Source organism: Trachypithecus francoisi, unplaced genomic scaffold (assembly GCF_009764315.1).
Source record: "Trachypithecus francoisi isolate TF-2019V2 unplaced genomic scaffold, Tfra_2.0 Contig00223, whole genome shotgun sequence".
In the NCBI taxonomy this organism is placed as follows: domain Eukaryota; kingdom Metazoa; phylum Chordata; class Mammalia; order Primates; family Cercopithecidae; genus Trachypithecus; species Trachypithecus francoisi.
Genome location: NW_022680512.1, coordinates 123,242 through 191,958, shown reverse-complemented (window position 1 = coordinate 191,958; position 68,717 = coordinate 123,242). Strand labels below are relative to the sequence as shown.

General features: G+C 52.0%; 3 protein-coding genes and 1 pseudogene across 6 annotated transcripts; 3 read left to right on the top strand and 1 right to left on the bottom strand.

Annotated features, from left to right (window-relative positions):
* Positions 1-17,873: 17,873 nt before the first annotated feature.
* LOC117078968 (leucine-rich repeat-containing protein 75B) lies at positions 17,874-22,170 on the top strand (the record flags this gene model as incomplete). The annotated part of the gene is made up of 3 exons (XM_033202571.1): positions 17,874-17,969; positions 19,452-19,567; positions 21,393-22,170. Coding segments are annotated over 3 exons (738 nt in total), but the record flags the coding sequence as incomplete, so codon positions are not given.
* Positions 22,171-36,486: 14,316 nt separating this feature from the next.
* SNRPD3 (small nuclear ribonucleoprotein D3 polypeptide) lies at positions 36,487-53,690 on the bottom strand. Of its 3 annotated transcripts, none has more exons than XM_033203252.1 (4): positions 53,284-53,690; positions 50,940-51,083; positions 40,187-40,379; positions 36,487-36,710 (listed from the first exon to the last, which is right to left on the bottom strand). In XM_033203252.1, exons 2-4 carry the CDS (start codon positions 51,063-51,065, stop codon positions 36,649-36,651), a joined length of 381 nt encoding a protein of 126 aa, XP_033059143.1. In that variant the 5' UTR covers positions 51,066-51,083; positions 53,284-53,690; the 3' UTR covers positions 36,487-36,648. The 3 variants fall into 3 exon arrangements, with proteins under 3 accessions (XP_033059143.1, XP_033059313.1, XP_033059234.1); XM_033203422.1 differs by lacking the exon at positions 53,284-53,690 and adding an exon at positions 53,127-53,151; XM_033203343.1 differs by lacking the exon at positions 53,284-53,690 and adding an exon at positions 53,073-53,096.
* GUCD1 (guanylyl cyclase domain containing 1) lies at positions 53,442-66,978 on the top strand. The gene is given in 7 exon segments (XM_033203056.1): positions 53,442-53,542; positions 53,544-53,730; positions 59,364-59,448; positions 60,279-60,444; positions 61,347-61,438; positions 63,606-63,847; positions 64,591-66,978. Coding segments are annotated over 7 exon segments (894 nt in total). The 5' UTR covers positions 53,442-53,515; the 3' UTR covers positions 64,686-66,978.
* On the top strand, positions 64,849-66,978 carry LOC117079339 (annotated as a pseudogene). The gene has a single exon (XR_004435383.1). The product of XR_004435383.1 is annotated as an uncharacterized LOC117079339 (transcript).
* Positions 66,979-68,717: the final 1,739 nt, after the last annotated feature.

Sequence of the window (68,717 nt, the reverse complement as noted above, 5' to 3'; positions counted from 1 at the left end):
CACTGCACTCCAGCCTGGGCAACAACAGTGAAACTCCGTCCCAAAAAAAAAGCAAAAAACAAACAAAACAAACGGACATTTCTACCACATGTCATGGGGTAGGGGCCTGGCCTGGTCGGTGCCCCATCCTAGCATGACAACCCCCTGCACCAAGGAAGCTACCCAGTCCCGTCCACTGGGCCAGGTCATGCTGAGTGCCCTGGAAGGCATGGCCTCATCTCTCCCAGGCTCGGGGTTATGAGTTGAGCCCCCCCATCAGGGTCTCGGGGTGGCCCAACCATGACCCAGTCTCCCCTGTCTGTTAATCTGTCTACCCAAAGGCCCAAGTAGGCTCCTGGAGGAGCAGGGGACACCCAGCCGGGTTCAGACTGCCAGGAAGCATGGGGAGGGGCGTAGGCAGTGCTGGCCCTGTCACTTCCTCCCAGGGCAGGTTAGCAAGGGAGGTTGGGCCCAGCCTCCCACATGCAGATGTCCCCAGCTCGGAGGAAGACACCCTGCTGAGGCCCTGGGCTTCCATTTCCCATCCCTCCACCCTCAAGACTCACTGAAAGAATGTCCAGCCCAGAGGGCTGGCTGTCACCCAAACAGTGTGAGAGCTGCACACCCTAGGGGAAACTGAGGCTAGAAAGTAGGTCAGTTGCCATGGTTGGCCGCAAACCCAGATCCCCTTCCTTGTGACCCTGATGGGCTTACCTGAGGCTTGGGGACAGTGGGGACCCAGGAGAGCACCTCTTCCTCAGAAGACAGTTCTGGGCTGCACCGGCTGGGGAGGAAGAAACAGACTTGTCTGCCTGGGAAAGTCCCGGCCACAGAACTGGCTGGGCCCCCCCACTCTCTAGAGTGGCTCAGAGCCACGCCTGCGGCCCCCTGCAGTGCTCCTCAGGGAGCCTCTGAATTGGGACTGGGATCTGGGGGTGGCCACCTCCGAGGAGGAGCAGAGGCAGGGAAGGAGCAGGAGCAGCTGGAGGACCCATGAGCTTACCTAGTACAAGAGACCAGCCAGGGGGTGACCATCAGCCCCAGCAGACAGTGGGAGGCATCTGCACAGGGTGCAGGACAGGCAGGCCTCTCACAGAGGTCCAGCCTGGCTGGGAGGATGGGGAAGCTGACGTCACAGCAGCAAGGAGGCGCACAGTGACTTGGCACGGTGACTCGGCCTGTCACCATGTGACTAAAGTTCACGCAGCCCTGGGAGGGCCCTGGGTGCCAGGTGCTGTGACCCAGGGAAAGGGTTTCCTTCCAGACTCAGTTCCCTCCAAAGGGCGCTGTCTGCCCACGAGCCCCTCCAGCCAGCCCCAGGCTGGGTCCCCCTCTGGCTCTCCCTGTCCCTATTCAGAACATCTGAACTCACAGCCAGTGTCACAGAGATGGCTCTGGAGGCAGTGGAGTAGTGGTGCCCCTGGCACCAGACCAGAACTCAGCCTAAGAGGCCTCACCATACCCTGATGTCAATGCTAAAGGTGTGTTCCGGGAACATGGCCTGGGGCCCTGAGTGCAGACCGGTTCTGCTGCCCATCCAGAAACATTAGCACTCCAGGCCCAAGGAACCACCTGAACAGCCCAGAAAGGCAGGGCCGAGAGAGGGCCTGAGCTGGCCCAAGCTCACACAGCCCAGCAGCGCAGGCTTGGCCACTTGGTAACTGCCCCAAGTTATTGCATGTCCCTGACCAGCCCACCAAGAACTCTGAGCCAGGAACAGCTGTGGGCTCAGCCCAGGGGACATTGGACACTGCTGCCCATTCCCCTGTGGCCCTCATCTGCCAAGGATATGGGCCAGAGGCTCCACAAGTCATGGCTCCCTTCCCTGCTCCTGGGCCTGCTGTGCCTACAGTGCCGGAGAGCCCCTGCAGCCTCCACCTGAGGTCTATTCTGTGCTCATAACACCTACCCCACAATCATCCCTCCAGGCTGCCCCAGCTGACAGAAAGGGACACGAAGGCTGACCAATATTGCTGCCTGCCTGGGTCATATAGGCCTATCCTGTCACCCACTGTTCTCAAATGGGCTCTGGACAGAACCCACCAGACACACAACTGAGAGATCCTCAATAGCCCTAGGGTGGAGGTGCCATGACAAACCCTTTCCCTGGCTGTTCCTCCTCCTGAAGATCAGGGTGACTGGGAAGATGACAGGGCAGGAACCAAGGCCCCATGACCTGTCCCTGAAGGCTAGACAGCAGACAGGAACCTCAGGGGATTTGGCCCTGCTAAGTGGCTGCACTCCACGGCAGTCAGCTGGGAGGGCTCTAAAGTGGAGAGTCACAGGGCTCTGTCCCCTGCCCTGGCCGGCTCAGCAGTTTCCTCTCTGCCTGAGAGCACATGAGACATGCAGGATTCACAGCAGCAGGTGGGCAGGAAGAATGTCTGAGTGGGCAAACGATGGCTCAGACCCCCGCAGCTGACCCCAAAAGGAAAACCCTGGGCTGGGGAAAGTAGGGAGACAGAGAGCTGCCTGCGATGGGGCACAGCTGAAGCCTGGCAGCAGGTGAGGGTTCCAAAGTGGGGAGACAGGAGGGAGGCACTTTCTCAAAGGTCATGTCAACAGAGGTAGGGCCTACAGAATGAAGGAGGCTTCTCCTCACATGCTGAGTGTGTCCCATTCTGTCCCAGTCAGCCTTCTACCCCTTGAATGCTGATAGGGCACCTCCAGGAAAGTGGGTCTGGGGAAGCCATGTCACCCAAGGAAAGACTGCAGGGGCTGGCCTAGTAGTCTTCTCCAGACGCCACAGCTCTTGTTCTGGGCACATAAGGTAGTGAGTTGCCTGTCCCCAGAAATGTGCAAGCCTCACTCACCCAGAGACACTGACTCTGGTGTTAGTACCACACACTTCCAACACATGTGCAATCATGTGCACACACAGACACAACTGAGCCTAATCTAGGCTGAGCTGAGCAGCTTCCCAGGATGCAGCAGCGAGAGGAGTATGAGGAAGAGGTAGACACGGCAGCCAGCCTCCAACCCAGCTTGGTGGCTTTTTCACCACAACCCCGGAGCCACAAGGGTGAAACTGGAGCACAGCCCCAACCCCATTCACAGGCAGGAAACTGAAGCTTAGACAAAAGGGATTTACCGAGGTCAGCTGGCCCCAGGAGGTCTGCAGACCTGCAGGTAGCCCAGGACCCACCCATGCCTTACACTGACAGCCCTGAACATGGAATCACTATCCCTGGGTATGAGAACGCACAGATGTCTGAGGCTTCCCCAGGCCTGTCTACACCCCTGGACTGGATGCTTACCAACCAGACCTGGAGTTGCAATCCGTCTCTCACAGTTTCCACCCTTGCGGCACAGAGTTGACAATTAGAAAAAACACCCCTTCAGTAAGATTTAATAACCCCTACCTGCTGGAAACCTGTTGAAAGAACTATATATATCCCTATATAGAGAGCTGAGACGTGGCAGGCACCCCCTGGAGTAGGGCAATGACCCCTCACACAACCCGCCCTGTCCCACCCCAATCCACAGCCACAGACAGAGCCCAGGAGTGGGACAAGCATGGCCCAAGGACACAGGGTCCCCCAACCCCATCACAGCTCTGGCTCTACTCCAGAGCTGACCCCCCACCCCCACCCCCACCCAGGGCTGCCAAGTCCTCCCGGGCCTCAGTTTCTCCATGCTGCACTCTTCCCTCTTAAATCCAAGAAGCCACAGCTCTCTCAAGGGCTTCTTCACGTAAGTCAGGTGACTCCCCCCAGCCCTCCTCCACCCACCCGCACACCTCACTCAAACCCACTCAGTCAAGAAACGGAGGCCCCCCAGCCCAGACCCAGTCAGATAAGGAACCCAGGGCTCTGCCCACCTGTGGGATCCCTTCTGCAGGGTGCGCCCACACCAGTCTCACCCCCTTCACCCTGAAGTGCAACTCACTCCTACCGCACAGGCGCATAAACCGAGGCTCAGAGAGGAAGAGGAGCTCCTCTAGAGCACAGCAAGCATATGGCAGAGCTGAGAATGGAACTCAGACCTCCAGACACTCCCGGGAGTCCACTGGACTGAGCTTCCCCACCTATGATGGTCACCAGTTCAGAGAGGGTGAGTGGCGCCTCTGGGTCACACAGCACTGGGGCACAGCCAGCTGCCCTCACTTCCTGGCTCACCGGACTCCTGGTCCGGTCATCCAGCAAACCAACATAAGATTCCCTGCTGTGACCCAGCTCCTCCTTCCCTCCCCTAGTGGCGGGAGGGGAGGGGTGGGGGGAGGGAAGGCTTTAAAGGCACAGGAACTGCTCCAGGTGGGACACGGGCTGGCTCCTGGTCCCATCCCTGGGGCTGTGTGATCTGGGATGACTGCAGGTCTGAGTCCGGTGGGGTCTCAAACCCTGAATGAGAGACCTGAGCTCTGAAGGCCTTGGTGGAGCTGAATGAGGCCGGGTTTCAGAGGGAGACAGATTAGCCCAAAGGTTCCCCGGGAGATGAGGCCACAGAGCTGGGGTGCAGCCAGACGCCCATGCCAGGAGGGGCTGGAGAGGTAAGCATCTGAGGCCCCACAAGGTCTGAGGAGCCTAGATCACCTCTACAACCCCAGGGCAGGGATGCCTCTCCTAACAGGCCCTCTCCCCAACTTGCAGGGCTATAGGCGGGAGGTCTAGGGGATGTCACTCCAAGGACCCTGGTAACCTGGGCTAAAGGGAGTCACATGATCCAGGAAGGTCCTTCCTCAACCCCCAATTTCAGGGGTCTGAGCAGACAGGCTGACAGAGGACCCCAGACAGTGGAAGCAGGGGGATGAGGCCCATTTGTCCATCATGCCCTCACCTGCTCTGCACTATTCAATGAGATGAGATGGGGTGTGTGCCCCCACAGGGCTGGCAGGCCCAAGCCTCTCAGCCCTCAGATCGAGGTCCACACATGGTCTGCAGCCTGCCAGAATTGTCACTCTTAGCAAGGCACATGCTTAAATTCCTTCTTTCATTCCATCATTCATTCTCCCATCAAATCTTGGCCCCTCCAGATTCTTCTCTCCAGGTCTCATGCCCCGACCTGGCTGGGCATGAGACAGTACGGTCACCCCAGGGGGAAGAGCCCTAGGAGAGGAGCAGACACCAACCAGAATAGGGGCCTTGGGAATCCAGCCCAAGCTGGGATTGGATTTGGGGAGGACCTGCCAGGCAGAAGGAACCACCTGACCCTGAAGGCCAGGAAGTGGAGCCCTTTCCAGGAAGTAAGGGCTGCAGGGGATCTCTTGACCACCCTAGGCCCTTCCTGAGTCCCGAGGTGTCAAGGCTGGAAAAGGAGGTGACCGAGCTAAGACCTTCAAGGCCAGGGCAGTCTGGACTTTGAGATCCCTGGGAGGCTGGTGAATGTGTCACCGGGCCCAGTAACCCATTAACCCTGGCTCACTCATTAAGACCCTGGTGGGTGTCCATTAGCTCCTTGACCAGTTCCAGGAGCTGGGCAAAGGGCAGGGGTCATGGGAAGAAGGGAGTGCTGATTGGGGTGCTAGGTGGAGGCTGGCTGAGCTGGCTCTCTGTGTCCTTGTTCTTTGAAGAGTGTTCCAGGGCCAAGCTGGCCTCCAGCCAGGGACAGCTGCCAACACAGCCCGGGGTGGGCGCCGCCCCACCATCCTAGTGACTTTCATCTCCTTATCACCCCTGTGTGCTGGCACCAGCAGCCCACACTGCCTCGGGGGCCTCAGTCTGACAGGAGGCGCAAGGGGCCAGTCCAGTGCCTGCTCAGCATCCAGCCACACGGCCCTTCTGAGAAGTGAGCCCACCATGGCCTCCACAGCCCTGTTTCAATAGGCTGGGATCTGCCCCACCTCTGTATCTGGGAAAACAAGCTCCTGGCATAGGAACTTGCGGCCTGAGAGGAGAAAGGACCTGCCCAAAGCCACTTGGCAAGACAGTGACCCATGACACGAGGAAGGCTGTGCAAACCACCTCCTGCAACTGGAGTCTCATTGCAGCTCCACCCCACTGTCAGGTCCAGGAAGCTGACCACACTGAGTACCAGGAATCACCCAGAAAGCCTCGTGCCCTGAGTGGGCCATGGTAAGGGTCATGGCGGGGCAGGGTAGGAGGGCGCATGGGGGGGTGACATGCCGAACTGCAGTCATGAAGCTCACATTGAGCGAGCAATGCTGATGGGTCCAGATGCAAGCTATGCCTGGCCCATATTCCAGAACCACTGGAACAACATCTGAGGGACCCCTGGGAGCCAGAATCCAGTATTATCCAGGATATTTTGTGTTCCCTGGTGTCCTGCACCAAGGAGACACTTGGTAAACTGGCTAAATGAAACTGACTTCAAATCCAAGCATCATAGCATTTGAGTCAATATTAGGATCACAGATTCTCAAGTGTTTGATCTCTGATCTTCCAGCATCCCAGAAAGGTTGGCTTACATACCTTTCCCAATGGGGAGCTCACTACCTCCAAAGACAGCGGGACTATAGTTGGTTGGCAAGTTCTTCCAAACATTAAGCCCCAATTTGCCTCTTTGTAACACTGCTGCAGGTGGGCCTGACCTCAGATCCTGCCCACTGTCTAAGGCCACAGAGCAGAGAAGCAGGGGCCACCCCAGATCCTGCACCTGGCCACAGCCTCTCTGAGCCACAAACACCACACTGAAGGGATGGAAGGAAGACTTCAGCTCAATGAAAGGGCGGGTGCCACTCAGTTGTGATGGAGGGAGGTCAGCACAGGCCAACTGTGGGCATGGGCAGAGCTCCTGTGCCCCCAGAGCCTGGCCAACACCCCCAGTGCCATTTGCAGCATTTGCTATTCCAGCACCCACCTTTGATGTGAGGGCACAGGCTGCAGCATGGCCAAGTGTGTGGGCCCTTCAGAATTGTCAGCTTGTGAATGCCTGGGAGCACCCAGCAGCAGGGCTGGCCTGGCACTTGGTGGACCAAGCCAACTCCCAAACTCAGAAGCAGGATGGCAGAGGCATAGGCCCTAGAGTCCCTGGGTTCAAACTCAACCCCAGCCACTGAAAGTGTGGGTATCTTGGTAGACTTTCCCTTCCTGGCCTCAGTCTCCTACCTGAAAAGGAGGGATAACTAGAACAGTTGCTGGGTGGATTCCCTGAGATGGCCACGTGCAGACTGTAGGAGGCACCTGCTACTTTTGAGGCCTCACAGGGTCTGGCCAGGCTCCAACACTGGGCCTGTAGTAGTTTCTCTCCTTTCCTGATGAGCGCCTCAGAGCAGGACAGAGCAGAGCTGTCCTCCCTCCCCAAGGCACTCTCAACAGGTAGTATTTATCACATCACCTGCTAATTATCTGCAGTGTCTCAAAGCTCCAAGGAGGGGTTGGGGGTGGAGGAAGACTGTCCATGCCCCAGTCCCGACACCAAGCCATGGCCTGATCTCCAAAAGAACCAACCCACTCCTGTCTCAAAGCTCCCTGGTGACGCCCAACCCTACCTGTTCACACACAGCCCCCCGTGACTTCACTGATGCCAAAACTGCCCAGCACTTTCCATGCACGCCATGCTCTCACCTGGACTTTTGGGGACCTTCCCCACCTCTTAGCAGCACCTTCCCAACTTCCTTTGCTTCTTGGATGCTGGGCTCAGGAATGCTCTCACTGACGAGTCTGCACCCCTGCTGGCTAATGTGTCAGACATGCCAGGTGGACGTGCCCAAGCCTGAGCTAAGCGGCTGCTTCCTCAGACCTCCAACGGCCAGAGCAGCCAGAGTCTAGCCCGGGGCAGCCGCCCCTGCATCTTCACTGGTCCTGTCCAGTTGCTCCCGCCTCTACACCTCACTCCCAGCCTCACCTGACCCCCAGTCCCCACGGGCCAATCCTCTCACCTGGAGACTCCCAATCACAGGCCCCAGCCCCTCTGCTGTTTCCCTATTGCAGCCCAGGTGCTCAGCATGTAAATCTGAGCACACCCCTCCCCTACCGGGAAGAAAACACTCTAGAGGCCCCCCTTGTCCTACCTTGCTGGCGCCCGTCCTTTCCTCTTTTTTTTTTTTTTTTCCTGGAGGGGTGTGCCTGGATATGAACTATCCTTTCCTCTTGCTCCTTCCTGATCTTTGGGACTTTGCACTGGCTCCATTGTCATGGCCTGAGGCATTCTTCAGACACCGATCACAATGCCACCTCCTCCTGAAGCCCTCTGGCACTGCACCTCACTCTGCAGGCCGGCTGCTACTGCTACCTCCTTCACAGTATCCACAGTGCCCAGCAATCTTCACTGAATGGATGGATGCCAGCTGTCAGGTGGCTGTTTTTACTAAAATGCATCTTCTAGGACTTTACACTGAATCTACCTAGCCACCTGACAGCTGGCATCTCTAATCTTGTAATCCCAGCACTATGGGAGGACGAGGTGTGTGGATCACTTGAGACCAGGAGTTCAAGACCAGCCTGGTCAACATAGTGAGACCCTGTCCTTAATTTTTTAATTAATTTATTTTTAAAAAGGCCCAAGAGGACAGGGTTTGGGGAACTTCATGTGGAGGCTGACAGGAAGGTGAATAAGAACTTATCCACGGCCAGGTGCGGTGGCTCATGCCTATAATCAGAGCACTTTAGGAGGGCGAGATGGGTGGATGGCTTGAGCCCAGGAGTTGACCACCAGCCTCAGCAATATAGACAGACCCCATCTCTTCAAAACTAAAAAAAAAAAATTAGCTGGGCATGGTGGCACATGCCTGTGGTCCCAGCTACTTGGGAGGCTGAGGGGGCTGGATCACTTGAGCACGGGAGGCAGAGGTTGCAGTGAGCCAAGTTAGTGCCACTGTACTTCAGCCTGGGCAAAATAAAAAACCCCAACTCATCCACGTGTCCAATTCCACCAGGACAGAAACTTCTGTACTTGGGAGTCTTCCAGTCCTCACCCTATGTGTCTCTTCATCTGACTGTCTATTTGTAGCCTTTATCTTTTTTTTTTTTTTTTTTGAGACAGAGTCTCTCTCTATTGCCCAGGTTGGAGTGCAGAGGCGTGATCTCAGCTCACTGCAACCTCTGCCTCTCGGGTTCAGCTGATGATTATCCTGCCTCAGCATCCCAAGTAGCTGGGATTACAGGCTCCTGCCACCACACCCAGCTAATTTTGTATTTTTAGTAGAGACAGGATTTCACCATGTGGCCAGGCTGGTCTCCAGCTCCTGACCTCAAGTGATCCACCAGCCTTGACCTCCCAAAGTGCTGGGATTACAGGTGTGAGCCACCGTGCCTGGCCTATTTGTAGTTTTTAAAGTTTCCTTTGAGCTACTGACTTTAAGTAATGATAAAGTATGTCTGAGGAGAAAATAAAATAAAACATCCTTTGAAATAAACCGACAAACAGGTCTCCCTGAGTTGTGTGAGCTATTCTAGCAAATTAATTGAACCCAAAGAGGGGGCTATAGGAACCCCAACTAGAAGCCGGTTAGTCAGATGATCCCAAAGCCCAGACTTGTGACTGGTGGGATGAGGGGTGGTCTTGTGGGACCAAGCCCTCAACCTGTGGTTTCTGAGGCCATTTCCAGGTAGACAGCATGAGAAATTGAGTTGAATTGGAAGACACCAGCTGGCGTCAGCTCCAGAATTGATTCTTGCTGGGTGTGTGGGGAGAATCCACACATTTGGTCACAGAAGTCTTCTGTGATGATTGTTGTCTCGTGACAACAGAAGGAAAACACAGTAGTTGTGTGTGTGTGTGTGTGTGTGTGTTGAGATGGAGTCTCACTCTATCACCCAGGCTGGAGTGTGGTGGTGCTATCTCAGCTCACTGAAACCTCTGCTTCCTGGGTTCAAGCGATTCTCCTGCCTCAGCCTCCTGAGTAGCTGGGACTACAGGTGCATGCCACCATACCCAGCTAATTTTTGTATTATTATTATTATTTTTTAGTAGAGACGGGGTTTCGCTATGTTGGCCAGGTTGGTCTCCAACTCCTGGCCTCAGGTGATCTGCCCACCTTGGCCTCCGAAATACCTGGGATTACAAGCGGGAGCCACTGTGTCCAGCCAAAAAACACAGTTCAAATTCATTTTTCTTCACATTACCTTATTTGGAAATAGAGTCTGTACAGAAGTAATTAGTTAAGATCATACGGGATTAGAAAGAAAACTAAATCCAGTAGCTAGACTTCTTACAAAGAGGCTGTGTGAGCTGGGCATGGTGGCACGCACGCGTAATCCCAGCTACTTGAGAGGCTGAGGCAGGAGGACTGCTTGGGCCCAGGAGTTGACCAGCCTGGGCAGCATAGTGAGACCCCATTGCAAAAATAAGGAAGGCCATGCGAAGGCCACACAGACACACAGGGTAGATGGTTTCAGAGACTGGAATGATGCAGCTACAGCCAAGGAAGCCCAAGTGTGGGGAAAAGAAAGAGAGATCAGACTGTTACTGTGACTATGCAGAAAGAAGTAGACAGGGCCGGGTGCGGTGGCTCAAGCCTGTAATCCCAGCAATCCCAGCACTTTGGGAGGCTGAGATGGGTGGATCATGAGGCCAGGAGATCGAGACCATCCTGGCTAACACGGTGAAACCCCATCTCTACTAAAAAATACAAAAAACTAGCCGGGCGAGGTGGCGGGCGCCTGTAGTTCCAGCTACTCAGGAGGCTGAGGCAGGAGAATGGCGTCAACTCGGGACACGGAGCTTGCAGTGAGCTGAGATCCGGCCACTGCACTCTAGCCTGGGCAGCAGAGCGAGACTCCGTCTCAAAAAAAAAAAAAAAAAAGAAGTAGACATAAGAGACTCCATTTTGTTCTGTACTAAGAAAATTCTTCTGCCTTGAGATGCTGTTAATCTGTAACCCTACCCCCAACCCTGTGCTTGCAGAGACATGTGCTGTGTTTACTCAAGGTTTATTGGATTTAGGGCTATGCAGGATGTGCTTTGTTAAACAAGTGCCTGAAGGCAGTATGCTTGTTAAAAGTCATCACCATTCTCTAATCTCAGGTACCCAGGGACACAAACACTGGGGAAGGAAAGCCAGGTATTGTCCAAGGTTTCTCCCCATGTGATAGTCTGAAATATGGCCTCGTGGGAAGGGAAAGACCTGACCATCTCCCAGCCCGGCACCCATAAAGGGTCTGTGCTGAGGAGGATTAGTAAAAGAAGAAGGCCTCCTTGCAGTTGAGATAGAGGAAGGCATCTGTCTCCTGCTCGTCCCTGAGCAATGGAATGTCTCGGTGTAAAACCGGATTGTATGTTCTATTTACTGAGATAGGAGAAAATCGCCTTAGGATTGGAGGTGAGACGTGCTAGCCTGTGCTGGCAGCAATATTGCTCTTTAACGCACCCGGATGTTTATGTAGGTGCACATCAAAGCACAGCACATTTTTCTTAACCTTGTTTATGACACAGAGACATTTGTTCACATGTTCTCCTGCTGACCCTCTTCCCACTATTACCCTATTGTCCTGCCACATCCCCCTCTCCAAGATGGTAAAGTTAATGATCAATAAATACTGAGGGAACTCAGAGACCAGTGCCGGGGCGGGTCCTCTGTATGCTGAGCACCGGTCCCCTGGGCCCACTTTTCTTTCTCTCTACTTTGTGTCTCTTTCTTTTCTCAAGTCTCTCATTCCACCTGACGAGAACCACCCACAGGTGTAGAGGGGCTGGCCCCCTTGATCAAGGATTGCCAGGAGCCGCCAGAAGCTGAAGAAGCAAGGAAGGATCTTCCCCTGGAGTCCTCAGAGGGAGCGTGCCTTGTCCTATACTTGGATTTCAGACTTCTAGCCTCCAGAACTATTCTGTTACTTTAAGCCACAGAAGTGGGTTGTGTAATTTGCTATGGCGGGTCCTTACTCTGTCTATGGTTACACATCCAACAAGTGGCAGCCCAGGGGATTTGAATCCAGGCCCTGAGCCTATACCTGTGATCTCACCCCACCCTGCCAAGTTCTGCTGCCTACTACAGCCTCATGACAATTCCTGGCCCTGCAGAAGGTTGACAACCCATAACTGTAGAGCAAGCACAGGGGACATCCTGACTCCTTAGAGTATCCATCTGCTTCCTTCCTCCCAGTGAATGCCCCCCAAACCATTCTGTGTCCTTCTTTACCGTGGCTGCCGGGAGGCTCAGTGCCACCCAGCTACATGCTGAGGTTACATTAACCCTGAGCTGGCCTTTTTTCCTCCTAGGCTTGAAGAATACCACCAGGTGGGTAGAGAAGGGCCCAGAGGCAGTGCAAGGCCAGTTCCAGCCCTGGCTACAGCCCTCTACCAGCCCACTGAGCCAACTGGGACCTTGTGTTCCTGTCATTTGAACTGGGCTGCTGCATGGGTGGCAGAGGGCTTGAGACTCCAAAGGTGTGGCTGTCATCAATTCCTGTCTCCTAGCAGGTCCCACTTGGAGCCTAGTACATTCCCATCAGGGCCTGAGGTCTAGCTGTGTCCTCCCTACCTGATTCTCCAGCTCCCAACCTCTGACCTCACTGACTCCTAGGGATGGCAGGGCTACTCTAAAGGATCCAGGACAAGCCCGTGAGCTCCCACATCAGCTCTAGGAACTGAGAGGACAATATCGCAATCCCTCCACCCCCTGGGTCTCAACAAGCACAGCTCTGCTGCTCAGGGTAACCCCAGGGAGAGGGGCCAGCAGCCTTCCGTGTGGAACACATGGCTGGCGAGGTGGAATCACGCCCCCACGCCTGAGGGGATAGCTCTGCCTCTGGGGATTCCTGTTCAAGTCAGGTTAGGCCAGATATTGTCTCCAAGAGCCCATTTACCCTAGGCGCCTTGCAAGCAGGCAGAGAAAAGCCCATCCAAGGATCTAGGCCCAGCCACCACCCCACCCCCTTTGGCTGGAAAAACGTCCTCTAGGAACCCCTCAGCCAGTGACACAGAGGGTGGGGGATGAGAGGCAGGGGCTGGGGCAGTTCTCTGCCTTCCACAGGACTCTAAGCTCTGGGCACTCCCCCACACCACTGCCTAGGTTGCCCCTTTCATGGCTCGAGGTTCAGCCCTCCATCCCCTCCTCCCTCCCCTCCCCCTGCCCAGTCTTCTCACATTCAAGGGGACAGTGTCCAGGCCTGGCTCAGTCTCTGGGAGGATATGGTCAGGATCTGGGAGCCCTCCCAGCTCTGGCTCCAGCCCTGAGGCTGCAGGGGAAGGGGAGGAGGGCTTACTGGCTGCCTGCTCTGGGCAGGGGGTCTAGGAGGTCCCTGGGGCACTGGGGCTGCTGCTTAAAGCTCTGACCCACTTCAGTCACCACTTCAGCAACAGCACCTTGGCCCTGGGGGAGGGCAGGCAAAGCCGTCATGCAAGTTTGCCAAGGAGGAAACCTGTGGTGCCAAGGTGGCCCCAGGACAATACTGGCTGTGCTGAAGTGGGAGGAGAGGCTGTTATGTCCAGCTGGCAGGTGCCAGGAGAGAAGGGGATATAGGCACAGGCCCAACAGGGGTTGGGGGTCCGTGGATGGTCAAGAGCTAAGACATCCTGCTGTCCTCTGCCTTGTCTCAGGGGCCTAGCCCCACAGGATGACAGATCCAAAGGAAGGAACCTTGAATCTTCATAGGGTAATTAACACACACACACACACACACACACACACACACACGGGAGCTTGGCTGTCATCCCTCACTATATGCCCTTGGACAGTGCTCAGCCCTTCCTGCACAACAGGTACCCATCACAGGCTAGACACATGCTCCTTGCTTGGGGAAGTGGGGACTGCAGATCAGGGCCTCAAACATTGTGAGGATCCCAGAGTTGGGACTGGGGCTGCAGGGGCCCAGCAGGCCTCCAACAGAGACCTAGATTTCTGCTGAGGGAACCCTGGGAAGTGGGATACTCCTTGAGCTGGGTGGGTCTGTACCTCACCCTGGTCCTCAGAAGAGCCAGAGCCCCCATCTCACCCTGCCTGCCCCAACCCCCTCACCCCTTGTCAGGGAGGAAGACTGAAGCCAGTGGCAGATAACAGCCCGCCTGCTGCCAGCCTGCCTAGAGCTGGGCTTAACGGTTAACCTCACTCTTCATCCGGTTTATTCCCCAGGCTGGAGTCAGAGGTGGGGGCCTGCCCCAAATCAAGAAGCAGGTGGCAGTAAATATTTGCCAGTGCAGGAGTGTCCATGCAGTGTGAGCAGGTCCTACACCACAACTGCCAGCTGCAGGGAAGATTCCTTTTTTCTTTCTTTCTTTTTTTTGAGATGGAGTCTCGCTCTGTCACCCAGGCTGGAGTGCAATAGTACCATCTCGGCTCACCGCAACCTCCGCCTCCCAGGTTCAAGCGATTCTCCAGCCTCAGCCTCCTCAGTAGCTGGGATTACAGGCGCCTGCCACCACGCCCGGCTAATTTCTTGTATTTTCAGTAAAAACTGGGTTTCACCATGTTAGCCAGGCTGGTCAAACTGCTGACCTTGGGTTCCGCCTGCCTCGGCCCCCTAAAGTGCTGGGATTACAGGCATGAGCCATGGCGCCCGGCCTAATTTTTGTATTTTAGTAGAGACGGAGATTCACCATGCAGGGCAGATTTCTAAAACCGGGCGGGGGTGGGGGGGTGACAATACCTAAGGCTGGCACACGCAGTGGAACCCCCACACCCGCCTAGAACGCTCTTTGCACCGTCAAAGCGACTATTCCCCAGTCAGCACTGGGGCCAGAGGGTAGAGAGGTGCCAAAAGCCACCTCGTCCCGGCCGAGCTCGCGTCTCCCTTGGCGGCTCCAAGCTCTCGGGACAGAGCTCTAGCGCCAAGAGTGACGCAGGCAGGGCCTCCTCCAGTGAGACCCGGCCAAACCGAGGAACCCACTGGACTAGCTCCGGCGCGGGATAGGGCGGGCGCTCAGCCTTCGGGTCCGGACGTGGCGGGGCCGGGGTGGATGGGGGCGGGGCGACTAGGGGCGGCCTCCTGTGGATTCGGCTGCCGCCATGGGGTCGCGGCTGGGCCGGCTGGCTTGGCTGGCCGGCCCGAGGCTGGCTCCGAGGCCGGGGCGGCGGCCGGCTGCGCCAGCGCCCTTCGAGCTCTGAGTGCGGTGGCTCCACGTGATCCAGTCCACGTTCTGCGAGCGGCGGTCAGAGCGCGCCCGGCAGCTGCTGCCGCTCCTGCGCCAGGTGAGAGAAGGAGGCGGCAGCCCCAGGGCTGGCGGCCAGGGAGGGTCTGGGGGTCTGGGAGGCGCGGGGCTGTGGGTTGTGGGCATGTATCAGCCGGGAGCCGAGGCGGAGCTGGTCTCGGGCGGGCGCGCGCGGGCGGGTTCCGAGGGCGCGACGGGCTGCTGCGCGCGGGGTCTTGCGTGGGCCAGAGGGTGGCCGGCTGGCGTGAGGGGTGGGTGAGGCCGGCGGACCGTGTGTGGAGGGGGGACCGCTGAGTGTGTCCGGGTCTCTGGGGTTTGAGAGGGGTTGTGTGTGTTGAGGGTGGCCCCAGCCTGGAGCTAAGAGCCCAGATTCAGGCCCTGGCAAGATGGGAGGGGCCCGGGAGGAGTGGCAAGTGAGGGCGAATCATCTTGTATTGAGAGACAGTGGACGAGGGTAGCTTCCCCCTCTTCCAGGATCAGGGAGGCACTGGTGGACCCTGGAGAGGACCCAGGGCTGGTCTGCGGGTGCAACCTCACCCCAAGACACCATGGCAGCCCACACAGAGCCATCGCATGCATCACCAGTTCTCCAGCAGGCAGCTCATGCTCTTAGAGTACACACCCCCAGCATCTGTGCATCACAACACTCCGTCCGGTGGTGGCCCTGCTCCTACACACACCAGGTACACTAAACCCAGAACCCAAGCCCTGGGTTGTCCCGGGATGCTGGTCCCCCTCATCACCTGGGGAAGCCACTTCTCTCACCAGCCCATCCCCACCCCTTGCAACAGCTACCACCACTACCTGCCCCATCCTGTGAGCGGAAAGTCTGCCATGCAGATGCTTGGCCTGCAGAAGGTAGATAATTAGAAATGGGGAAACTGAGGCATGGGGCGAAGTGGTCATCCCAGGGCCCACAGAGAAAATGTGGGGCAAGCCAGGGCCAGAGCCCTTCTTCCTGTCTTCCTTTCTCAATCTCCTCCAACTCTGGGTTCAGCAGGCTGGAAAAATGGAGCTGTCTAGCCCCTCAGAAGGCAGGCTGGCAGGTTGTGGTCTGGGGCCCTGTCTGGGTCTGCCAGGCTCATCAGCCAGCCTTCCTTCTGGATCTTCTCTAGCTGGCATCCGTGGCAAACAGCAGAGCAGCACTGAATCAGCCAGGCAACCAGAGGCAGGGATCTCAGACTGTGATGCTGTCTGGAGCCCAAGACACCAGTTGGGCATTTTAGCTGGGAAACTGGAGGGAAAGAAGGATCCTCAGAGACCAGCTAGGTCACCTCTTTCTGTCTCAGAGGTTGGGATTTGAGGTCCAGGGAGGGGCTTGTCCTGCTCCATAACCTGCAGGGACCCTGCAGCTGTGACCCACGGACTTCCCTGCCTGGCCCAACTTCCTGTGCTTGGGACCCACTTCACCTAAGGATTGGAGAAGGCCCACATGGGGTCTAGAGGCCCCTCCTCGCTGTGGCTGCCCCATCAGCTGTTTACGTGTCCTCTAAAGAGACCGTCTGGGCCAGGCACAGTGGCTCACAGCTGTAATCCCAGCACTTTGGAAGACCGAGGCAGGCAGATCATCTGAGGCTGGGAGTTCGAAACCAGCCTGGCCAACATGGAGAAACCCTGTCTCTACTAAAAATACAAAATTAGCTGGGCATGGTGGCACATGCCTGTAATCCCAGCTACTCAGGAGGATGAGGCAGGAGAGTTGCTTGAACCTGGGAGATGGAGGTTGCGGTGAGCAATTGCACTCTAGCCTGGGCAACAAGAGCAAAACTCTGTCACAAAAAAAAAAAAGAGAGAGAGAGAGACCCTCTGAAAGAGTGTTCAGCCCCACACCAGTCCTGTGGGAAGAGACAGGAGGAGAAAGTGGAGGAGTGAGGCAGGAAGGCCAGGGCAGGTCTGTGCAGGTGGTGGGGTGAGGGATGGGTAGGAGAGGGGGCTGGAGGCCTGAATCCTGGCAGGAGTGGTGGGGAGAGAGAAGGGATGACTAAGTGAGCTGGGGGAGAGAGGAGGAGGGAAGAGTGTTGGGGGATTCCAGGGCTTCTGGCCTCAGTACCTGGGAAGATGGGCATGGAGGCGCCCTACACTGAACTGGGGCATGGGGCATGGGTGGTGAGGCCGGCTTCAGGGTAGCATGCCTTTGAGACATCTGAGAGAGAGGTCCGCCCCCAAGGGAAGGATCCAGACCTGTCCACCAACAGATGCTGGCAGCAGCTCAGGAAAACCAAGGGATAGGTGGGAAGGCAAAGGGTCTGAAGGGAATGCTGGGGAACAGGGGAATTTGAGGGGTCAAAAGAGGAGCAAACCCCCGTCCATAAGAGGAGAGACCCCAAAGAATCCCACGGATAAGCCCTAAGCCCAGAGAAGGCAGTGTCACAGCGCAACACTTCACCTCGAGGGAACTGGTCTAAGGGTTCTGGAATTCACTTATCACTTCCCTGACAGCTCCCATGTCCCTCCCCTCTACTTATCCAAAGGGTCCACGAAGGCCGAGTGGCTCACACCTGTAATCCCAGCACTTTGGGAGGATCACTTGAGCCCAGGAGTTTGAGACCAGCCTGGGCAACATAGTGAGACCCCATCTCTACAAAAAAATTTTTTTAATTAGCTAAGCATAGTAGTGCCTGTCTGTAGCCCCAGCTCCTCAGGAGGCTGAGGTGGGAGGATCCCTTGAGGAGGCAGAGGTTACAATGAGCCGAGATCACACCACTGGACTCTAGCCTAGGTGACAGAGCAAGACCCTGTCTCAAAAAATAAATAAGGAAAAATGAAAGGGTTCGCCCGCCACTGGACAGGTGGCCCATGGTCGCCTGTGGGGAGAATACACCCAGCCTTAGGGAGGAGATGGAGACAGGAAGGGGCATAACCAGCATCTGGCTGGCTGGGGTGGGGCCTGGAGATGGGAGACCCGACTGGCTCACTCAACTTTCTCTTCACCACTCACAGGACCTGGGCCTTGAGGGGTCCCTCTTTACTGACATCCTCTACAGAGATGTGGCCTTCCTCAACTGGTCGACCCCATCTCCCATGACCTGCTTGTGAACCTGGCCCGGGACCTGCAGTGCCCCAAGAAGGTGAGGCTGGCAGGCATGGGCCCTGGGCTGGGCACTGTGGTGGACAGGGGCCAGCAGAGCCCAGGGCTGCGGGCTGGGAAGCTAGGTCCTTCTGTGGCTTGCTGTGTGGCCTTAGGCAAGTCACAGTCCCTGTCTGAGACCTGCTGCCAGCATCAGTATATTAGGCTGCCCACCAGCTAGAGCAAGTGTGAGCTGTGCTTTGCAGGACCCTCAGAGTCCTGGGCAGACCCATTTTCTGTGTGGCAGCACTGTGTGCCAGGCCTGGGGACCCAGGCAGGGGAGACTAGCTGGGCAGAAGTCATATGGGGACCCTGTGGGACACAAACTGTTCTGAGAAATCCACTAATGGAACCAAACTCCCAGTCTCTGAGTTCCTGGGCCAGAAGAGAGCCGCCCTTGGCTAGAGCCCCCTTCTGGCCACCAGTCTGCATCCTGTACAGACACCCTTAGGGACAGGTACTCACTGCTTCCACCCACAACAGCTGGGGTCATAAGCAAGGCCCTCCTCGTTGCTGGGCTGGAGTTTGCCACCTGCAGCCTCTACCCCACAGCTGCCCAGAACCCCACTCTGACAGCACCTGCAGATGTCCTGCCATGAGCATCGAGCCTGCCATGAGGCTGCCATGTGACCAGCCACTGTCCCCAGACTCCTAGTCACAGTGAGTCCCGCACCAAAACAAGGGTATCCGCTATGGGCCCTGCCAGCTCTGAATGCCCAGGTCTCTGCATAGTCAGCCCCTAGGACTCTGAGCCTAGCCCACAGCCATCACAGGAATGGCCAGGGCTTGCAGCTGCTGTGTGTGCCGCCTGCTGCTGGGGCTGTTCACAGAGGGACTGGAGAAAGGATGCAGTGGAGCATGCTCAGTGCCAGCTTTGTGGGCCGTGCACCCTGGATTCCGCCCTGAGCTGGGCCTCTGCAGGAGCCCAGTTAGGACTAAGAAGAGAGCCAGGCGGTGGTACTGTAGAACATTACATCCCCCAGCCCTGTCAGCCCAGACCCAGACCCCACGGGGCAGTCTCGCTTGGAGAGTGAGAGGAAGAAGAACATGCTGACCTGGCTTGTTCCTACTCCCTGGATTGGCGTCAGTGGAGCAGCCTCCCTCGAGGGGCCTGGTCTGGCCTCCTCCCCCGTGGCAAGTCCCAGAGGGGTGCTGAGGGTGGGCAGGCAGCCGGCTGATAGCCTGAGACGATGGCCCTGGGCCTGAGGACAGGGAACAAGGGCCCATTGTCTGGGCTTCCTCCCGCCGGGCACTGCGGGACTGGACCAGCCTGTCCAGCTCCCAGAGGGCAGCCTCCCCTGGCTCTGTGCCAGTCTACAGCCGGGTTGGGGGGTGGGAGGGGGAGGCCCTGGTGGGCAGCTTGGTGATGCATGGTGCACGGCTGTACTGACACACACACTTGGCTGCCCAGGCCCCTCTCCCCAAGGCCCTGAGGTGGGCAGGAGGGGCTCAGGTTCACCATGGTGACACTGCCCCCCCACAGGACTATGAGCGCTGGAAGTCCTCGGAGAAGATCTGCCGACAGCTCATCTACCACCTCACCCCTCACTCGAAGCAGCAGCAAGTGTCCAGCCTCCGCCAGAGGAAGACCCAGAGCTGGTAAGGGGAGCCCAGCCACTGCCCCCCTCACTGCTGCTCTAAGGTCCCTTCTCAGGCTGCACTCTCACCAAGAGGCTAGTGCTGAAATTCCACCTGGTGAGGCCCTCACCTGGTCCGCATGAGGGCCCTACCCTAAAAGTCAGCCTGACCTGTGGCAGCAGATGCTTCCCAAGCCAAGCTGTGCCCTCTGAGTGACCCGTTTGCCATTTCCCATGGGACGGTCCTGCCTCCTACCATTCACACGTCCCTCAATCCCTGGCCTCTTACAAGACCTGGACACCCCAGCCCTCCACCCAACAGCTGAGGTGACCTCAGAGGCATCTTCAGCCAAGACTTCCCAATAGGTTGTGGGGGAGGCAGATTCTGGATAGTGATTCTCATTTTAGAGGGAAGGAAACTGAGGTTCAGAGAAGTGGCATGCCTAAGGCCACACTCTACCCTGATTTTCCTGTACCTTGTTGGGAATTCTTTGCCACTGTCAGGCTGCCTAAAGCTGAGGCCTCCGTGGCTGCCCAATACCTCCCTCTGCCATGGGTCCCTCTTAGACACTCCATCCTGGAGTGACTCCATCCATGGAGCTTCACACACAGGCTCAGCCCAGAGCTAGCCACAGGCACCCAGGCCCAAGGGCCTGAACTGCTGCCGGGAGCTTACCTTAGCAGGCCTCCCCTGTCTGCCCTTCACCTCCCCTGTCTGCCCTCCCACCTTAGGCCTAACAGGCCACGCTGAGCTTGGACCGCACAAGGTTGTTCCCTACCATGGCAGGTGGGGGTCCTGAGGGTGTGCTTACTGCTGTCAGCCCCCAAAAGGCCTGTCCACCTAGTTGGCTCTGTTCAGATAACTGGGGAGAGACCTAGAAGGTTGGTGGGGGCGGGGGGGGCAGTCCTTCTCAGTCCCTGAACTTCCCTTCTGAGAAAACACAGAGAGCCCTCCCCCAGGGCAGGTCCCCAGCCTGCACACCCAGGACCTCCCCTCCTACTACCCTGGGCCTATCCCTCTCTAGCCCTGGTGCCCTGTACAGCCTAATAGCCATCCCTTTGTAGAAGAATTTCTCCCTACCCTAAAAGAATCGACCTCACAAGTGGCACAGGGAAAAAAACATGTGGGCTCAAGAGTCAGAGCATCTCAGTTTGGGGACCTGGTTCCCCACCTAGTGGTGTGTGGCCATGGAAGAGTTACTTCACCTATCTGAAAAATAAGTGAGATGTCAGTGTAACAAGTGTGGAGATGCTGGACACACAGTGAGATTTCAAATAATAGTTCATGAAGATAGAGCTTTACTGTGTGTGTATTTAATTATCACAACAACCACGTCCCATTTTCACTAAAGGGGAAACAGAGGCTCTGAGCATTGCCCATGGCCACCCACTTAGAAAGTGACAGTTTGGGCCAGGCTTGGTGTCTCACGCCTGTAATCCCACCACTTTGGGAGGCTGAGGCGGTCGGATCACCTGAGGTCAGGAGTTCGAGACCAGCCTGACCAACATGGAGAAACCCCGTGTCTACTAAAAATACAAAATTAGCCAGGCATGGTGGTGCATGCCTGTAATCCCAGCTACTCAGGAGGCTGAGGCAGGAGAATCGTTTCAACCCAGGAAGCAGAGGTTGCAGTGAACCGAGATCGAGCCATTGCGCTTCAGCCTGGGCAACAAGAGTAAAACTGTCTCAAAAAAAAAAAAAAGAAAGAAAGAAAGAAAGAAAGTGACAGTTTGAACCTGGCTTTGCCAGACCACAGGCCTGGGCTTTTCCTGACAGGTCACTGTCTGTGGTCAGTGGGGGGACTGCCTGGTTGCCTAGTCCATCCCCGCCTGCCACCCTCCCATAGCCTCAAGAGCAGCCTCCAGAAGACTCCACTGGCAGAGGAAACTGTGGATCTCTCAGGCATCCCGCTGTCGGTACGGGACGTGCAGCACATCACACACTACCTGAGCAGCCACGGTGCTGTGCTGGCGGTGCTGGACCTGAGCTTCACAGGGCTGAGTGATGAGCTGCTGCACCTGCTGCTGCCCAGCCTGTGGGCACTGCCCCGCCTCACCCAGCTCCTGCTCAACGGCAACCGGCTGACGCGGGCTGCTGCCCGCAAGCTCACCGACGCCATCAAGGACACCACCAAGTTCCCTGCACTGGCCTGGGTAGACCTGGGCAACAACGTGGATGTGGCTTCCCTGCCCCAGCCCCTGCTGGTCGGCCTGCGCCGGCGGCTGAGCCAGCGCACCTCACTCCCCACCATCTACGAGGGCCTGGACCTTGAGTCTGAGGGCGGTGCAGCCGGAACCACCACCCTTGCCTCCACCTGGGACTCCACAGCTGCTGGGCTGGGACCCGAGCCCCAGGTCTGCTGCGCCAGGTGACCCACCACCCACCTGGCTCATTGCTACTGACTTGTGATGCTCTCAAGCACATTGTAGTGGGCCATGAAGGTTGAGGAGGACTCACAGGGCCCCCGAGATCCAGGACAAATGCTCAGCCTGAGATTAAGGGGACAGAAGGGGAATGGACTCATAGGAGGCCAGGCCAGCTCCGGCTAGAGGCTCAGCCTTCCCTCAGTGGGAGGAGCCCCAACACCCATAGTGTGGACCCCGCAATAAAGAGTGACACCCGCCTCTGCTTTTCTGAATCACCGACCTCAAGGTCACTGAGCAACAGCCCTGCTGCTGGGGTGGGGAGAAAGGGTGGCTGTGTCTGTCCAAAAGGGAGGGACAAAGGTCACACTGACCTTCCCCCAGGTGTTCCTTGGGGAAGTCCCCCATGGAGTCTAAGATGTGGGGGTCCTGGGTCCATCCCTGTGGGCTGGGGAGTTAAAGGAGGCCTCCAGGGAGCAGGCCCTCACAGCTGGGCAGGGCTTGGGCTCCTTGAGAAGGGGAGCTGCAAAGGAGCGGGTTGGGAGCCCCAGGAGGAGCAAAGCTTTACATGGAGCCCCACAGCAAGCTCACATCTGAGCCCAGGCTGCCAGCTTGCCACCAGAACCCTCTGGGTGGGGGACAAGGCTGCACAGACCAGAGGCAGGGGCCACAGTGACTAAGTGGGAGGATTTGGTGCCTGCTTCCCACAGGGTACAGTGCTGCCTGCCACCCCCAGTACCCAGTCCCAGGCCTCCTATACTTGGCGAAGGGCAGCTCTGTGGGGTTAGGAGACACAGCAGGCCACAAAGTGCTTGTGTGTTCCCTCCAGGCCTTGGGGGTCCCCATGTGGGAGGGCATGTGGGGTTGGAGGTGGGCATAGCTAGCAGCAGGGTGCCTCAGTCCTAGGGCTGTCCCTGGCAGGGGGAACTGTATCCATTCCTCCCAACCAGAAGCCGGATGCCACAGTCACCCTCAGCCCTGTGTGAGGAGTTACAGTTCAGCCCAACCAGGAGACAGGCAGGGCAGGCGGGAAAGGAATTTAGAGATGTCCGGGGGGATACTGAGGCCCAGAGTAAGGAAATCATGTGCTGAGCCAGGAGGTAAGGTCTGGGGGCAGTGGGCCCCTGCTAGATGAGGAGAAACTCAGCAGCAGAGGGAGGCTCCAAGGCTAAGGAGGAGGCAGGGGTCCTCCTGGACCTACACACCCCAACCCACCAGCTCTGACTTTTCCTCACAGCCATGGCCCACAGAGGACTGTGAGCGGCGTATCCATCCCTCATGGTGCACAGATTCCAGCACTTTCCCAGGCTGGCTGGATGCATAACAGTTTCTCAGGAAAGAAGGAGATGGCCAAGGAGGGTGAGGACGGGACAGTGTTGGGTCCTGGGACTGGGATGGAGGCAGTGAGGGAAAGGATCTTCCTTAGGCCCCACTGATCTCACTGCTTTAGGTGGACTTCTTACCCAAAGTCTTTGGAGAGACTAGAGATGTCGCGGTTCAGCCCAGCTCTGCTCCTGACTTGAGTGGGACCTGGCCAGGCCTTTCCCTTTTTGGGGTTTCTGCTCCCTCCCCTCTGTTAAATAGGACTTTCAGCTCTCAGCACTCCATCCTGGGGTCCAGCCCCCTCCCAGCTCTCCTTGTTTTAGGGACTGGCCCTGCCCAGCAGTTCAGAAGCCATAGAGGCGTTTCCCTATGCCCCTACTCTGGAACAGGGGGTTCAGGCTCCCCAGAGTGAGGCAAAATGGGGTAGATGGTGGGAGGGGCCAGCGGAGAGGATTATGAGAAAACGAAAGCTTAAACCAACATGCACTTATTCTGTGAGCAATCTATTATTTAAATCAAAACTATGAGAGCTGGCCCTGGGCCAGGCAGGCTGATAAACCTGTCACATAAGCAGACATCTGAGCTCTCCCTGAAACTCCTGTTGGAGAAATGCCAAGCTCTCCGGTCCCTTGTGCCCTGCTTTCTGCCCACCACTGGCCCTAAGCCAGCCCACAAACCCTCCACCGTCACTGAGAGATTTCTACCAGGATGGTGCGCGAGGACCTGAGCTGGTGTCCCAGGCAAGCTCTGCGGGAATCCAGGTGGCGGCAGATGGTTTCAGTCTCTGCCTTTTGGACAGAAGCACATGATGCAGTAGCGAAGCCAGAGCCTGAAACGGATCAAGTGGGGAAGGTTGGCCTCACTGCCATGCAGGTGTTCACAGCTTTCACGGAGCCTTCACGACCACCAGCAAGGCCGTCCAGGGCAGGGCCACCAAGTTCCAGGAAGTGGCAGCTTGTGGCTCATGCAGCCTGGTGAGGCAGAAAGCTCTGGCCAGGACAGCTCCAGCCCAAGCTCTGAACAGAGAAGGAAGCAGGTAGGCTGTACTAAGGCCGGTCCTCACACAGGCCTAGTCTAGGAGGCAGACAGGCCTGGCCTTGGTCCCAGCCTGTCACTTGCTGGTGATGTGGTCCTCTCAGAGCCTGTTCCCTCATCTTGGGAACGAGGTACACCAAGCCTCCCATTATCCCACTGGAGTAAAGATGACGTAAGTTTTGGAAAGTGTCTACCACATTGGGGGGAGGAGGGCAGGCACTCTTCAATGTCAGCAGGGCCTCCACCCAGGGCTCTCTGGGTAGCAATGGCAGGAACCCAAACCTTTGGGACTAGGCCAGAGATGAAGCCATTTTTTAATTCAACAAGCACTTCCATAGCCTCCCTTGGGCTAGGTACTGTTCTGATGGCCTTATACTCCTTTAATTCTCTTCTCATTTGAAGAAGGTAGGTGCTCTGTTTTCCAGGTAAGTCAAATGAGGCAGAAAGAAGTTAAGAAAGGGGACTTGTCAGTCGGGTGGCATGGCTCACGCCTGTAATACCAGCACTTTGGGAGGCCAAGGCACTGGATCACCTGAGGTCAGAAGTTCAAGACCAGGCTGGCCAACATGGCGAAACCCCACTGTACTAAAAATAGAAGAAAAAAAAATTAACCAGGCATGTTGGTGAGCGCCTGTAATCCCAACTACTTGGGAGGCTGAGGCAGGAGAATTGCTTGAACCTGGGGGTGGAGGTGGCAGTGAGCTGAGATCGCGCCATTGCACTACAGCCTGGGTGACGGAGCGAGACTCTGTCTCTAAAAAGAATAAAAAGGGGATTTCTTGTCCAACTTCAAAGAGCCAGAAACCAGAGGAGCCAGGATATAAGCCCAGGTGGCCGGGTGTCAGTCTGTGACATTAATGCCTGCATGCTGCTCCCTTACCTGCAGCCATCTCAGGGACTGTCACTGAGGCTGCTCAGCCCCAGGATTCACCTACATGAGCAAGCCCCTTCCAAAGAGGCCATCTGAAGCAGGAGAACCATCATGGTCCTCCTGTGGGGAACAGACCTCTAGCCTCATTGTCCCTGGAGCAAAGCCAGTCAGGACCTCCCTGGACCTCCCTTTCCTGATCTGCAGCTAGTTGGTGGAAGGAGCCATGATGATTTAGGCTTTGCCCTCCTGCAGGATTGTAAGAGACTAGCGAGGAGTGGGTTTGGAAGAACTTCCCAGGCTGAGCAAAACCCAGCCGGCCCAGGCCCAGGAGTACAGCATCCATAGCCAGCTCTTGCAGTCTGCCTTCAGCTCCCTGGGACTGAGACTCCTCACACCTCAGCCTGCCTTGCAGGGATGCTGAGAACATCAAAAGCAATATGTAGAAAAGATACTGTACTCCACAGGCCAATGTGACCAAAACCCAGGAACTTCTTTTCTGTCCTACAAGGGAGGATATTTGAGTGCAAATAAGGTGCTTTAGGACATGAGACTGCAGGAAAGGTCAGCCTCTGCAGACGGTCTTCATCTCGAGAATCCAGAGTATTGGGCAACTGATCCTAGCTGCTGCTATCAACCCAGCATGGAGGTTTTCCTCTGGGACCTGGAAAGAAAGGAAAATGCACTTCTTCCACTTACAGCTAGCTGCCAATCACCCATGAAAACTAGTATTTTCTTTTCCAACTATGCACTACACAGACACACACACACACATATATATATATAATTTTTTTTTTTTTGACACTCTTACTCTGTTGCCCAGGCTGGCACGATCTCCACTCACTGCAACCTCCACCCCGCCAGGTTCAAGGCATTCTCCTGCCTTATGCGCCCAAGTAGGTGGGACTACAGGAGCCTGCCACCATGCCTGGCTAATTTTTGTATTTTTGGTAGAGACGGGGTTTCACCATATTGGCCAGGCTGGTCTTGAACTCCTGACCTTGTGATCTGCCCACCTTGGCTTCCCAGAGTGCTGGGATTACAGGTGTGAGCCACTGCACTCGGATTTTTTTTTTTGAGATGGGAGTCTCCCTCCGTCACTCAAGCTGGAGTGCAGTGGCACGATCTTGGCTCCCTGCAAACTCCACCTCCCAGGTTCATGCCATTCTCCTGCTTCAGCCTCCCACGTAGCTGGGACTACAGGTGCCCGCCACCATGCTCGGCTAATTTTTTGTATTTTTAGTAGAGACGGTGTTTCACTGTGTTAGCCAGGATGGTCTCGATCTCCCGACCTCGTGATCCACTGGCCTCAGCCTCCCAAAGTGCTAGGATTACAGGTGTGAGCCACCGCGCCCAGCCTCAGCTTGTTTTTTAAAAATATTTTATTTTTTAAAATAACCCTTGAGGTATAATTGAAACACAAAAAGTGGACATTCCAAGCATTACACAAGATTAAAATGTGCAATATGATACATTTTGCACATGTATACATCTATAAAGCCACTAACACAATCATGATAGTAAATGTACCTGTCAACCCCAAAAGTTTCCTCATGACTCTTGGTAATCCCTCCCTCCCGCCTCTCCATGCCCACTGCCATCCAAAAGCAACCATTGATCTGCTTTCTGTTTTAACGTTTGCATTTTCTAGATTTTGGGATATATGCAATCATATAGGATATACTTTTTTTTTTTTTTTTTGAGGTGAAGTCTCACTTTGTCACCCACACTGGAGTGCAGTCTCAGCTCACTGCAACCTCCCCCTCTGAGATTCAAGCAGTTATCCTGCCTCAGCCTCCCGGGTATCTGATACTACAGACGCATGCCACCAGGCCTAGCTAATTTTTGTATTTTTAGTAGAGATGAAGTTTCACCATGTTGGCCACATTGGTCTTGAACTCCTGACCTCAAGTGATCTGCCCGCCTCAGCCTCCCAAGTGCTGGGATTACAGGCATGAGCCATTGCACCCAGCCAGATGTACTCTTTTCTATATGGCTTTTCACTTAGCATAATTAGAGACTTGTTCCAGTAGTTCCTTTTTATTGCGGAGTATTCCACTGGACGGTGTGTCACAATTTATCCATTCACCTGCTGATGGACATTTGAGTTGTTTCCAGTTTTTGGCTATGACAAATAAAGCTGCTATGCAAATTCATGCATAAGTTTTTACATGGACATATATTTGCTTTTCTCTTAGGTAAATACCTAGGAGTGAAATGCGGGATCATAAGGTAGATCTATTTTTAGTGTTTTAAGAAACCATCAGTTTTTCCAAAGTGGTGGTGCAGTTTTACATCCCCATCAGCAGTGTTTGGGAGTTCTTGTTGCTTTACATCTTCAACAGCACGTAGCATGGTGGGTTTTTTAAACATTAGCCATTCTTCTGGGTGTGTAGCAGTATCTCTCTGGCTTTAATTTGGCATTTCCCTAATGACTAATGATGTTGAACATCTTTTCATGTGCATGTTTACCATCTGTATCTTCTCAACTCTGTTCACATTTTTTCCCCATGTTTTATTATTGAGCTTTGCGAATTATTATTATTATTTTTTTTTTTGAGGCGGAGTCTCGCTCTGTCGCCCAGGCTGGAGTGCAGTGGCCGGATCTCAGCTCACTGCAAGCTCCGCCTCCCGGGTTTACGCCATTCTCCTGCCTCAGCCTCCCAAGTAGCTGGGACTACAGGCGCCCGCCACCTCGCCCGGCTAGTTTTTTTTTTTGTATTTTTAGTAGAGACGGGGTTTCACCATGTTAGCCAGGATGGTCTCGATCTCCTGACCTCGTGATCCGCCCGTCTCGGCCTCCCAAAGTGCTAGGATTACAGGCTTGAGCCACCACGCCCGGCCTTTTTTTTTTTTTTTTTTTTGAGACGGAGTCTCGCTCTGTCGCCCGGGCTGGAGTGCAGTGGCCGGATCTCAGCTCACTGCAAGCTCCGCCTCCCGGTTTACGCCATTCTCCCGCCTCAGCTTCCCAAGTAGCTGGGACTACAGGCGTCCGCCACCTCGCCGGCTAGTTTTTGTATTTTTAGTAGAGGCGGTGTTTCACCGTGTTAGCCAGGATGGTCTCGATCTCCTGACCTCGTGATCCACCCGCCTCGGCCTCCCAAAGTGCTGGATTACAGGCTTGAGCCACCGCGCCCGGCCCGCGAATTATTTTTTTTTTTTTTTGAGACGGAGTCTCACTCTGTCCCCCAGGCTGGAGTGCAGTGGCTGGATCTCAGCTCACTGCAAGCTCCGCCTCCCAGGTTCACGCCTTTCTCCTGCCTCAGCCTTCCGGAGTAGCTGGGACTACAGGCGCCCGCTACCTCGCCCGGCTAGTTTTTGTATTTTTTAGTAGAGACGGGGTTTCACCATGTTAGCCAGGATGGTCTGGATCTCCTGACCTCGTGATTCGCCCGTCTCGGCCTCCCAAAGTGCTGGGATTACAGGTTTGAGCCACCACGCCCGGCCAAATTATTTATTTTTTGAGACAGAGTTTTGCTCTTGTTGCCCAGGCTGGAGTGCAATGAAGCAATCTTGGCTCACTGCAACCTCCGCCTCCTGGCTTCAAGTGATTCTCCTGCCTCAGCCTTTCTGAGTAGCTGGGGTTACAGGCATGCACCACTACGCCGGACTAATTTTGTATTTTTAGTAGAGACGGGATTTCTTCATGTTGCCGGTCTCAAACTCCTGACCTCAGGTGATCTGGCCACCTCGGCCTCCCAAAATGCTGGGATTACAGGCGTGAGCCATGGTGCCCAGTTGCAAATTCTTTATATATTCTGGATACATGTTTTTTATTAGACTTACCTTTGCCAAAATTTTGTGGTTACTGGTCTTTTAACAGTGTCTTTGGAAAGCAGTTTTTTATTTTGGTGGTCTAATATGTTTCATCTTTCATGGATGGTACTTTGGTATTATATCTACATTTTTGCTTAACCCAAGGTTTAGGGTTATATTTTTTCTAGAAGTTTTATAGTTTTAGTTTTAAGGTTGATGATCCATTTGGAATTAATTTTTTTGTATGGCATGAGGTATAGACCCAAGTTTTGGGGGATTTTTGCATATGGATATCCAATTGTTCTGGCACCATTTGTTGAAAATGCTATCCTTTCTCCAGTACATTACCTTTGTGCCTTTGAAAAAACTCATTTTGTATACATGTGTGGATTTGTTTTCAGACTCTTTCTCTGTTCCTTTGATCTATTTGCTTCACTTGATGAAATACCATGCTGTTTTGATGAGTACAGCTCTGTAATAATTCTTGAAATCAGGGAGTCTTCTTTTAAAATCTGCTTACCTTTTAAAATATAGTTATAACTTTTAATGTCCTTCTTTGCTAATGCTAACATCTGTGTAGTTTTGGATCTCTTGATTAATCTCATTATGTGCTGTGCTTTCCTGCATCTTTGTATGCCTCGTAATCTCTGACCGGATGCCAGACATAGTGAATTTTACTGTGTAGGGTACTGGATATTTTTATATTCCTATAAATCTTTTTGAGTCTTATTCTCAGATATATTTAACTGGTTCGAAAAAAGTTTGATGTTTTAATGTGTTGTTTTTATGACTTGTTAGGCAGGTCTGGTGCTGTCTTGGGCTGATTATTCCTCATTTACCAGGCAAGACCTTCCTAGATATTTGTATTAATCATGCCTTTTGTTTTCTGTTTTCTGTTGCTTTGGTATCTTGGACCTTGCTAATCCTGGAGGCTGCTCCTCCTAGGGTTAGCTAATTCCTAGAGATAACAACTTGCTGGCAGCGTCTTTCATATACAAACCAATCCAAAATCCATACCCCCAACTGCCTCCTTTATCTAATTCTCATACACTTAAGCCAGTATTTCTTTTGCCCTCAATCACCTCAGGGTGAGGTGCTTGACAAAAGACCACTTATAAACCAGTTGAAAATTATTCAGACTATCCAATCCTAAACTTGCTCAAACTTGCCTACTCTGCCTCACTCATTCCTTCATGAGAAAACTACAATAAAGGCTCTGGATCGTGCTCTACCATTGCTCTTTCAGCCTCCTGACTCAGGCTGGTGTTTCCCCATATGGCCCATGTAACGTGGTTTGCCCCCTTCTTTGAAAACTGTAATACATTCTTTCAAGGAAGCTGTCTCCGGGTCTTACTATACCTGATTAAAACAAAATCAGATATGGTACATCTTAAAACAACTGTACTCCATATCCTGTGAATTTTTTGTCTGGTAGGAAAAGGTTTCTTCTCAGCCGAGCATGATACCAAGCACTATTCTTTATGGGTCTTCCCCAGCCTGTTAACTTCCTCACATTGGTGTGCTGATCAGTATTCTGCTGAATATTCAAAAGGGACCCGCTGCAGATCTCTTGGGTTCTCCATGCGACTTTCTTCTCTGGTATTCTGTCCTATAATTCTAGCTGCCTTGGTGGCTTCTCTGAACTCTTAGCTCTCATTTCTCAATGCAGGCAGGCTGGTAGGTCAGCTTCAGTCCCCTTCCCTGTGCCACAACTTGGAGACTCTTGTTAGGCAGTGAGCTGGGATAATTGCACAACTCCACTTATTTATTTCTCCTTTCCCAGGGATTATTCTCCTTCAACGTCTGATGTCTTGAAAACCATTGTTTCATATTATTTTGTGTGTGTTTTTTCAGGCACAATGATAAATCAATTACTTTCATCTTGGCTAGTGGCAGAAAAACTCCTGTATGCTTTGAGTTTTTTAAGGTTGTGGTTCTACCGGTGTAGAAGCTGGGATAGTACCAGTTAATCAAGTGAGTCCACATCCACCCTTGTACAGATAACCAACCAGAGGCTGGGAGAAGTGGTCACGGTGGCACTCAGAACCAGAATTCATGTTTTTGTTTTATCTTTTTCTTTTTGAGATGGAGTCTTGCTCTGTCACCCAGGCTGGAGTGCAGTGGCACAATCTCGGCTCACTGCAAGCTCCGCCTCCTGGGTTAAAGCAATTCTCTGCCTCAGCCTCCTGAGTAGCTGGGATTACAGGCACCTGGCCCCACACCTGGCTAATTTTTGTATTTTTAGTAGAGACAGGGTTTCATCATCTTGGCCAGGCTGGTCTTGAACTCCTAACCTCGTGATCCACCTGCCTCAGCTTCCCAAAGTGCTGGGATTACAGGCGTCAGCCACCATGCCCTGCCCAGAATTCATGTTAAATATGGGTCTAATTACCTTTATGACATCATCCTTTAGTCTATACCTTCTTTAAATTCGAGTTCTTTTTTTTTTCTTTTTGAGACAGAGTCCCGCTCTGTTGCCCAGGCTGGAGTGCAGTGGTGCGATCTTGGCTCACTGCAACCTCCACCTCCTGGGTTTAAGCAATTCTCCTGCCTCAGCCTCCCCAGTAACTGAGATTATAGGCATGTGCCACCGCACCCAGCTAATTTTTGTATTTTTAGTAGAGATGGCGTTTTGTCATGTCGGCCAGGCTGGTCTTGAATGCCTGACTTCAGGTGATCTGCCCACCTCAGCCTTCCAAAGTGCTGGGATTACAGGCATGAGTCACCACCCCCAGCCTTATTCTTCATTTTAAAGTAACATATTTTCAAAAAAAAAAGCAAAAACATGCTTAAACATTCATATTTCCACATGACCTGACTTCCCCAATCTTGGCAAAAAAGTTGGAAGCTTATTCTCCAGAGGGGGTTAGAAAGTTTCTAGACTAGAAGGCCCTCTCAGAAACCTAGAGGATGAATGAACTGAATGTGGACATTCTAAATGCTGAAACTCTCAGCGCTCTTCCCCAACAGAGCTCTCAATCCATCAGCTCAGAATAAACCCTCCTGATGTGAGACCAAAAGTTTCTCCAAGAGATCCTGTCCAGCCCAGAGCAAAGTTCTAGAAATATGGACAATGGGGATTTCCCCAAAGAAGCTCAATGAGTTCACCTTACAAACACATATTCTTTTTAATACTCCACTCTTAAATATAAGCAAGATTACCAATGATTGCTAGGCAGTTAAAGAAAGTCTGTAACATGAAAGATTAAACTGAAGAAACAGAAAGCGGAAAGACATATGCAGGGAGATCAAAGCTTCTACAGAGCATATTAATATCCTCAAAGATGTTCCAACAAGGAACAAGGTACTGTCTGTATATATCTACATAAATAAAGGAACAATCAGAGAACCAGCTTGGAGTAATCCTCCATAAATTATGATCAAAAGACAAGACAACGCCGGGCGCGGTGGCTCAAGCCTGTAATCCCAGCACTTTGGGAGGCCGAGATGGGCGGATCATGAGGTCAGGAGATCGAGACCATCCTGGCTAACATGGTGAAACCCCGTCTCTACTAAAAAAATACAAAAATCTAGCCGGGCGAGGTGGCGGGCGCCTGTAGTCCCAGCTACTCCGGAGGCTGAGGCAAGAGAATGGCGTAAACCCGGGAGGCGGAGCTTGCAGTGAGCTGAGATCCGGCCACTGCACTCCAGCCCGGGCGACAGAGCGAGACTCCGTCTCAAAAAAAAAAAAAAAAAAAAAAAGACAAGACAATTGGGGTTGGGGTACACAGAGAGAAGAGGTAATTCTGGGTCCACCATCTGAGTAGCAGAAATTCCAGAAAGAAAAACCACAGATAGTCGGGCATGGTAGCTCACACCTGTAATCCCAGCACTTTCGGAGGCCAAGGCGAGTGGATCACCTGAGGTCACAAGTTCGAGACCAGCCTGACCAACATGGTGAAACCCTGCCTCCACTAAAAATACAAAAATTAGCCGGGTGTGGGGACAGGTGCCTGTAATCCCAGTTACTTGGGAGGCTGAGGCAGGAGAATCGCTGAGGCAGGAGAATCGCTGAGGCAGGAGAATTGCTTGAACATGGAAGGCAAAGGTTGCAGTGAGCTTAGATGGCACCATTGCATTCCAGCCTGAGTAACAGGCATGAAACTCAGTCTTCGAAAAATAAAAAAGAAAAACCACAGACAACCTAAGGAAGAAAATCACTGACAAAGAATTCAAGAAAGTTTCCCAGCAATTAAGGACAAGAGTCCACTTGGAAAGGGGCCTGGCATGGAAACAGACCTTCACCAAGGCAGGTATTAATACATCATTGTGAAATTTTGGAACACTGGTGACAGAAGGAAAAAAAAAGTCATATAAAAAAGATCTGGACTCCAAATCACTTTAGACTTCTCTATAGCAATGCTAGATGACAAAGTAACCACACCTTCAAAATTCTGGAGGATACTGATTCCAACATAGAATTTCATACCCAATCAAATCAAGTGTGAGCACATTTTTAGACATGCAGGTACTCCTCCAAAATAAGGTGATAAAAGAAAAGGTTACACAGAAAACATCCAACAGAGGAGCAGTGTGGGGAGTGCCCAGGGTGACAGCGACACACCAAGCACAGGGTGAAACCAGTCCAGATTGGGGTGGGTCAAGAATAGTAACTGATACATGATGTCATGATCTTTAGATATGATTGGGGATGAATTAGTGACAAATAGAAAACTAAGCAAATAAAAATGCAAGAGGATTACTTTCAGGGAAAAGTTCCATAGTAATCTAGTCTATGATATGACTCAGCTGTGATTATTATGACACTGCCATATTTTTAAAAAGTTTAATCACATCTTAATAATTTAACACTGAATATGATCTAACCAGACATTATCAGGGAGATGGGTGAGAGGAAATATATTTATGGTGGGCAGGAGGAAGAGAGGATTCAAAAGATAATGGTGGCCTGGTACAGTGGCTCACACCTATAATCCCAGCAGGCTGAGGCCAGCGGATCGCTTGAGCCCACTAGTTCAAGACCAGCCTGGGCAACATGGCAAAACCCTGTCTCTACAAAAAAATACAAAAATTAGCTGGTCATGGTGGTGCACACCAGTATTTCTAGCTACTCGGGAGGCTGAGGTGGGAAAATCACCTGAGCCCGGGGAGATCAAGGTTTCAGTAAGCCATGATTGTGCCATTGCACTCCCGCCTGAGGGAGAGTGAGACCGTCTTAAAACAAGCAAACAAACAAAAAACCAGGAAGGAATAGCATGAAAACATCTTCATATTGAGACATGGAGGTAAATACAAACAAATCAGCCAAGAGTTGGAAAGACTATCACGAGGCAAGGAAAGTGGGGTGAAGGCAGGGTAGGAGGGCTACTGTTTTTCACAATAAACCTCACGGAACAACTTGTTTTCAATATGCGTTAACTGATTTTTCCCCCTAAGATGCAGGACATAAAAGTGTTTACAAAGCTACATATTTTAGATTGCTTTCCCTTCACTTTTCAGGATCTAGGTAGGGTTATAGCCAGTCTCCACTATGTGGAGAATCTGCAAGGCTGGAGATCCTGTACGGGTCCAGGGTGAACTACATCAAAAGTAGTTTTCGGGATCGAGGATGCAGTTCACTATTATTAAGTGTGATGTATTATTATTCAAAGTACTGTTTACTGTGAAAGTATGATGAATTCAGTAATGGTTATACTAAAGTAACATTACAGAGTCAAAATATGGCTCCAGGTCTCCTTAGATAGAATACTTAAGACTGACTTACTGGGGACAAGGGAACTGTATAAAATGCAGATTCCTGGGCCCCACTCCAGGCGTGGGGCTTGCAGTCTTCATTTCTAACAAGATCCTTAGCTGCTGCTGAAAACTACTGCTTTCATTTGTTTTGTTTTTTTAAGAGACAGGGTCTTGCTGTCATCCAGGCTGGAGTGCAGTGGTGCAGTTAGAGCTCACCGCAGCCTTAATCTCCTGGCCTCACGTGGTCCTCCTGCCTCAACCTCCAGGGTAGATGGGACTGCAGGCATCAGCTGTACTAGGCTTCTTTTCAATTTTTTATAGAGATGGGGTCTTGCTTTGTTGCCCAAGTTAGTCTCAAACTCCTAGGTTCAAGTGATCCTCCCGCCTTGACCTCCCACAGTGCTGGCATTATAGGCGTGGGGCACCACGTTTGGCCTGAAGCCCTACTTTAAATGCCTATTGTATCTGACCAACTAATGCTTATTCCTCAGAAGAATACCAGTTCTGTAACCTCCAAGTAGTATCATAAGACAAAGCTTATTAGAAACTCATTAACTGACGCCAGGTTAACTAATGTGCTGGATTTTTTTTTCCTCCTCTTCCATTACTTGAACAATCTGTTCAACAAGCAATATTCTAAGAGCCAATAATTGATCACTTTTCCTCTTGATGCTTATACTGTAGCTCATACCATACTGAATCCCTGGCAAGACCTCTTTTTGGTTATTTGATCTTTTTAGGCTACTTTTCCAATTTCTGTGTTTCTGTCACAATTATTCACCCTGTGTATCTTATACTCTTTACTACTACTTATGTTTCTTTAAAGACAAAGTCTTGCTCTTTTGCCCAGGCTGGAGTACAGTGCCAAGGTCATAGCTCACTGCAGCCTCACACTCCCAGGCTCAAGTGATCCTCCCACCTCAGCCTCCCAAGTAGCGAGGACTACAGGTGTGCACCACCATGCTGAGTTAATTTTTAAACTTTTTTGTAGAGACAGGGTCTCACTATGTCTCGCAGGCTGGTTTTGAACTCCTCTCAAACAATCCTCTACCTCAGCCTCCCAGAGTGCTGGAAGCAAGCCACTGTGCCCAGCTGCTGGTCACCCTTTCTACACTAAAAACTATGGATGTGCCAATCAATGCTGAAATGCTCTGATAAGCTCCCAAGAATCTGTTTCCCCAAATCACCACAAAACTGCTTGTGTAGCCAGTATAGGATCCGAGGAAGTTGGCCACTAGGATCCCCTGAATTACTTTTTTTTTTTTTTTGAGATGCAGTCTCGCTCTGTCACCCAGGCTGGAGTGCAGTGGTGCAATCTCTGCTCACTGCAACGTCCACCTCCTAGGTTCAACTGATTCTTCTGCCTCAGCCTCCTGAGTATCTGGGACTACAGGTACACGCCACCACGCCCGGCTAATTTTTATATTTTTTGTAGACACTGGGTTTCACCATATTGGCCAGGCTGGTCTCAAACTCCTGACTTAGTGACCTGCCCGCCCTGGTCTCTCAAAGTGCTGGGGTAACATGTGTGGGCCACCGTGCCCGGCCCCTGAATTACCTATGACTTTATCAAGGGACAGGGTCACCTGCATTGTTAAAGCTGAGCTGATAAGGATTCCACAAATGTTAACTGAACAAAGTGCCACACTAAGTGCCCGTGTCTGAAGATGAAAGAGACACAACCTGTGTGTTCTCGGAGCTTCTCCAAGGTGAAGTCTTCTGGGGCTTAACCTGCAACTGGCCAGGAACAGCAGCTTAAACTCTCATCAATAGCTGTGCTATTTCAAAGTACTGGCATTCTCCCAGGACACCCCCCAGGGTGTCAACATTTAGCCAAAGCAAACTCCAAATGAATACAAAGTCCTTATTTTCTCAAAGGAAAAAAACAAAACAAAACAAAACAGAACAAAAAACCCCCCAGATTTATTTAGCTTCAACATTTTCCCTGATCTAAAGAGAAAGACGTCAAAAGATACCTAGGACATATACACAAGCACCCACACTAGTGAACTCAGATAACCTGAAAGAAAAAAGGGCAAAGGTCTGTTCAATGGAGAAAATTATCTTCGCTTTTGAAAGATGTTTCCACGTCCCATTCCACGTCCTCTTCCTCTTGCAGCCACTGAAAGGGAAGAAGAGAAAACAGGAGGCCAGGTCAGTGTGGTCAATAGAATGCTCATAGCACAGAGTAGCCAGGGCCCTAGGACACCAGTTAGAAGGGTTCTGAAGGCTTACCTGGTCCAATATCACCCTGGCCGTGGCATTTCCGCCACCCCCGCCTTTTTGAGACAGACTCCCACTCTGTCGCCCAGGCTGGAGTGCAGTGGCGTGATCTTGGCTCACTGAAACCTCCACCTCCCAGGATCAGACGATTCTTATGTCTTAGCCTCCCAAGTAGCTGGGGACTACAGGCGTCAACCACAAAGCCTAGCTAATTTCCAGTATTTTTAGCAGAGACAGGGTTTCACCATGTTGGCCAGGCTGCTATCGAACTCCTGACCTCAGGTGATCCGCCCACCTCAGCCTCCCAAAGTGTCAGGATTACAGATGTGAGCCACCAAACCCAGCTGACAGCCACTGCATTTCAGGGGGGGACGGAGGCGGAGGGGCAGGGGCTGGGGACTGGCATCAGAGCAGGAGGTAGTACCACACTCTTGCCTTCCAGTCCCACACTGCTCTCTCCAAGACGCTGGGAGGTAGCATGCTGAGGGCAAAGAAGGTGGTCTGAGAGCTACAGAAGAGAAATCCCTGGGGCTGGCCTTGGCTGAGCTAAAAAACATAGATGCACTAAATTCATTTTTTCAATTCTGAAACAAATATACTTAAGTGTTAACGTGTTAGATCTGGGAGAAGGGTTATTTTTTGTATTTTTTTCTGAGAAAAGAATTATTTCAGGCTAGGTACAGTGGCTCATGTCTGTAACCCCGGGACTTTGCAAGGCCAAGGCAGGCAGATCACTTGAGGTCAGAAGTTCGAGACCAGACTGGCCAACCTGGCAAAATCCCGTCTCTACTGAACACACAAAAATTAGCTGCACGTGGTGGTAGGCGCCTGTAATCCCAGTTACCTGGGAGGCTGAGGCAAGAGAATCACTTGAACCTGGGAGTCGGAGGAGGTCGCAGTGAGTTCAGATCGAGCGACCGCACTGCAGCCTGGGCGATGGAGACTGAGTCTCAAAAAAAAAAAAAAAAATTCACAGTAGCAAAAAGAAAACACTCTCCATATCAACAGCATGATAAGACTGCTGTTCTGCTCTGTAACCCAGGGGTTCTAGGAGAAGCCAGGGTTTGAAGGACAGATAAAATATTCATTTTTTTGAGATGGAGTCTAGCTCTGTCACTCAGGCTGGAGTGTACTGGCATAATCTTGCCTCACTGCAACCTCCACCTCCCAGGTTCAAGCGATTCTCCTGCCTCAGCCTCCCAAGTAGCTGGTACTACTGAGACCCACCACCACACCCAGCTAATTTTTGTATTTTTAGTAGAGACAGGGTTTCACTGAGTTGGCCAGGCTGGTCTCAAACTTCTGACCTCGTGATCTGCCCACCTCAGCCTCCCAAAGTGCTGGGATTACAGGCATGAGCCACTGTGCCCGGCCCCTCACACTATTTTATCTTTAAACTCGAGCTTTCATCCATAGTTCCCGGCTCGTAACTCCTATAGTCCTTGTGATAAGTCTTTTGTTATAACGTTGGGACACTTTAGGCCTCAGAAGCAGGACTCGGGAGACAGAATCTCTCTCTTGAAACTTCTCCTGTTCCCCTTTCACCTGCCCAAGGCCAGACCCTAATCTGAGTATGGGTCATAAGACCTCACCCCAGAGAAAGCTCCTGCCCTATACCCTGGAGGAACAAATGCTGCACAGAGAGGCCAAAAAGAATCTGGACAGGCCTTGCAGGGTCTCCCCACCCCATCTATTAGTATTAGATCACACCCTTTTTGTCTAATGGCATCTCCACATGGTTGTCCATCCTTTAACCATGTCAATCCAATGAAGTCCCCATTAAAAGGCCCAAGAGGACAGGGTTAGGGGAGCTTCGGGACAGCTGACCACGTGCAGCCTGACAGGAAGGTGAACAAGAACTCATCCATGTGCCGGGAGAGAACTCCATGGGGATAGAAGCTCTTGTGCTTGGGACCCTTCCAGATCTCACCCTATGCCTCTCTTCATGTGGCTGTTTATTTGTAGCCTATAAAATATCCTTTGTTATAAACCAGTAAACTTAAGTATGTGATTCCCGAATTGTGTGAGCTACTCCAGCAATTAATCGAACCCAAGGAGGGAGAAGTGAGAACTCTGACTTGAAGCTATTCAGATGTTCTGGAGGCCTGTGCTTATGAATAATAGTGGGGGGGTGCAGGGGCAGTCTTGTGGGACTGAGCCCTCAACCTGTGGTTTTTCAGGCTATCTCCAGGTAGACAGTGTCAGAACTGAAGGACACCCAGCTGGTGTCTACTATGGAACTGACTGCTTGCTTGGTCACAGAAGTCTTCTTTGTTGATTGTTATGTTGTGAGAGGAGAGGAAAAACCCAGTTTGACTTTTTTCCTCACACATACATAAAACATGTATAGCAGCTACAGATACCAATGGATAATCCAGTGCCTTCCCTGGCTGCAAACCTTTTTTTTTATCAACACTAAGACAGTTTCCAAGGGCCGCAATTACTTTGTGGCCTAATCTAATCAACATGACAGAACTTTTCATGAACCTAATATAAAACCAAATTAGGCTAACCAAGAAGCAAGGCCAGACTAGGGGAATGGGAAAAGGACAGTCCCACTTTTGGAACGTACTAAAAGAAGGCTTTATTGCTGAAAACGGAGCTCCACTATCAGATCTCCCTAACTACATGCAGGGTGTCCATCCATAAGACCCAGTTTTGCTAGGAAATGCGGCTCTCACACTCCAGGAGTCAGCTCATCTGCTCCGGGCTGTGTGCTCGGCAAACTAGACAAGGGCAAGCTGTCCCACACCTCTCACACAGAACTTCTAGAAAGAAGGGCCTCTCCGGGTGTGGTGGCTCACACTGGTAATCCCAGTCCTTTAGGAGGCTGAGGCAGGTAGATCATGTGAGGTCAGGAGTTCGAGACTAGCCTGACCAACATGGTGAAATCCCATCTCTACTAAAAATACAAAAATAAATAAATTAAATAAAATAAATTAAAAATAATTAGCTGGGCATGGCAGTGCACACCTGTAATCTCAGCTACTTCAAAGGCAGAGGCAGGAGAACTGCTTGAACCTGGGAGGCAGAGGCTGCAGTGAGCTGAGATCACACCACTGCACTCCAGCCTGGGTGACAAAGCGAGACTCTGTCTCAAAAAAATAAAATAAAAAAAGGTCCTCCTAGAAATTTATTATAGGAGGTTCATCAACTCTTTCACTTAAGACAGTATTCCGGATGCAGCAAGACAGAGAAGGCCAGGCAAAGCCTCATGGCCCCAGAGGATCTCTCCATGCGCAAGGGGAAGGGGTGGCAGTGGATGTGGAGAGAGCAGAGGTCAAGCCCTCTCTGTTCCCAGGCAGTAACGGGGCCCCTTTCTACAAGACACAAGACGAACCTATATTTTAAAACCTGTGCATGAAGAGCACCTACCTTGGGCCTTGAGAATAGCAGCTTTTCCTCGGCCAGCCCCTGAGCCTTGGTTTTTATTTTTCATGCTCTTTAACATAGGTGCATTCTTCAGCATGTCAGGCAAAATCAGAAAGCGGATTTTGCTGCCACGGATGTACACCTGCTCCAGCTGTGCCACTCGGCCATCTCTGTATGTGACTGTGATGTTGGACATCTGGAAGGAAATCACCAGCTAATCAATTAACAGTCAACAGCACCAGTGGTGGGGAGGGCCTTGACTGGTGGGAGAGGGAAGTCCAGAAAAACAGACTGACATTGTGACAAAGCTGGTGAATCACACAGCAATCATCAGTACTAACTATGTACACTAGGGACTGCACTGAGCACTTTACCTAAACAGTCCTCACAACACCTCCAGCGTAGGTATGAGTGCTCCCCTTTTTTTTTTTTTTTTTTTGAGACGGAGTTTCGCTCTTGTTGCCCAGGTTGAAGTGCAATGATGCGGTCTCGGCTCACTGCAACCTCTGCCTCCCAGATTCAAGCGATTCTCCTGCCTCAGCCTCCCGAGTAGCTGGGATTACAGGCATGCGTCACCATGCCTGGCTAATTTTGTATTTTTAGTAGAGGCGGGTTTCACCAGGTTGGTCAGGCTAGTCTCGAACTCCTGACCTCAGGTGATCTGCCCGCCTCGGCCTCCCAAAGTGTTAGGATTACAGGTGTGAGCCACTGTGCCCAGCCGAGTGCTCCCATTTTTACAGGTTAAAAAAACCAAAGCAGTTATCCAAGGTCAAACAGCAGAAATGCAGGGAACTCCAGATTCGAACCAGCTGGCCTAGCTTCAGAGCGCTGGCTGTGCAGCAAAGATGTGAAGAGCTCTTGAAGGTGCTAAACTCTAACTAAAACAGCTTCAAACTGCTGGTCCAAACTGTCTTCCCCTGCATTGTCTGGCACTCAGATTTCAAAGGCATCATGAAGGTCATGAGTATATACCAGATGTGGTTCTGACCTTCCAGAGTGCATACTCTAGAATGTGAGACAGAACCCTCTTGCTTGGGTGACTAGGGACTGAGAAATGGAGCTGGTACCACAGGGCCTACACAAAGGGCCTGAAATTACTGGAGGAGTATGAGGCAACAGCTTGCACAAGGAAAAGAGCAGGCACTGGACAGGGTCATTACTTCAGATAAGTTTGTCAATAGAGGAAAGATCAATAGGGTTAAGGCAGCACTTAGGAAAGACAAATGTGTCAACAAGGATAGACGGTAGGATGGACAAATGGGGAGACTGAAGGTGAGACCAGCTTGGCATGGGAGGGTGATACCAATCTGCCAGCATCAACCTCAATAAGCACCAGGTTTACAGAAAAAGCAGCTCATTGTATAAACCTTCTAAAGGGAGAGGACTATAATTTATTTAAAATGGGTCAGCCCATGTTGTAGAGAGATGGGCTGTCTCTCAGATTTCTGGCTGGCTAGATGCCATCTTATACTCATTCATTCTCTTCCTCAAGTGCTAACTGGCCACCCAGCCTCTGCTTGAACACTCAGTGAGAAAAGAACAACTATGGGCCGGGTGTGGTGGCTCATGTCTGTAATATCAACACTTTGGGAGGTCAAGGTGGGAGGATCACTTGAGTCCAGGAGTTTTGAGACCAGCCTGGGCAACACAGTGAGACCCCATCTGTACAAAAATTAGCTGGGTGTGGTGGCACGTGCCTGTAGTCCAGCTACTCGGGAAACTGAGGTGAACCTTGGTTCTGGGAGGTTGAGGCTGCAGGGAACTGTGATGGAGCCACTGCACCCCAGCCTGGGCCACAGAGCAAGATCCTCTCACAAAGCAAACAAACATAACTATGCTCTGGGGCCACCCCTGTTGTATATGAGCAGTTTCTAGAGGAATGGTTTCTAGAGCTTCCACCCACTATCCCTGTTCTACCTTCAGAGGCACCAGGGCTCCAGTTTCCCATAAACCTTCTGCTCTAGGCTCCTCACTCCCAGCCTGTTATCAAATTTTCATCCAGTTCCCAAGTCCTTACCAATCCTTTTCTTCCCCTGAAGAATACCATAACCTCTAGTGCCACAAATGAACACCAGGTATGGTTAGACTACCCAAGAGAGAAACTGGATACAACTCACGCTCACCTGAATCTGCTGACAATTGAAATGTGTTTTGGGGCTGGGTGCGGGGACTCATGCCTATAATCCCAGCACTTTGGGAGGCCAAGGTGGGTGGATCACCTGAGGTCAGGAGTTTGAGACCAGTCTGGCAAACATGGTGAAACCCCGTCTCTACTAAAAATACAAAAATTAGCTGGGTGTGGTGGCAAGTGCCTGTAGTCCCACCCACTTGGGAGGCTGAGGCAGGAGAAAATCACTTGAACCCAGGAGGTAGAGGTTGCAGTGAGCTGAGATCACATCACTGTATTCCAGCCTGGGCAACAGAGCGAGACTCGTCTCAAAAAAAAAAACAAAAAACAAAAAAAAAGGTGTTTTGGAGACTGTGCCACACTCATGACTCTGTAAAAGACACAAAACAGACCTAAAGACCGATAGGTGAGATCCAGCTCTGCCATTTGTCAGAAGTGTAACCCCAGATACATCTCCAGGCTTCTCTGAGCCTCCATTCCCTCACCTACAAAGCTGAGGAAAATATAAGACAACAAAGCCAACATTTACCGAACACTTATCAGACATCAAGCGCTGGCCCAGGTGATTTCCCCACAGCAGCTCATGTCACCCCACAAAATCCTACAAGGTAAAGAGATGAAGTGACATAGCGATTCAGTCCCCAGAAATCCATGCCCTTTCCCCCTATTCTCCTGCTTGAGGTCACATCACACTTACATGGCCTGGCTGGAGTTTCAACCCAGTTCTGTCTAACTCACTCTCTTAACCACTGCATCTGATCACACCTCCTGAAATTGTTAAAAAGCAAACTAGGCCAGGCGCAGTGGTTCACGCCTGTAATCCCAGCACTTTCAGAGGCCAAGGTGGGAGGACTGCTTGAGGTCAGGAGTTTGAGACCAGCTTGGGAAACATAGCAAGAACCCATCTCTACAAAAATTTTTAACCATTAGGCATGGTGGTGCATGCCTGTGGTCCCAGCTACTTGGGAGGCTGAGGTGGGAGGATGGCTGGAGCCCAGGAGTTCAAGGCTACAGTGAGCTATGATTACAATACTGCATTCCAGCCTGGGCAACAGAGTAAGACCCTGTCAAAAAAACAAACAAACAAACCAAAGTAAACAAGCTAAAGTATGTCTAAATGCTGTCTCTATTGCCTAACACACAAGAGAGACTCAGTAAATGCTAAATCTGGTTGACAGTTAAAATGTGTTTTGGGAGTTGTGCCACTGCTAAGCCATACTCCCTCCAGCACATAGGGGCACATCTCACTCCTTTCCTGACAGAAGCCGTTGCATAAGTCCAACAAGACTTAATCTAGGCATTTCCATAAATGAACTATGTCCTGGCTGAAGCAGGAGAGTCCAGTGTCATCTGACTCCTATTTTAACCCTAACAATCAGGCTCACTACTGCTCTCGCTTTCCCTGCAGCAGTGGATGAGAACAGCTTGCTGTGGACAAAACCCCAGTAATGACACACACGCCTGCTAGAGCTTGCTAATAAGCCTGAGCTGTGTATCATAAGCCAAAGGCAGCAACTTTTGAATGAACCAGATCTTAATCAAATCCAGGCAGGAAAACCCAGTTTAATCAACTTTCCTCAACAGCCACAATGAAACACAGATGGTATAAACCAGGTACTCAACTGAAATGACATCCTGAGTGGGAGAGAGAGAGAATCTTTGTAGCACAAAGTGGTGGGACTTTCTTAGATACCTAGGGCCAAGATGGGAGAAAATTAGCTCCAGGACTGTGAAGGTGCGCTGGGGTGTCTCAGGCATGTCAATACACCAGAAATGCACTCTTTAGAACAATTTCACACATACACAAAGGCAGAGGTACTTGGTTGCCACTGCTATAATAGGAATACCAACTGATGCCATCTACCTATCTTTGTTCTTAGGAAATACAAACGTATTATGGGGTAGAGGAGTATGATGAATGCAATCCACTCACAAACAGTACAGGGAAAAAAGTATACGATAAGTTTAAAAAACTGGTTTTCCTTCAACCTAGAGGGCTAGGTGTCTAAAGAAATTCAACCACATTGAATTCAGAGATTTCAAAAACTTTCCTAGCAATAGTTATGGGCAATTTTCTTTTTTTTTTTTTTTTTTTTTTTTGAGACGGAGTCTTGCTCTGCCGCCCAGGCTGGAGTGCAGTGGCCGGCTCTCAGCTCACTGCAAGCTCCGCCTCCCGGGTTCACGCCATTCTCCTGTCTCAGCCTCCCGAGTAGCTGGGACTACAGGCGCCCGCCTCGTTGCCCGGCTAGTTTTTTGTATTTTTTTAGTAGAGACGGGGTTTCACCGTATTAGCCAGGATGGTCTCGATCTCCTGACCTCGTGATCCGCCCGTCTCGGCCTCCCAAAGTGCTGGGATTACAGGCTTGAGCCACCGCGCCCGGCCAGTTATGGGCAATTTTCTGATCCAATCATGTGAGAGCTTCTTTTGGATTCTCATTTTTATACAGTGACACAATACTATATTCCATACAGAGACCATTTTTCCAAAAACGGCTATTATGCCACAGCTAAGAAAACAGATTTCAAACAGTCCCATCAGCGATTGGGTGGTCATGTCAAAGCCCCAAAAGCACAATGTCTGCCTGTGCAGAGCTCTGCACCACATTCCCCCATCAAAACTTCTAAGAATTAAGTCACATTAAATGTAGTGAAATGGGTTTGACCATTACTCTCTGTATTTGCTTGTATCATTTATAATGTGGTCCCATTTTTATAAAATTGGGGACATTTTGGAGTCTTGTTATTTTTCTCACTTATGCCAACAGTATTTTGACAGACATGCCATATCCTGCAGCACTGGCGACCAGTGCTTGGCTTGCAGCTTGTTGGAACAAGGAGAACAAAAGCTCCCTGCCTTCCTAGCTTAACCTCAGATGCACACCCTCTGACCATTTGAGGGACCTCATCTTCAGTTTCATATTACATATTTCCTTTTCTTCCTTAAAAAAAAAAAAATTATATATATGAGACAGGGTCTCACTATGTTGCCCAGGCTGGTCCCGAACTCCTGGGCTCAAGTGATCCTCCTGGCCCAGCCTCCCAAAGTGCTGGGGTTACAGGCATGAGCCAATATGCCTGGCCATATTTTACATTTTCAAATGTCAAAAACAGTGCTAAGATAACAGGACACCTTAAAACTACTTGAGGGACCATAAAAGACAGTGTATTTTGTACGGGGATGTTGTCAAGGATATCATAGTGTCTCCTGTATCTGACTGCCAGGGAAATCCACACGATTGCTATTTTAACTTAAGAACATTGGCCGGGCACAGTGGCTCACGCCTGTAATCCCAGCACTTTGGGATGTCAAGGCGGGTGGATGATGAGGTCAGGAGATTGAGACCATCCTGGCTAACACAGTGAAACCCTGTCTCTACTAAAAAAAAAAAAAAAAAATTAGCCAGATGTGGTGGCGGGCACCTGTAGTCCCAGCTACTCAGGAGGCGGAGGCAGGACAATGGCATGAACCTGGGAGGCAGAGCTTGCAATCAGCTGAGATTGCACCACTGCACTCCAGCCTGGGCGACAGAGCGAGACTACGGAGCAAGACTCCGTCTCAGAAACAAACACAAAAAAGAACGCTACACTTTTTGGAACTGATGATCTTCCCTGCTTAAGCTTATACTGGAATATAACTTGATTCAATGTACAGGGATTCAGGTTTACGTTTCTGGATACTGACTGCTTGGCTTCATTTTACATTCTACCCCAGCTTACCTGCACCATGATCTATGTATCTACTTTTATCCTGACATAAAACTTTTTTTTAGAGATAGGGTCTTGCCCTGTCACTCAGGCTGGAGTGCAGTGGTGCAACCAGAGCTTACTGCAGCCTGAACTGCTGGGTGGGCTCAAGTGATCCTTTTTGCCTCAGCCTATGGAGTAGCTGAACTATAGGCATAAGCCATCACATCTAGATTATTTATTTATTATTTTTGGAGACAGAGTCTCACTCTGTCACCCAGGATGGAGTGCAGTGGCACGATTAGCTGGGACTACAGGTGCCCACCACCACACATGGCTAATTTTTTTGTAATTTTTTTTTTTTAATAGAGATGGGGTTTCACTGTGTTAGCCAGGATGGTCTCGATCTCCTGACCTTGTGATCCGCCCGCCTTGGCCTCCCAAAGTGCTGGGATTATAGGCATGAGCCACCGTGCCCAGCTCCACATCCAGATAATTTTAAACCTTTTTTTGCTTTTTGGAAGAGACAGGGTCTAACTATTTCTGAAAGGGGATAGAATAAAAAGTAAATACTAAAACCCCAAAACAGGGCAGGTGTGGCTCAGGCCTGTAATTCCAACACTTTGGGAGGCCAAGGTGGGAGGATGGCTTAAGTCCAGGAGTGCAAGACTAGCCTGAGCAACAAAGTGAGATCCTCTATTTATCTTTTCCAAATCTTTGTGGTGTGCTTTTGTGTGTGTGTGTGTGTGTGTGTGTGTGTGTGTGTGTGAGAGAGAGAGAGACCAGGTCTCACTCCATCGCCCAGGCTGGAGTACAGTGGCACCATCATAGCTCACTGTAGCCTTGACTTCCTGGGCTCAAGTAATCCTCCCACCTCAGCCTCCACCTGAATGGCTGGGACTACAGGCGTGTGCCACCACACCAGTCTATTTTATTTTATTTTTTTTTAGAGATAAGGTCTTGTCATGTTGCCCAGGTTGGTCTTGAACTCCTGGGCTCAAGTGATCCTCCTGCTTCAGCCTCTCAAAGTATTGGGATTATAGGAGTGGCCACCACATTTGGTCCCACTCCACTTTTATAACAGAAAATGTTATTGAAGAAGCAAGGGAAAGTGTTAAGAGAATGTTCTCATTCCCAAAAGGCAGAATGATTGGATCTGGGAAGGACAGACAGTACGGGGCACTGCAGGAGCCATAAGTCTCACAGCCTGAGATATGCTGAACAAACTAAACTGTGCTCAGTGTTCACCCACTGCCAGCTTCAGCTACACCACAGTCTGCTGGCTCTTACTCAATGTGCCTAGGTTTTGGTAGATCCAGTGAAGCCTCTACATCCTGTTATGGGCTAAAAAAATCCATTATTGAAGTCCTAATACCCAGCACCTCATCATATTTAGAGACAAAAAATCTTTACAGGCCAGATGTGGTGGCTCATGCCTGTAATTCCAGCAGTTTGAGAGACCAAGGCAGGAGGATCACTTGTGGCCAGGAGTTTGAAACCGGCCTGAAAAACATATCAAGACTCTGTCTCTACAAAGAAATTTAAAAATTAGCCAGGTGTGGTGGTGCACACTGGTAGTCCTGGGTACTCAGAAGGCTGAAGTGAAAAGATCTCTTGAGCCCAGAAGTGCAAGGCTGCCATGAGTTATGATCAAACCACTGCACCCCAGCCTGGTCAACAGAGCCAAGGCTTAATCTCAAAAAAAAAAAAAAGAAAAGAAAAGACTGGGTGCAGTGGCTCACGCCTGTAATCCTAGCACTTTGGGAAGCCAAGGTAGGCAGACTGCCTGAGCTCAGGAGTTAGAGACCAGCCTGGGCAACATGAGACTCCGTCTCTATTAAAAATACAAAAAATATTAAAATTAGTGGGATATGGCAGCCCATGCCTGTAATCCCAGCTACTTGGGAGGCTGAGGCAAGAGAATTGCTTGAACCTGGGAAGGCGGAGGTTGCAGTGCACTGAGATCGTTCCACTGCACTCCTGCCTGGATGACAGAGCAAGATTCTGTCTCAAAAGAAAAAAAAAAAAAAGGGCTGGGCACAGTGGCTCACGCCTATAATCCTGGCACTTGGAAGGTTGAGGCGGGTGGACTGCCTGAGCTCAGGAGTTCGAGACCAGCCTGGGCAACACAGGGAAACCCTATCTCTACTAATAACACAAAAAATTAGCCGGGCATAGTCCCAGCTACTTGGGAGGCTGAGGCATGAGAACTGCTTGAACCCGGGAGGCAGAGGTTGCAGTGAGTTGAGATCGTGCCACTGCACTCCAGCCTGGGCAACAGAGTGAGACTCTGTCTCAAAAAAAAAAAAAAAAAAAAAGGCAAGCCGGGCATGGTGGCTCACATCTGTAGTCCCAGCACTTTGGGAGGCTGAGGCAAGTGGACCACAAGGTCAGGAGTTCGAGACCAGCCTGGCCAATATGGTGAAACCTGTCTCTACTAAAAATACAAAAATTAGCTGGCATGGTGGCAGGTGCCTGTAGTCTCAGCTACTTGGGAGGCTGAGGCAGGAGAATCGCTTGAACCTGGAAGGCGGAGGTTGCAATGAGCCAAGATCATGCCGCTGCACTCCAGCCTGGGCGACAGAGCAAGGCTCCACCTCAAAAAAAAAAAAAAAAAAACTTTATAAATATAATTATGTTAAGATGAAGTCATTAGAGTGGACCTAATTCTACATGCCTGGTATCCTTATAAAAAGAGATCTGGACAGAAACACTATAGAGGGAAGTCCAAGTGAAGACACAGGGAGAAGAGAGCTATCTATAAGCAAGGAGAGAGGCCAGGAACAGATCCTTCCTTCACATCCCTCAGAAGAAACCAGCCTTGCCAACACCTTGATCTCAGACTTCCAGCCTTCAGATCTAGGAGAAAATAAATGTGTGTTGTCTAAGCTGCCCAGTCTGTGAAACTTTGTTATTGGCAGCACTAGCATACAAATACAAGCAGGGAGGCAGGTGGCTGCCCCCCACCATTGTTCAGGCATGTGACATGCATCTACTCATTTCTTCTGCACTATGGTTCCTTCTCAGGCCAAGGAGCTATTTTTATCCCTGACTTAGAAGAGGGACCAGAGGAGGAAGAAGGTCCAAAGCTCACCCCAAGTCACCCTAGGTGGCAAGCTGCAAGCTGATTCCAGGTCTGTCTGACACCAAGGTCTGTGCACTTTGTGTCACGTGGACTGCATCTCTGAATGGCCACCAAGGTTATCTGGTTAGACACCTTCATTTTACGGATGGGATGACAAAGGCCTGGGAAACCCAGGAGGTTGTCCAAATACATATAGCTAGATGACAAACCCATTAAGATTCACTAACCCAAGTCCTGCATTCTCCTCACCAAATTAAAGTACCTTAAAGTGGATGAGCATGCCTTAAGCCAGAGGACTGGATATATGAAAGAGAGATGATAAACCTATCTACTGTCAATAGATAAACTGATCTATTGACAGTGATGCAATAAACCTGAGTCACCAGAGGTCTACTTCTCTGCATCCAGGAAACTGACCAAGCTTGTCTACCTCGCAGGAAGATGACAGACGCTCAAAGCTACAGAAAAATCACAAATAAATGAATGGTGCAAACCAATGGATGGTCAGGATAACTGACCGTGGTGTAAGACATTTTATCTCTCGACCTTCTCATCTGGAAAAAAGCAGTAAGTACCATACGTTGAACACTTACAGTATGTAAGGCACTGAGCAGCTATTGCACACATATAGCTCATCTGATCTTTGTAAAAGTCCTGGGGGTGTGGATATTACCCCTGTGGCAGTCTTAAGGGTGTGCTGCTCAGATCTCCCTCCAAAAGAAAACAGACTATGAGGAGTGTAGGCAGCCGACAATCTCCATCTTTGCAGTCCACTATGGCATTTAACTTGGGGAGAGAGGCTGTCTCCCCAGGCTGCCAGCCAATGGAATGAACACACCAGGGGTGTTAGTCTGCCCATTTCTGCCCCTTGTTAGACTCTTCTAATGAGCAATCACTGCCTTGCTGAGACTTCCTCAAAACTACACTGTAGTCTAAGGTTCTTCCTGCTCAATCCTCCTTCCTTTCCCCTCTCGTTTCACCAGTCAGACCAGCATCACAGACTGAAAATTTCCCTGCCTACTACTGTTTCCTTGTTCCTTTATCCTTTATTGTCATTTCCCCAATAAACACCTTGCATCATTCTGTTTTGGCATCTACATCAAAGAACCCAAAATAATACCACTCCCATTTTACAGATGAGAAAACTGAGTGATTAATACATCTAAGGTCATATAATTAGGATTCAAGCCCATATCTCTGACTCCCAAGTCCAAGTTCTTCACCAATGGTTTAAAGAACAAAGAAAGTGTGAAGATACAACTGAAAAACAATGCTATAAAAATTCAGATGACTATGCAAAAGGCAAAGCTGTGCCATGAGGACACCGTATCAAGAAACTACTCCATTATTTATTATCAGAGTGATGAGTCCTTTAATCTCATTCTCCCTATTTTATGGATGACAAGACTACCGCCAAACCTGCTTACCTCACAAGGTAGTTGCAATAATCAAATGACACTCCTCCTCCAAGAGAAAAGGGAAACAAACATAGTATGTGAGAAGATTCTCCTAACTGCAAAGCATGTGGAGGCAAATGGATAATGGCTCTGAACCTGAAGGATTCTACTGAAGGAAGTAGCACTTCTCCCAAATAGGTCCCCAAATTTGGGGACGGAAAAAACAAAAAGACGAAGCAAAATATTCCAAATCTCCAAATGGCTTTTCTGCTTCAAGACTATGTGTTTTGTTCATGCCCACATCCCCAGAGCCTATAACAGCACCTGACTGGTATGTGTTAGGCACTCAGGAAATCATTGCTGAATGAGAACAATTTACAGAAGACCCCCAACCCACACCTTTCTGTCCTTCAAGACGCAGGGCCATTCCTCCCACACAGCCTCACATGCAAAGCAGAATACCTGGCAGTTCATGTTGTCCTCTGCTTCAATGAGCTTCCCCCGATATACCTCACCGGTGTTCGTCTCACATGTCACAATGTGGCCCTCGGCCTCATGCAGCACTTTAATTGGCACACCAATAGACATTTTGGCAGGAAGAGAGTTCTACAGTGAAAGAGACAACAGTCAGTTCATCTGAGAACGCATGCGGCACACGTCATGTCTCCTTCAAGGCCTGGCACTCCATAAAACTTAGCAAAAACGCCAAAGCTGCTTTTTTTTTTTTTGAGACGGAGTCTCGCTCTGTTGCCCAGGCTGGAGTGCAGTGGCCAGATCTCAGCTCACTGCAAGCTCCGCCTCCCGGGTTTACGCCATTCTCCAGCCTCAGCCTCCCGAGTAACCGGCACTACAGGCGCCTGCCACATCGTCCGGCTAGTTTTTTTGTATTTTTTTTAGTAGAGACGGGGTTTCACCGTGTTAGCCAGGATGGTCTCAATCTCCTGACCTTGTGATCCACCCGTCTCGGCCTCCCAAAGTGCTGGGATTACAGGCTTGAGCCACCGCGCCCGGCTAAAGCTGCATTTTCTATCAAAGAAAAAGAAAAAAGAAAGCTCAGCTCCTGGCTTGGAGGAAACTATCTGGCAAATATGTGCAAGATGCCGGGTGAGGAGGAATGGTGGGGTGGACAGAAGTAAAAATAGGAATGAAAAGAGAGCATCTCCCATCGACCATGTGTCACTGCTACCCTATGTCCTTTAATCTTCAGCTAAACGACCATTAGCGAATACTGTGTGTGTCAGGGAGGGGGATTGGAATGTTAATCTGTTGCACTGTTATTTGTCAACCTTTAATTGTAGATTATTACATTTTGAGAATCATAACACAGGCCTGAGCTGTCCAATACAGTAGCTCATGTCCACATGTAACTATTTAAATTAAATTTAACTAAAACACAATAGAATTAAAATAAAAAACCCAGTCCCTCAATCCCAGTGGCCATATTCCAAGTGCTCAACAGCTACATGTAGCTAGTGGCTACCCTATGGAAGGTGCAGATACAGACCTAAGGACCATGCATATCTAGGAGAGGAGGCTGTACTTTTAATGCAGCCCTTTAACCCTTCATTTACTTTACCATCAAGGATACTGAGAAAATATCAAAGTGACAACGTGCTATATGCAGGAAATGCCCGTCATGGAGGAAAATAAGGGAAAGCACCTGACTTGACCTAATTAAAAGCATCAAGCAGTGAACTTTTTATTGACATGAGCAATGACTCAAAGTTGGAATGTAAGTGCACTTAAGACAGGAGAACACGAGGTTGAAAGGACAGGCTCCTTTGGTGAGGATCCCTGGCTTTCAGCCTTAGGAGCCTAGAATTTATGCTTAAGATAGTGGGGAACCACTGCAAAATTATAGGTAAAGAATGACACAATGAAAAGATAGCAGCATTTATTTACAAAATGGATCCAACGTAAGGTTTAGAAGCAGAGAAACTTGTTAAAATTTCTGCAACAGTTAAAACTGCTGCAGGCCGGGCGCGGTGGCTCAAGCCTGTAATCCCAGCACTTTGGGAGGCCGAGATGGGCGGATCACGAGGTCAGGAGATCGAGACCATCCTGGCTAACACAGTGAAACCCCGTCTCTACTAAAAAATACAAAAAGCTAGCCGGGCGTGGTGGCGGGCGCCTGTAGTCCCAGCTACTCGGGAGGCTGAAGCGGGAGAATGGCGTAAACCCGGAGGCGGAGCTTGCATTGCAGTGAGCTGAGATCGGCCACTGCACTCCAGCCTGGGTGACAGACCGAGACTCCATCTCAAAAAAAAAAAAAAAAAAGTAAAACTGCTGCAACAGTGTGGAAAGCATGACGGGACCACTGCCTGAAAGGGAGCTGGGGGCAGAGATGCAAATAACTTCTAAAAAAATAACTGGCTGGGCGCGATGGCTCACGCCCGTAGTCCCAACACTTTTGAAGGACGAGGCCGGTGGATCCCTTGAGCCCAGGAGTTCGAGACCAGCCAGGGCAACATGGTGAAACCGTCTCTACTTTAAAAAAAAAAAAAAAAAACCCTCATAGGATTTGACTTCAAGATTCAAAAAACTCATAGGAAATGACTTCAAGATTACCACCTGGAAGCTTTGAAAAACACTCACCTGGAGAGATACAGAATGTAAGAAGCATGCACGTTGAGGGGGGAGCTAATGAACTTCCAGGCGCTAGTGAGGTGACGCTGATGTTTGGGTGGCCCAAACTTCCCGCTTTCTTCCCTCCCCGAGTCCCGCAGAGTTCCATGCATTGAGTCTTTCTCCAGCCCCTGGCCCCTCCCAGGCACCTCGACCTCCCCTCGCCCGTCCCCAGCCTCACCGGCTCTGGCCTACTTTTCCTTCTCTTCGGTGCACGGGGAAAGCGTGAATCAAGAGAATGGCGGGCCCAGCTCCCAGAATTCCACTCGTTCCCAAAATGCTGCGCGCAGGGCCCGCCTCCTTCCTTTCCCCGGTGGTGGGAGCCGTGTCGTCTCCGCTTCCTCCTCACTCCGCCTGCCGGCTGGGAAACTAAGGCACCAGTACTATAGTTCCGGCACCGGAAAAGAGGGCCGATGACTGGGCCCGGGGACCGCCGCAAACAACGACCCTTGGGGCCGGCAAAGAACCGGAGAGGGTGCTTGCACTTCCAAGCACCCCACACCAAGGACAGGCTGGACGGCAAGGCGGAGACTCGGGGCCTGGGCTCTCAGACCGGGGGCAGCAGGAGGTTGGGCCAAGGGCCAGGACTTCCCCTCACAATTTAATTTTTTGATCCCGGCACCGCCAGGTAAGGGGCGCCCTGAGTGAGGCTAGGTATCTCGTACGGATAAAGTTAGGTATAGAGTAGAGAGGCGGCCGGCTCAGGGTCATCCCTAAAGGCAGTTGGAGGAGAGTTGTTTGGAGCCTCTGGAATACACTGGGCGGGACCAGGGTTTACAGTTAAGACTGGCAAAGGAGCGGGCCCCGGCGGAGGCGGGGCTTGCTGAAGGGAGGAGCCTCTGTTCACGAAATGCACGGGCTTTGGGGCGGGGCTCAGGGAAAGGGGCGGAGCTTCCGGGTCCGCGTCTTGGTGGGCTTCGCGGCTGCGCGAGGATTGGATGAGAGGGCGGGGCCACTCGACGCTGAGGCGGTGAATGGCCGGGGCAGATTTAAATCGGGAGGCTGGGGGCCTCTAGGATCAAAGTTTGGGGCGGGGCTTAGAGAAAGGGCGGGGCCTCCAGATTCGAGACCTGGAAGGGCTGGGGCGGGGCTTGGGGCGGCGCGGCCACCGCCTCCGGTTCTCCCCTCCGCAGCGGTGGCGGTGGCAGAGAAGGAACTCGACACGCACCGACCGCCCTCCCGCCCCAGCCGAAGCGGAAGCTGTAGCCCGCTCTGGGCCGGGGCCATGGGCGCCCCGCGCCGCCCGGGTCATGAGGACGGAGGCGGAGGCAGCGGGGCCGCCGCTCGAGCCCGGTCAGTGCCTCTCTGTGGGCCCAGTCTTCACCCTAGGAACGAAGGGGACCCCGCCCTAGCGCGGGGCAGGGTCCAGCTGCGCGACCTTGGGCCGACTCCCGCCTCGCCCCCACACCCGCCTCCCTCCAGTCAGTGGGGATTTCCTGACACTCGCAGGATTGCGACCCTTGTCAGCATGGTGGGAGGGTCCGGGAAGAAGGGGCGCCACCTTCCCCAGAAACGAAAAGTCCTACTGGAGCCGCCTTGGGAGCTCTGGTGCCTTGGGGAACCGTGGAGGACTGAGGCTGGGAAGGGCAGGAAACTGGCCAAGAGCACCGAGTAATGGAAGGGCCGATGCCCTGGCCTCCCAGACTCGGCGTTTTGTCTTGCCCCTGTTCTTCCCCCTCTGGTTCCCTCTGCCACGCGGTAGCCTGAGCCCCTTTGGAGCGGAGACCCGGACTGGTATTCAATGTCTTGGCAGTTAGTTTGCTTGCCCAAGAGGTAGGGGAGGGGGAAGACGTGACTCCTGTCCTGCTGAAGGCGCAGGGTTGATGAGGAACGGAGTGCTAGCTAGTAAACTCTCAAGTGAAGTGCCAACTGTGGGAGAGGTCAACAGCATGTGGGACCCTGACCTTCAGGTGTCACTCCCAGGGAGTGTTCTCTTTTGTGTTTGCTGTGTGGAGTGGGGGGGGGGGATTGACATCCCTCCTCCTCCAGTTGTCTAGCCCTGTGATCTGAGACAAGATACTTGCGTTTCCTGAGCTTCAGAGGAGGAATGGCTTACATTCACAGGGAGCTTTCTATGAGGCAGGCAGGCACTGTGCGCAGTTGTTTACATGCAGTGCCTCATTAATCCTCATAACGACCCAGTGAAGTAGGTGCCCACTGTGATTTGCACTTTTGCAGCTGATCAGACTGAGTCTGAGATGGGTTAAGTATTCAAGGCTAGCACACTGCCTGCCTTCCTCAGTGACAACCACTAACTGAGGTCAGACCAGGGCCTTCCAGGCAGCCCCTTGGCTCCAGGCAGCAACATCTGGCTGTGGCTTTGTGTTCGGAAGGCTAAAGCTGTTACGGGGACAAATGCCAAGGCCTCGCCTAACATTATCTCCCCCAACATGAGCATCTCTAGGTCCCATCCGCCCTTGCCAAGACTGGAGATGGCCCTATGGGGCCTGCCAGGCCTCAGGATCAAGGAGTTCTAGATTGCAGGGCAAGAGGAGGAGGGGCAGCTGAGTCTCTGAGAGAGAGCTGCTGTCCTGTGCCACATTTTACAGCTGGACACGGAAAGGCATGGACAGAGTCATAGCCTGGCAAAAGATAGCTCAGCTAGTCAGTGTCACAGCCCAAGCCACAGAGTAAGGAGGGAACCTGACACAGAAGGCTGTAGTCTGGACGCCTGGGGGAAGAGGGGTACAGAGCAGTGAAGTGACAAGTAGGCCTGGGCATCTCAAGGTATGAGGTCTTTTTGGAAAATGCCTTCCATTCCCCAAGCATATCTAAGTGCCTGCTCTGGGCTGAGGGCTGGAAGGAGGCAAATGCAACCTCGTCTCCATCTGCCACTGAAGAATTCTCATTTTGTGCCATAGGGGAAAGCAGAGCTCTCCCACTGCTTAGCATTTTATGAGTCCCTAGGGGTCAGGGCTTGGGTGGGTTTTTAGTCACCTTTGTGTCCCCAGAGCCTAGCAAACAGTGAGTGCTTAGTAAGTTCATTTCTTCTGACCTGGCACAGTAGCTCACCCCTGTAATCCCAGGACTTTGAGAGGCCAAGGCAGGAGGATTGCTTGAGCCCAGGAGTTTGAGACCAACCTGGGCAGCATAATGGGACCCCCATCTCTACAAAAAAAATTTAAAAATTCTCTGGGTGTGGTAGTGTGTGCCCATAGTTCCAGCTACTCAGGTGGCTGAGGTCAGAGGATCCCTCGAGCCTGGGAGTTCAGGGCTGCAGTGAGCTCTGGTCACACCACTGCACTACAGCCTGGGCGACAGAGTGAGACCCTGTTTCAAGTTCTTTTTTTTTTAATGAGATGGAGTCTCGCTGTCGCCCAGGCTGGAGTGCAGTGGCGTAATCTTGGCTCACTGCAACCTCCGCCTCCCGGGTTCAAGCACTTCTCCTGCCTCAGCCTCCCAAGTAGCTAGGATAACAGGCTCTGGCCATCACACCCGGCTAATGTTTGTATTTTTAGTAGAGACAGGGTTTCACCATGTTGGCCAGGCTGGTCTCATCTGACCTCAAGTGATCTGCCTGCCTTGGCCTCCCAATGTTCTGGGATTACAGGTGTGAGCCACCATGCCTGGCCTAAAAAAGTTTATTTCTTCCAGCAAATATTTATTGAGTTACTACTAAACATCCAACACCAGTGACTGAGAATAACAGGGAACAAGATTGGCAAGTTTCCTGCTGTCTCAGTTCATTTGTGCTTCTATAACAAAATACTCAGTACTGGGTAATTTAGAAACAATAGAAATTTAATTTTTTTTTTCTTTTTTGGAGATGGAGGTCTCACTATTTTGCTCAAACTGGTCTCAAACTCCTTGTCTCTTGTCTTGGCCTCATGAGTAGTTGGGATTACAGGTGTATGCTACTGTGCCCGGCTCTAGAAATTTAATTCTTCACGGTTCTGGAGACTCCGAGGTCCAAGATGAAGGCGCTGGCAGGTTCTGTGTCTGGTAAAAGTCTGTTCCTTGTAGATGGTGACACCTGCGTGTCCTCAATGGTGGAAGGAACAGAAAGGGTGTAATCACTGTACCTTTACATGACAGAAGAACAGAAGGGCAAAAAACAAATGGCCTATGCTAGTTTTCTCCAGCCCTTTTATAGGCACTAATTCACTGATGAGGGCAGAGCCTTCCTGACTTCCCAAAAGGCCACACTTACTTATGTATTTATTTATTTTTGGTTGTGGATATCTTCCACACCCATCTTTTCATACCACCACAATGGAGATTAAGTTTCAACATGAATTTTGGAGAGGATACCATAGCACCTGCTTCAGGAAGCTTGCAGTCTAGAGACAGAGTGGCTTGATCTATTGCTACTTTTGCCAAGCACTGTGAAGGAAATGAACAGGATGCTGTGAAGGAGAGTCCCCTTGTTTTTCAAAGGCTTAGTTAGAAAAACCTCTAAGAAGAGATTTTGAGCTGGGATTTGAATGACTAGAAGGGACACAACCTTGAGAAGAGCAGCCAGGAGAGAGTTTCAGACAGAGGGAGCCTCACATGCCAATGCCTTGGGGGTAGAATGAAGCCTTAATGAGTTCACAGGTTAACTAGACCACAGGTGAGGGCGGCCTAGATGAGGTTGGCGGGGCAGGTTAGGCAGGGCCCCACACACAGGGGAGTGAGGGGAACTGGGGCTGGCACAGCAGGAGGGCTCCTGGGGTGGCTCTGTGCAGAGCTAGTCACATGGTCCGGGAGAGACCTGCCAGATGGGGAAATAATGTGGGCTGGGTTTTCACGTGCTGAATGAGTGTCATGAATGAGTAACAGCAGAGATAAGTCTCCTCCTCTTTAGACTCTGAACTTTGTCCAGGTTCATGAGGTGGCTACTGAGGAGGGTCCTGCATGCCACATGCCCATTTGCCCCACCTCAGGGCCTTAGCACATGCTGTGTGCTAAGGCTCATCCCCTCTAAGGCACACCCCTACCGTTTCCCCCAACCTAGGCCTCTATTTTGTTATGTTTGCTTGTTTTTGCTGTCCATCAGGATAGTTAACTTTGTGTCACTCACTGCTGTATCTCCAGTACACACACCAGGCACTTACTAGGCTTTGGGGAAATATTTGTCGACTGAATGACTGAATCAGACCAAAGTCCCCCCTCTTCCACCCCCTGCCCGTTTAGGGATGGCCAGACTCATTCCAGCAAGAGGAAGTCAGCTGCCCAGCCCACAGCCAGCAAGCAGTGGCACAGTTGGGTCTGGAATGCTAGGTCAGGCTCTTTCTGCTCCACCTACAGCCTGGCAAAGACAGACCGAGAGGTTGCCCAGGGTTGGTGGGGGGTGGAGCTCACAAGGATATTCCATATGCTGCACAGCTTACCTGACAGTTCCCTTCTCCTGGCCATGGTCTCACACCCTGGTGGTCCTGGGGTCTTTGGAGTCAAGCAAACCTCCAGAGGCCTCGTGAACTCAGATACATGTATCTGCTGAGTGCCTCCCATGTGCCATTCCTGGAATGAAAGGAAACAAAACAGCCCCTGTTGACCAGGCGGGGTGGCTCACACCTGTAATCCCAGCACTTTGGGAGGCTGAGGTGGATTATCTGAGGTCAGGAGTTCGAGACCAGCCATGGACAACATGGTGAAACCCCATCTCTACTAAATTATAATAATTAGCTGGGCGTGGTGGTACGCCTGTGGACTAAGGCTTCTCTGAGGCAGGAGAATCACTTGCCACCTGGGAGGCGGAGGTTGCAGTGAGCCGAGATCATGCCACTGCACTCCAGCCTGGGCGACCGAGCGAGACCCCGTTGAAAAAAAAAGACCCTATCCCTCCTCCTCAGAGCTCCCACCAAAAGAAGTCCTCTGAGTAGGCATGGGGGCAGTGACTGCACATGTGGGTCACTGGGCCCCAGAGAGGCAACACTGGAGAAGTGACATCCAAGGGCAGGAGTTAGGCACCCGGGAAGCCAGGTATGTCCAGGCAGAGGGACCAGGTGTGCAAAGGCCCCCGGGGTGTGAGGGATTATGACACACAAAGGCAAGGGTGCAGAGGGTGCTAGGGCAGCAGCCATGGAGGTGTTGTCTTAAGAAGTGTGGGACCCAGCTTACTGGAGGATTTTCAGTAGGGCTGACCTCTCTGGCCAGTGTTTTGGGGAGATCACTGCTATTGTAGGAGCCTGGATTTAAGGGGGTTGCTGAAGGATTGTGGGAAGGTCCCTGAGCAGCCCCTGCAGGGTCTAGGCAGGAGGCAGTGACACTGTCTCCCATGAGGGTGGCGGTGGTGGGCTCTGCGCTGAGGGTCTGTGACTTCCCTCTGTTTCTGCACAGGGGACTTTGTGCAGCTGCCTGTGCCAGTCATCCAGCAGCTCTACCACTGGGACTGTGGCCTGGCCTGCTCCAGGATGGTGCTGCGGTGAGTGGGGCCAGGGCTGGGGGCTCCCCGTCTACATCTCCTGCTCTGGCTTGGGAGAGACCTGGGTGGGATCCATTGTCCCTGTCACTGTCTTTGGTTGGGGCTTGCAGGAAGCCAAGCTTCTACCTGGTCCTAGTCTCATCTGCAAAAGCGAGCAAGGGGTGGACCAGGCCTTTCAGGTCTCCATGATAGTAATGGCTGGGGGCTTGGGTGGCCAGGAAGTCCCAGGTGTCCAGGCCTGTCCCACAAGGCCGCTCTGTGACTGGGACAGGAGGCCCTCTACCCCCTGGCCTCTGGCTTCTGGGAGACTGGGGTGCTGGCCGTTAAGCGGAAGCTGTGTGACTATCACAGAAATCTGGACAGTGAGAGCCAAGAGGGACTGTAGCCGTCACCTTGTACAAGAGTTTTTCATTTGGCTTCCTGGAACCCCAGGGCAGCTGTACCTTCATCTGTTTTACATCCTGGAAATCCCAGCCACATTCAATAAAAGGGTTCTGTGCCTAAAACTTTGAAAACCACTGATGTGATCCAGGGACCTAATCTTAGAGATGAAGCTAAAGAGGCCAGAGAAGACAACGACTTGCCCAAGGTCACAGCCCACAAGACACAAGAGATGTGAGAAGCAGAGTCCAGGCCTGCAACTCTGGAGCCAGGATGGTGCCCCAGGCAGCCTGGGCAGTGTGTGGGCAGGAGCTGGGGTCTCATGATGAAGGAGGGAGACTTCTGGGGAATGGGACCTGTGACAGGGGCTCTTGGGCCAGCAGGTGGAGGGTGACCTGGTCCAGTTAACCCTCGAGAGCAAGCTGAGCTCCCCGCGCATCTCCCTGCAGGTACCTGGGCCAGCTGGACGACAGTGAGTTTGAGAGAGCCCTGCAGGAGCTGCAGCTGACCAGGAGCATCTGGACCATCGACCTGGCCTACCTGATGCACCACTTTGGTGTGAGGCACCGTTTCTGTACCCAGACCCTGGGCGTCGACAAGGGCTACAAGAACCAGGTAAGCGACCAGCCACTGGGCCTTCCCATGTGGAGCCACACAGAGGTATAAGGCCACTTGGTTCCAGTAGTTGGAAGAGGGAGCAGTCAAGGGCTAGACACCCAGGTAGATACCCAGGTGTGCAGAGACCAGGGAGCAGCAGCAGAGAGGCTATAGGCAGGATTTTGGGAGCCAGTCAGAGCAGGTGCCTTTGCATTCTGGCCTGCCCAGAGGATCTGAGTACTAAGTCCTGGCTCCTGTCTGCCTGCCTTCTACAACCCTCAGAATGTGCAGAGGCCACTTCCTATACTCTTTCCTACTGTCCTCAGCACAAGGCAGGCCCAGGGCCTCTGAGAACATCACTGGCTTCATCCAGCCATCATTTGCACATATTTTCTCTTTTCACCAGGAGAGCCAGCTTTTAAGCTGGGTAATTGGTAGTCTAGAAGAAAACCAAAATACCATCTTTTCTTTTTTTTTTGCCTTTTGAAAAATAATGCCAACATACCATGCCAGCAAAGTGTGTTCCGTGGACCACACCTAGCTAAGCCAAGCTGTAGCTGAGCTGTCCCAGGTGGCTCAGCTTCATCCCCTTTGCTTATTCGCTATGGGCTCCTGCTCATGCCTGCCAGAGTGTACAAGCCCAAGGGTGATTGATCCTCCCCAGGGAGCTGACCTGAGCCCAGCTGCCCACCCCTCTCAAGCATCGTCCTCATGCCTCTGTGTGGTCCTGCATCCCTGCTCCTGCTTAGGACAGACAGCTTTCTGATCAGGCTTGCTGCACGTACCATCTGTCCTGGCAGGTGGGGCTCCTCTGCCCTCCTATTGTCTCTGCCTCCGTAACATGCTCTTTAGTTCCTTCATCCAAATGGAGTGAAGGCAGCCTGGGTGGTGGCTGCTCCAGCCCCCTCTTCTCTGTTCAGTCTTTCTACAGGAAGCACTTTGACACAGAGGAGACCCGGGTGAATCAGCTGTTTGCACAAGCCAAGGCCTGCAAGGTGCTGGTGGAGAAATGGTGAGCCCCCCGACCTTCCTACCCGCCCTTCCTCTCATGCCTGCTCACCCACAGATCTGCAGTGGGGAGGCCTCGGGATAGTGTTCAGGAACGGCTGGAACTCTGGAGCCAGGCAGAACTGGCTACCGGGTGGCTGTGGGCACTGACTTGCCCCCTTGAGCCTTGGTTTATGGAGATCACTGGGGCTTCATGACCCAAGCTCTGACTGGGGATGGATCCTGAGCAGGTGCTGGAGGGACAGGTGAGTGAGAGAGATTGCATCCAGCCATTGGGCTGCTTGCAGAAGGACAGCATGGGACACAACACAGGACTCCTAATGAAAGGGTGATGGCCTAAGAGGAATGTGCTGGTGCAGTGATTGACAAGGGACGGGGAGCAGGGAGGACCCAGTGTGTAAGGGCTGCTGTGACCTTACAAGGGCCTCCCCTTCTCATCTGTATGCATTGGGGCTGGATTCAGGAAGACCCTGGGTGCAGTTTGCCCCAATGTGAGTGGCATTCTTCTCTGGATTATGTGAGAGTGGGGCTCAGACCTGCTGCCTCTAGGTCCTGGACAGACTTTTCTCAGATTTTCCCTTTCTTTGCAGATTTATATTTTCATTATTGACCTGCTGTAATCACATGATAGGTGATTTAGAAAATGGGGGTGGGGTGGGATCTCCATTCATACTATGACCACATGGGCACATGTTGGAAGGAAAGGCAGCAAATGTTTATTTAGCGGCGGTCAACAGGTACCATCTCCTTGAGTGGAAAAGCTGTTGCTGTCTCCGTTTCTCGGGGGAGGAAACTGAGGATGAGAGAGACACCCAAGGTCACCCCCAGCATCTTGACCATGCCATGATCTGAACCCATGCTTGTTATTCCTTGAAGCCTGTAGCTTTTCCTTCCAGCCAAGCTCCTGCTTTTTCCCTATAGCTGAAATCCCACTCTTGTACACTGCCACTGGGAACTCAGCCAGCTATTTTGTTTCAAAAACCAAATGGAAAAATGGCACGTTTCCTTGGCCAAGGCAGCAATCCAAACTGCCACGTGACTCAGCTGTGGCTGAAGCTGGGCCAGGCCATGTGGTACTGATGCTGCCACTCCTAAGGAAGGCCCCAAGTGGGTGAGCAGCCCCTCCAGCAAAGATGCAGGAGCCCCTGGCCTAGAGCTCCCCCTGCCCACAGCCCCATCTTCCCTCTGCCCCTCTGGGTGTTTTCTTTTTTCTTTTTTTAAGAGACAGGGTCTTACTCTGTCATGCAGGCTGGAGTGCTGTGCTGCAATATTGCAATATAGCTCACGGCTACAGCCCCAGGCTCAAGTGATCTTCTTGCCTCAGTCTCCCAAGTAGCTGGAACCACAATCTCATACCACCATGCCCCATGCCTGGTAAATTTTTTAATGTTTTTGCAGAGACAGGGTACTGCTATGTTGCCCAGGCTGGTCTCTAATTCCTGGGCTCAAGCGATTCTTCCACTTTGGCCTCCCAAAGCACTGGGATTACAGGCGTGAGCCGCTGTGCCCAGCCCTGCTCTAGGTTTTCATTTGGATTTGCTGCCTAGTGGAAGGCACAGGATGGGGCAGCACCTTCTGTTAGTGAGGGAGGCTCCAGGCAGATGTCATTGCTGAACTGGAGCTCCCCTGGAAGCAATGTGGCCCAGCCCTTCCTGGGCAGCCCCTTCTGCCACAAGGAGCTTAGGAAAAAAGTAAAATAACTCTTTCAGAGAAGCATTGGTTTTGAAAGTGAGCCATGTGTGGCTTAGATTTGGGGGATTAGATTGGGGGTGCAGTTTTCAACGTAAACCACATATGATTTAGGGTAGAGGAGAGACAAGGCTGGGCAAAAAGAATTCACTAACCAGGCTGGGACACAGGAGGAGGATGGTTTCTGTGTGCTGCTCTAGTGGCCCTTGACTGGACCCACCTGGAGCTGAACTGCCCTCCCCGTGAAGGGCCTGACAGGGCCAGCTCATCTTTGTGCACACTCAGACACGCACACCCTACCAGTCTCCTCCTTGGCTCTAGGCTGAGCCTGGGCCACAGTGACAGAGCAGGGAGTTCAGGGCAAAGGTAAGAGAAGCTGATCCCCAAGCTTTGTAACAGAGAAACAGGAACAAGCAGGGATCCAGTTGAGGGATGGGGAATGGGGGCCCAGCAGCACCAGCTGACCCCTCTCCTGCCCACAGCACGGTGAGTGTGCAGGACATCCAGGCGCACCTGGCTCAGGGCCATGTGGCCATCGTGCTGGTGAACTCTGGGGTGCTGCACTGTGACCTGTGTTCCAGCCCTGTCAAGTACTGCTGCTTCGCCCCCAGTGGCCACCGCTGCTTCTGCCGCACTCCTGACTACCAGGGCCACTTCATCGTCCTGCGCGGCTACAACCGGGCCACTGGCTGCATCTTTTACAACAACCCAGCCTATGCCGACCGTGAGTGCTGGGTGGGGCGGGTGAGGCAGAGTGGGCCATTTTCACTGTTCTGTATGCCCAGTGCCCACAATTCCCACCCATTCAATCTAGTGTGGCCAGGGCCTCCCTTACCACCTTTTCCCCAAACCCCTGCTCCTCCTGGACTCTTGTCACTGGAGCCACCCCTCAGGCCATGCAGGCAAACCTGTGGCAAACTGTGCCAGCCTTCTCTACAACCTGGCCACCCCTCCCTCCCACACCACAGGCCCCACGCCACTGCCCAGGTCCCTGCCTCACCCTTTCATGCTGCACAGGCTGCACCCCTCCCCCAGCCCCCAGGATGGCCAGCACATTCCTCAGAAAGAAAAGCCGGCCAGACCCAGCCCCTGCTCTAGACCCATGCTGGCCTGCCTACTGCCCTCCAGGCACAGGGAAGGGCCGCCCTGACTCTCATAGACTGGATTCACAGAGACAGCCGCTGGACACCCTGATCACATAAACTTACCACATCTATGTGGCCTGGAGCATGTTTTTTCCCCTCTCTGGGCCTCACTTTCTCCAACTGCTCAACTGGGGAGGAGTCAGAGAAAGCTCATGAAGACCAGGATGGGCAAGGAGGGCTTCCTGGGGGTGGAGGACTTGAGCTGAGAGGAGTGGCCATGCGGGTGGGACACAGACCTCACCCAGCTCCCCTGGGCACTGTGTTGGTGGGGTAGGTGCTTTCTCACAACCCACTGACCCCGTTCTGCCCTCTCCACCCCCAGCAGGAATGTGCAGCACCAGCATCAGTAACTTTGAGGAGGCCAGAACCAGCTATGGCACAGATGAGGACATCCTCTTTGTCTACTTGGACAGCTGACAGCAGGAGCCTGGTGTGCCCAGGCCCTTGGACCCCATCCCCACCCCAGCTGGGCCCACTCAGGATTCCCTGGCCCAGGCCTGGGGCTGCTGGGGCTGGAATGTGGAACTGTAGCCTCAGCCCATCTGGCAGAGCCCCAGGAACTCTAGGATACTGTGGCACAGCTGCTTTGTCTGCCAGTGCCGTGTGTTGTCATGTCGCTCACGCCAAGCACCTGCTGGCTGCTGGATGCATACCCCAAGACCCCAAGCCTGACTCCAGCTGTGCCCACAGGAAGTCCAGTCCCAACAGTGCCCTTGTTGCCTTTGAGCCAGACCCAAGGCAAGGGTCTCCGCACAGACCGCAGGGCTGAGTCTGGAGAGAGAAGTCGCTTGACTAATGCCACTTGTCAGGACAGTATGTGAGTGTCTGGAGACAGCATAGTTGACCCCAATGCCCCAGAACTGAGGACCCCTCCAGGCCCCTCTCTTCTGGAAGTGCTGCATATGCCCCCGTGCCCTGTGGTTGACGACACCACCGCCTCCTGCCTACCCGTGGGCCCAAGTTTCTGTGGCTCGTTACAGGGTGTCTGGTCCCTGCCACCCAGCATAGACACACCTCACAGCTGCCCTGCCATGCAGAGCCCTGGCCCTGGAGACATCTTAAGCCCTCTACAGCCCTCCAGGTCCTCCAGCTCAGATGGAGGGCTCTCGGGGGTATGGCCTGGGCCTAAATCCCACTGGTAGGCCTGATGGCTGGCAGCACAATGTGTGCTCTGGGAATAAACAGCTGCCCTAGACCCAGAGGGATCTCCGCACCCAGGAAGCCTCCTGACACCAGCCTAAATCCTGACAGCAGGGTCTGCCCTCTGAGTGTGGGGAGTCCTTTAAGGTTGGCTGCTAGGGCCTGTGCTCCAAAATAATGGGCAGGGGCAGCCTGCAGCTGCCCACCCAACCTGGTCTTCACACGAGGTTGCACATGATACTGGGCCTCTTTTATCTTGACGGAGAAGAGGGGTTCCTGCCTAGGATCTTACAACACGGCAAGTAGCATAGAGCTCTTTCCTTCCTCTTTTTTTTTTTTTTTCTTGGTTGGGATCAGGGGTTGAGATTTAAGTTTTCATTTTTGAGGGGTAATCACTTTCAAGTATAACAGTAATCGTAAGAGTGAAGGTACTTTGGAACCACTAACACCTCTGCACAGGGCAGTTAGCCAGCTCAAGTCCTTTTTCAGAGAAAGGGACTTGGCCAGTGGTTTAAGTATCTGCCCCTTCACCTCGCAGATGAGGCAGCTGATGAGGCAGCTGGCCCAGTCTGGGGAAGCTGCCCAGGACAATGGTGAAGCTGGGTCTTGAACCCGTCTGTACCTAAAAAACTAAGGGAAATTGATCATTTTCAAAGGGGCAACAGTGATACCATCCCTGCACTCCTGGGTCCTGCTCACAGTGCCCAAGGCAGGGCATGGTGGCAGCCAGCCCCTCCCCCACCAGGTGACTCTGGGGGCAGAGGTGGGCTCTGTTTAGGAGGGCGGTCAGACCACCCAGCCAAATTGCTCCTCAACCCTAGACAAAGCCTTTGGCCAAGAGGGAGGTGCTGTTAGCTGGGCAGCCCTTCTGGGTTTCAGAGACCGGTGTTGGCTCTAGACTGGTCTCATCTCCATTGCCTTAATGCCAGGTGGCCCAGGAGTACCCATGCACAGCAGCTGTGGGGTGTGGGCATCTTCAGGAGGTGTTCTGGTAAAATTGTGGGAATAGCTGTGTGAAGGAAACCAGTGGAAGGAAATGAAGTTTTCAGGATGGCGGGATGTGATTCAGACACAGTGCACATGCTGTTAGGGCTGTCACTAGGGAGTGGCCTTCATGGAGGGTGGTAACAGCACCTCAGTCCATCCAGGATGTTTAGAAACACTCAGTCTCTGGTCCCAGAGGACGGCTTCTCAGGGCACGCCACAAGTTAAAGGTCACCTGCCTGGAAGATGCATGAGAAAGCTGCCCGTTCTGAAGACCCATCTGCCTAGGGAGGGTCACAGAGGCAGGATGTAAGCCACACTGTGTTGCATTCTTGCACAAGTCATGAAAATGGGGCCAGAGAGAGAGCCTGGACATCGGGGACTTTTGCCCACAGCACATGACACCCGCATCTGCCCAGCCTGTCCATGTGCTGGGGACCAGCACAGCACCTGAAGCCATGTGCGACAGTGGGCTTTGTTCATTCTAGCCACAGGGGGATGAAAGGGATCTTTTGCATTGCAGAGATTTTATATATATTTTGTTTGTAATGAGCCATTCTCAATAAACATTATTCTCACTGCAAAATGGTGGTAGCCCCTGGCTGGCCTTTGTGAAGCTGTGTTGATCTGCAGAATTCCTGTCCCTAAGTTCTCAGCATGAGCACATGGGAACCCAGGTCCTTGTCTTGCCATACCCAGTTTAGCTGGGACTGGAATCCTGTTTTCTGTTTTCTAGGGCCATATCCATCCTGTTCAGGCCTGGATGCTTGTGCCCATCCTGGACAGGCAGTACTAGGGGTAGAAGGGCCTCGGGGCTCAGCTCAAGTGAACTGCAACAAATGCAACTACAGGAGACACCACAGAATGAGGGGGATATTGAAGGAGAGACAAAAGTGGGTGGGATGGCCGGGCACGGTGGTTCACACCTGTAATGCCAGCACTTTGGGAGGCAGAGGCGGGCGAATCACGAGGTCAGGAGATCAAGACCATCCTGGCTAACACGGTGAAACCCCGTCTCTACTAAAAATACAAAAAAAAAAAAATCAGCCGGGCGTGGTGGCGGGTGCCTGTAGTCCCAGCTACTCAGGAGGTTGAGGCAGGAGAATGGCATGAACCCGGAAGGCGGAGCTTGCAGTGAGCTGAGATCGCACCACTGCCCTCCAGCCTGGGCGACAGAGCAAGACTCTGTCTCAAAAAAAAAAAAAAAAAAAGTGGGTGGGATGGTGAGTGCTGGGTGGAGCTGGCTGCTCAGAGCATGCAGAGTTGGGGTTGAGGTCTCAGACCAAGAGTGCAGTAGCGCTATCTCGGTTCACTCCAACCTCCACCTCTTGGGTTGAAGCAATTCTCCTGCCTCAGTCTCCTGAGTAGCTGGGATTCCAGGCACACACCACCACACCCAGCTAATTTTTGTACTCTTAGTAGACATGGGTTTTACCATCATGTTGGCCAGGCTGCTCTCGAACTCACGGCCTCAAGTGATCTGCCTGCCTGTCTCCTGAGTAGCTGGGATTCCAGGCACACACCACCACACCCAGCTAATTTTTGTATTCTTAGTAGACATGGGTTTTACCATCATGTTGGCCAGGCTGCTCTCGAACTCCCGGCCTCAAGTGATCTGCCTGCCTCAGCCTCCCAAAGTGCTGGGATTACAGGCATGAGCCACTGTGCCTGGCCAATGTCATGATGGTATGTCCAATGTCCTTTTAAAGGAGCACTTCTATTCCTTCCCATCCTCCCTCAAACACATCATCTTGTCTGTCTCCACTGCTGTAGCCCCAGTATCTGACACCTAGTAGATGTTCAATAAATGTGAGTGAATGGATAGTAGGCTGAAATGATACCTGTTTCAGCAGCTTTCCTGTACTTTTCAGAACTAAACGTAATCATTAAGGGGGAGGCAGAAGACCAGGCGCGGTGGCTCATGCCTGTAATCCCAGCACTTTGGGAGGCCAAGGTGGGTGTATCACCTGAGGTTGGGAGTTCGCGACCAGCCTGACCAACATGGAGAAACCCCATCTCTACTAAAAATACAAAATTAGCCGGGCATGGTGGTGCATGCCTGTAATCCTAGCTACTCAGGAGGCTGAGGCAGGAGAATTGCTTGAACCCGGGAGGTGGAGGTTGTGGTGAGCCGAGATCGCACCATTGCACTCCAGCCTGGGCAACAAGAGCGAAACTCTGTCTCAAAAAAATGATAATAATAATAATAAAGGGGAGGCAGAATTTGAATCCTTTGATGTCACCCAGGATCCAGGAGACATTCTCTCTTACAAAGAATGGTGGAAGGAGCAAGATGTACTGCCCATTAGAAAAACTTCAGGTGAC

Bases quoted from the DNA above. Each gene is read 5' to 3' on its own strand.
- SNRPD3 (XM_033203252.1), bottom strand. From the start codon at position 51,065: ATGTCTATTGGTGTGCCAATTAAAGTGCTGCATGAGGCCGAGGGCCAC. The intron at 40,380-50,939 runs GTATTCTGCTTT...ATTTCCTTCCAG, and splicing joins AGGACAACATGAACTGCCAG to ATGTCCAACATCACAGTCAC. The intron at 36,711-40,186 runs GTAGGTGCTCTT...CTTCCCTTTCAG, and splicing joins TGCTATTCTCAAGGCCCAAG to TGGCTGCAAGAGGAAGAGGA.